Source organism: Melanotaenia boesemani, chromosome 7 (assembly GCF_017639745.1).
Source record: "Melanotaenia boesemani isolate fMelBoe1 chromosome 7, fMelBoe1.pri, whole genome shotgun sequence".
Taxonomy (NCBI): Eukaryota; Metazoa; Chordata; class Actinopteri; order Atheriniformes; family Melanotaeniidae; genus Melanotaenia; species Melanotaenia boesemani.
In genome coordinates this window covers 6400073-6471647 of record NC_055688.1, presented here as the reverse complement: position 1 = coordinate 6471647, position 71575 = coordinate 6400073, and the positions used below count along the sequence as shown (strand labels likewise).

Sequence of the window (71575 nt, the reverse complement as noted above, 5' to 3'; positions counted from 1 at the left end):
AACAATGGCCGACTCCGCTGCTTTTTGGGAGAACTTAGCACAAAAAAATGGCAAACTTGAATAAAAAAGTAAATACATAATAAAAAAATTTAGGAATATTCCCTACGCAGGGTACGGAGGCGTATTGCATTCACTTGTGGAAACACTTTTATTTTCTGAATTAACTATATGCTTCCAGGTTCCTCCGTCATGTTTTCCGTGCAGGAAGTAGAGACGGATTAAAAATCTGAAGTAATGTCATTCAGCATCTTCCAGAATGATCCTTCAGCTTCATCAGATTCTTCATTTTTTTACTGTAGACTCACAACTCAAGTCTGCTGGAAGATATGGCCGCCGCCGCCTTGTTGAATGTAATAATCCTGGACTGATGTGTGGTCGTATCGCACATGCTCAGTGAAAGCCTCATCACTCTGAGACTCATTCACCATAACAGAGCCTCTTTGAAGCGAGCAGCCTTTAGAGCACCTTTTCATCTTATTGTCTTTGAGCGATGTCTGATCTGCACTCTCTTGTTTCCTTTATGAGGAAGAACATGAAAAGTTTGGCCTAATTAAAACTTTCTTTCTGCTGCTCTTCTTTACAGGTGCGTGGCTTCCTAAACGATGTGCGGTGAACTGATAAAGGCAGATCTATCTAGAAACCCAGCCCTGGATTAAAATCATCCCACCTGAGCACAGAGTCAGCATTAACTTGGTTTTAATGCGTTGGGTTTAATCTGGGTGGCAGCAGCCTCTCACCTTCATCCTTCATCTGCCGTCTGTTGAGTTTCGCCTTAAAATATTCAGAAAGTGAGCCGAAGCAGGCTCACGTCTGTGTTTAAACTTTAAAACCAGCGACTCTCAGAGAGATGTCAGCATGTGAGAGGAGCCGCCGCTTTGAGGCTCAGATTCATCCAGCCACATTTGAATTTTATGATTTAATGTTAAAAGAGGAGCTGTGTGATGGAAAATGTCACTTATCGACAGAAACTGGTGTGTGTGTGTGGGTTGGGGGGGGTTCTCTGGGAAACATTTGTTTCTGGAGAGACGCTGCTTGTCACTCGCAAACATTTCCAATGCAGATTACACATCGTCTCTTCCAGTAACTGCTAACTGGGATTAATCACACCACCATGGATCATTTTCCAAACCAGTTTTCAGGTAGATTTACACTGGTTCAGCGACAGTTCACTGGTGACGCTCTGTCACTTTTTGTTTCTCTCATGGTGCATTCAAGGACACATCAAGAACTCATACTAGGTGCTCTAATTTTTCTTTCTCTTTTTTTATCAATTAGGCTCTGACCACACACAATGGCAAAGTGTCCCTCAATGCAACAAACACTGAAATCTATCAAACATGTAATTTAAAAAAAAAGCATCTCTTTTCTATTTTTTAGACATCAAATTTATTTGAATTAAAAAGAGCTAAATATTTCATCCCTGAGCAGCTTGAAATGTTCTTTCCTCGTTACAAAAATTTACCTGCTGAGACATGAAATGTTTGAAAGCTTGACAATCCCCCACAGTGAGCTTTATCTCTCCTGACAAAGTTACTTTGGTGGTGTGTTCAAGGACACATCAAGTAAAGACAAGTACAGCATAACAGCCTTGTCAGAAAATCGAACCCAGAAACCAAATAAGTGAACAAAGTGTGAACAGCACGATGTTCGAAGGTTGGACTACAAATGTGAGGCGTTCACAGCAAACACACAAAAAAGTGAACTTCTACAAGCACAACTTTGGCTTTCCATAGTGGAAATTCTGAAGCATCATTGTGGTCCTGGGCAAATTGGTCTTTGGGGAGAGGGAAACTAAGAATAATTCATATCTTTGTTGGACTGAAACCAGATTTTATGGGATGGGAGGTCCTGTTCATTGAAACTTGGCTGCTGGGGTTTGATCGGTCTCAGACTAAAGAAACCATGGGATGGTGTGTTGATATGGAAGCAAACTGAAGACTCTGAACATGAAGACTCTGGGGTACACACAGAACACAATGTAGGAATTGTCCTCATCAAGCTGAAAATGCATGGAGGTCCCCTAGGAGAAGCTGGGGAGTATTGTTAGGGAGTCTTTGTTTCCCTCTTCAACCTGTTGCCTCTGTGACTAACTTTGCAAAGTCTAAGAAAATGAATAAACTGGATCCAAAGAGCTTTACAAGTCACAGAAAAACTGTCTTTTTACATCAGTGTTTTATTGTGTTTGGTGACAAAAATCTGATTATTTCTTTAATATGAGACATTATGATGGAAAATAGTTACTTTTTCCAAATAAGTCTGAACAAATCTGAAAAAAGGCAAAATTCTTCAGTGTATTTGAATCTCATCCTTTTGTCCATTTGTCAGCACTACAAACTGTAGTTTGTAATGGTACCTTTACAAATCTCGGACAGTAGCTGACTGCTGAACAGCAGGTAGTCAAACACTGAATGCTATGTATTAATGCTTGTTTGTATAAGTTATCTCAGCTGCCTCACCTGGTTGGCTAGCTGTTCGATGAGTCAGCAGATTTATTCTTAGAAAAAGACAACTGCTTTTATAAAGTCTTGATGGCCTCAATGTCTTTTGTCCCTTAATTGTCATTTACCGTGTTAAATTAAAAACAATTTCAATTCAATTTCAACAATTTCCTTCATTTTTTGTATAAACTTAGCAAACGTAACGTTAGCTTATTTTACTGGGAGGTTGGCAGGTGTCTGTACGATGAAGCAGGATAACTGGCTGAAGGTTGCTTAAGGTTTAGCTCTGAATTTTTATCATCACAAAGCTGATTCATTTCTTACCCAGTCAAATCACCATGGCAACTGATACTGAAAAATGAACTCTCCTCTGAAACGATCATCCCTGCTATCCTGAGACTGGACATCCAGTCAGAGCTGCGGTTTCAGTTCGTAATGTACTAAAAAATTCCTGGACTCATTGATCGAGTGTTCAGGAACTCTTTTTTTCCTCATTTTAACAAAGAGAAGGAAAAATTGGAAATGCAATAATTTTTCTTTAATTTTTCCACTTTAAACCAAAATTAAAAAAAAAAAAAATACTAAACAGACTTCTACAAATCACTTGTTCATTCCATTACTAAAATAAAATGTCAAAAACTAAAAAAACAAACAAAAAAAAAAACAAAGATCAAAATATGAAAAAAAACACTTTCCTATTTCAAAATCCTAAACTCAAGTATAAAATAGGATATCAAAGCATTCTGTTTTCTGATTTTCTGCTCAAACATGGCAATAACTGGTAACAAAAACTTAGGTTAAGTTCAGACTGCAGGCTGAAATGACACAAATCCGATTTTTTGCCTCATGCGACCTGTATCTGATCTTTTCATAACAGTCTGAACGACACAGATCCGATTTTTTCAAATGTGACTCAGGCCACTAAGATATGTGGTCCTAAATCCAATACGTATCTGATCTTTTGCCATGCGACTTCAGTCTGAATAGCAAGGTCACATTATTCCGACGTCATTGATACCCAACACAAATATTGATACACGTTGCTGCCACTGCTCCACAAAATGCCATGGCCAAAAATCTGGCTCTCCTCTTTTGTAATTTCTTCCTTAAAATGATGCCATTGAAAATTTGCTGGCTATTGGTGGACAATAACTTAAATATTAATAATCGCAACATACACTCCGCTGTTACCGCAAACACGAAGACGTCACACACACTTTTACGCATGCGGGATACTTTTGGTGCACATAAGATTCATACAGGAGATCACATACAAAGTCGCATTTAATTGGAAATGTAAATGGACTCTCAAAAAATCGGATTTCGAAGAAGAAAAAAAACATGAATTGAGCATTATGCCTGCAGTCTGAACGTAGACTTAGATTCTATTTTATTATCTCATTTTCAGTTCAGAGTGGGGATTTAGGCATCTTAAGTTAGAACTCAGTCTAGACTGCAGACTTTTTAGTCTTATCTTTACTGGAATTGCTGGTAAAATTTCTCAGCTTGTTGGTCTTGTCTTCTTGGGATCTGTTGGTCTTGAGTTGTGACTAAAATTGAATTCATTCAAATTAGGCTTTGTCTGTACACCACCATTTCACCACAAAGTCATCATAAGCCACTTTTATACACAGTGACCAATTCAATACAATTAATTCTAGTCCAATTATAAAGAAATCCATCAAATGATCCGCCTAAGTTCAATTTATAACTTATAAATCAGTCACTAAAAATAATGACCCTAGCTCTGAAAATCAACAGATTGCATCAAATCTCTTTGAATCAAACCTCCATCCTAAGTTGCACGAGCAGACAATGGAGAGGAAATCCTCTTAAACCCTTCAGAACCAGGAAGTCTGCACTAGTGCGAAGTGAAGAGGACAGGAAAGAGGGGTCAGCAAGCACCATAACTCCACGCCAGCGGTACCAGACAAGAAAGAAAAAGAGAAACAAAGACAACAACGTCTGATTTTTATATATGGGCTGTGTCCGAATGTCCACCCTACTCCCTAACCCCTCGTTCTCTTCATAGGGCTGCACTACATAGCACGCTACATAATGACTCATTCGCTTGGCGATTCGGAAATGAAGCTGCCTATTTTTTCTTCGCCGCAAACCACGTGACCACCACCATCACCACGGCAACCACAACCTACGTCAAGATGTCATTCCAAATCCAATCCAAAGTTGTGTGTAAATATTTTGATTTTTATTCCTTATGTTGTATTTTATTCTTTGTTTGTTTGCTTATAGGTAATTTCGCGCAGCTCAATTCTTTCGCCTCCCTGCGCCATGTTGAGCTTCTGCCCGCAATGCATTGTGGTATAATGATCCGTCTAGTGACCATCGATGCTCACTACTTTTTAAGATGCATTGTGGGTAATTTTGAGTGCCCTTCTTTTTCCTCTCTGGACATTCGGACATTCGACAAAATGGCGTGACCCCTATATAGGGCACTATGTAGGGAGTAGGGTGCACATTTGGACACAGCCATGGAGAGTAAAGAGAGGAGCCCAGTGCATCATGGGATGTCCCCCCAGCAGCCTCAGGTTATAGCAGCAGAACTAAAAGGATGAATCAGGGTCTCCAAGTCAGACCTATAGATGAATTAAAAAGAAAAATTTTAAGTCAGATGTTAATGATAGAGTGGATGTCTGCTTCCTGAAGCCAAACTGGGAGCTGGTTCCACAGAGATGGGTCTGATGGTTCTGCCTCCCGGTCTACTTTCTGAACTGCAAAGAACCACAAATAAACCATGACTAACATGTTGCCTTGGAGTTGTTGGGACTTGGAGGTCTTTTATCATGACTTGTTTTCTTGAGTTGGAATTTTCAAGTCTCAGGATTTTCAACCTGAGACTTTTAAATCCCACAAAGATATATTATAAAAAAATACCTCTTTATTTGTGTTAAATCATAACCAATCAAAAAAAAACAATAAATCTCACACTAAACATAAATTCTTTTTATCAAAAATATGTCAGATAATCTAATACGTCATACATAATACAAATTATACACACACACATATATATAAGTGACATTGAGCAGAAGCAAATAACACTACATGCACAAAAGTACTTTGAACTTTTAATTTGACTGCCTTGTGAATTAACTACAGACTCTGAGGTAAAAAGATAAATATTAAAGTACTGCCAGACTAATTAACAGAGCCCATGTTTTCAGCCCATTTTCTCTGATATAGACCTCCCTGTTGCAAAGGTCAAGCTCCCCACATACAGCAGTTAATATATTTCTGACACCGTCTCCTTTTCAAGCCGTTTGTCCTCCACCCTGTCCTGTCCAGTGGTGAGTTTTATTTTAATCCTCCTCTTTAAAAAGACCATTAGCAGCTGCTCTTTGTTGGAGCTGAAATGAAGCTGAATGCGTCAGACTGAGAGGAGCATGAATTAAACATCGGTGAGAGACAGAGAATTATGAACGGCGTCCGGTCTAATAAGGCTGAGCATTAAGAGCACAGTATCTCCACGCTAACAGATGCACGGTTATCCGTCTCATTTTCTGAGGCTAGTTTGAATTTTATAACAGGGAAAAAGGAAATGACTCAATATGAGTCCAAATGCTGTTATTAGTGGAGTTTGTCTTAATTTTTAGTGGAAAAGAAGGTATCAAACGTTGCTACTGCAACATGAAGGGCGTTTTATCTGCACTGCCTTAGGTGAAACAAATAGGAAACAGCAGTAGTGCCGTTTTTCAAGCTCTCATCGCTTCTTGTCTGGCTGATGGCATCCCTGTATCTTTTAGTTATTTTATTGTCTGAAATTTAAAGTGTCCTGATGTATTACATGAATTGTTTTTGAATTTCATCTAATAGATGGAGACAAAATGTTCTGGATTAATGAAGAAAAATGGAAAGAAAGAAAATCTAATAAATAATAAATCATTAAAAACTGTACATCCGTGTGTATTCACCTCCTTTCTTAGAGTCCTAAATGATTGCTGCTGATAGTCAGTTCATCCGAGTCCACCTGAGTGTAAAATGTCACATGAGCCAAGGACATGAAGACAGAAATCAGAGTCTACAACAGAATAACTGTAAGACAGTCCACCAAACTCAGACAGGAACAGTGTTAATCAGAAGAAGAAAAGAGGCTGCCACACCTCTTTAAGCTCTACCTTCCACAAAGATGCTCTTTGTAGATGAAAAAAAAAAAAATCACTTTCTTCAAAGAAAAAAAATCACATCTCGTTTCCACCTTAACTCACTGAGCCAATATTATGTTCTTTGTTAATTAGTCATACAGACAGAGCCTAATGTTCTTCTTCTGCGTCCTTTACGTGTGAATTTCTGCTCTTGGAAAAATTGTGGATCTGTACTGATATAGCAAACGGAGCAGTACCACTGGAAACCACGGTGGCAGTGTTGAACAGTATAGCTCAAGCCGGACTAGTGAAAGAACAAAGAAGAAGAAGAGGCTCACTGGTATTTAAAGGGTTAGTGCACCCAAAAATGTGTTTTTTTAAACTGTAAACAGTTTTTTTTGTTTGTTTGTTTGTTTGTTTGTTTGTTTGTTTTTATTTTTAAAAACAGGATTTTGTGGGTAAAAATGGCTCATAACGCCCTCTACAGAATAAAACCAGTTTTTGAATGTTTTTCGTGACATAGTGTAGCAGCAGCACTTCCTGCAGCTGCCACAACCTGCCACGAGTCTCCACAGCTTTCCAGAGCTGCTGGAGCTGCTAACAGGCCAGCATAAAGGCTAACGGTTCAGACTAATACGCTTTAGAACCACCTTGTTCTTGTGTAGCTGAGGAGATTCAGGAGGGAAAACGTCTTCCACCTCAAAGACCGACCGCTCCGTGGCGGAGCTGCTTTGTGATTCTTGCTTTGCATCTTGCTAGTAAGCTGAGCTGCTGTCTGTCAATCATTTCTTCTTGTGTATCCCGACCCACTTTTCACTCCCTGATCACCCCACACCCTTGCAGTTTCAGGCATTTTTCAAGTTCGGCAGTGGGTGGCGTTACACAAAAAGTAGAGGGTGTAGTTACACTTCAATGGCCACACAGACCACCAGCGTCTACTGCCTCTTTTTAGATCTTTCTGACCTAATGTACATTATCATGATCTCCTCCACCGTCACCAGGTTTACAATGAAACTGACTTCAGAACTACGATGATAACTCTGAACTCTCCATCATTCTCTAGTGGATGTATTACCAACAACCATGCCAACCATGACTGACTCCATGATTAAACCCTGCCAACGTAAAAGACACATGGGAGTATGTGGGCGTGACGCTTGACGACATTTGACATACGTACATAAATGGAGTAGAAATGTGGCTTTAGAGACTTTTTCTTAGCAAATAAAAAAGCCCAAAGTCATTAAGTATGAACAAAGTATTTAAGTTTTCTATCATGAAAAATTGGGGCTGCACGGCGGTGTGGTGGTTAGCACCGCAGCCTCAAAGCAAGAAGGTCGCCGGTTCGAATCTCAGCTGGGGGGAGGTTCAAACCTTGAGGGTGGTGGCCTTTCTGTGTGGAGTTTGCATGTTCTCCCCGTGTATGCGTGGGTTCTCTCCGGGTTCTCCGGCTTCCTCCCACTGTCCAAAGACATGCATGTTAGGTTAATTGGACACTCTAAAATTCTCCCTAGGAGTGAGTGTGCGTGTGAATGGTTGTTTGTCTCTATCTGTTTTGGCCCTGCGACAGACTGGTGACCTGTCCAGGGTGTACCCTGCCTCTCACCTGTTAAAATGCTGGGATAGGCTCCAGTTCACCCGCGACCCGAAATGGAATAAGCGGTCAAGATAATGGATGGATGGATGGATCATGAAAAATTGAGAGGACTTAAAACTCATAATTCATCTGGCTCAATTTTTGTTAAATTATGGATTTAAAAGGACTTTTTGTCCTTTAAAGGTTTTTAATCCAAGATAAAGAATGTGTACTTGTGTATTTGTGTACCTGTTTCCGTGGAAACATCAGCATCCTTCTCCCATTTCCTCTGGCTGATAAACCTGAAGTGGAAAACAGAACTGAGAGATTCATTTGAGATAATTAAAGAAAAAATACTTATTACAGAAAACTCTTCGAATGGAACGTTTCATCCCCTCTGACACTGCCCAAACATTTTAATGTGGCGGCATTTTAAATAAGTAAAAAAAAAAAAAAAGGCAGATGTAAATTCCTCCACATCTCAGACACATCGCTTGTGATGCAGCGTTTCATGTCAGAAACATCTGAAGGTACTGGAGGTCAGAGGAGGATCCCCTCATAACGCTGCTTTTACTGAGTCCATATTTCTTTCATCACAGATCAAATGGAAGTTTGATGGTGTTGGGAATACATGCAGGTGGATATGGAGACAGGATGGCTTCTTCACACCGACATGGTGACATAGTTTTCCCAGCAGTAAAGAAATGCATCTTCTTATTTCCCATTTCCTATGAGTGTGTAAAGTAGTAATACAGATGAAATTCAGGCCACAGCTGGAAACAGGCAGGGCTCACCTGGGTGTGTTTAAATTGAGCTCATCACAAAAGGACCAAAGCACAAGCCAGTAGCTGATGTTTTTTTATTTATTATTTTAAGGAATGTACTCCCCTATAAACAATAATGTTTTCAATTTGTATCCTCTTCCTCCAATCTTAGTTTCCAGTTAGCAACCACCTCGATGTCTCTATACCTGAAGAACCAAAACTGCTTTCATCCTCGGGTTGCATCCTAGATTAGAACAGAGTATAAATTAGAGTAAAAAGATTTAGTGATACAACCGCTCCTAACAGGCTGATTTCTGATATTAAATTTAATATAATAGTTTTATTTAAATTAGTGAAAATAAATCAGATTACAGCTATGTCCATCCATCCATCATCCATCCATCCATCCTTCCACAATCCATCCATCCATCCATCCATCCACCATTCATCCATCCATCCCTCCATATCATGATCTTGTTCTTGTGGTCACTACCCACAGCTCGTGAACATAGGTGAGGGTAGGAACATAGATCCTAGCGAGTCAGATATGTTGTTTGTCAATGTGCATGAATAAAAGACAATAAAACAGAGAAGGAATGGGAAATTTCTCTCCTCCCTATCTGACAGAGGATAACAGCATGCTAACAATGACTCTATGAGCACAGATGCTATTGATCACTTTCAGCAACTAAATCATATCTAAACATTAATTTTTGCACTAAAATACACTTTTAGGGTCTAAACTTTGAGCAACGGTTGAAACCCGATTATCATTTTTTATATCTTTTATTACACCTGGCAGTTTTTCAGGAGGATTGAAACAACTTTAAGGGCTGTGTTGACGAGACAGTTGTCACACGTCCATGTTATCTGAGATTTTAAAACTAGATAAATCAACAAAACTGACCCTCACCTTTGGTGCAGCTGTGGCTGATTCCTCCTTACCTGCTTTAAGTTAGGCAGATTTTAGGACCAGACTGCTTCGAACAGACATTTTCCAGCAGAACGAGGTTTTCTCTGAGTGACGGACAGGAAACTCTCTCATTCAGGCTTCAGCATCTGTGCCATCATGAGTATCATAACCCCTGTAAATATGCATCTTCCTTCAGTGTTTCACTCTGACTGATGGCATACATTATGGATCCTCTCTCAGCCTCTTGTCCTCCTCTTCATCCTCCTCCACCTCTCTTTCACCACCATTTTTAACAGGAACTCATCTATCTTTTCCCCCACAGCTGAGGCACAGTGCTTTGCTGCCATCAAGTGGCTGCAGGCTCTCCATCTCTGCATTGAAAAAGCATTTTGGCCTTTAGGGCAGATTTGCCTCCACCTGTTCAGCTCTTCACTCTCCATGTGGCTCCCAAACATTACAGTCTTTTGATTGATTGGTTTGATCATTGTATCTCCTTCATCACCTGCACTGCTGTGTTTCATCTTCACTTTTCACACAACAAATCCAGTTCTTCATGTTATTCTTAAGTCCCAAGTTTAGCTAAATCTGGCATCGGGGTGAAGAAGGCAGAACAGTTAGCTAGTTGTCAGACTGGTTCATCTGAATTTAATAATTGTTATTGTTTACAGAATCACAGTTTAGCAGCAAGACTAGTTAGAAATAGTCTGAGAGTATTTCTAACCAGTCCAATCAGGTTAAAGAGAATAGTCTAAAGAAAGAGAAAATGTCCAGTGAACAGGAATGAGCAGACTGGTTGGAGATGATAGAAAGGCAACAGGAAGTCAGATAAGAACTGGATCCAACCAAGGTCTGCAGAACAGCATCTCTGAACACACAACACGTCCAACCTTGAAGCAGATGGGCTACAGCAGCAGAAGACACACCGGGTGCCTCCTGTCAGCCAAGAACAGGAAACTGAGGCTACAATTCACACACACTCACCAACACTGGACAATAGAAGATGGAGAAACGTTGCTGGTCTGATGAGTCTCCATTTCAGCTCCACATTCAGATGGTAGGCTCAGAATTTGGTGGAAACATCATGAAAGCATGAATCCATTCTGACTTCGAACAATATTCGAAATCGAACTTCAGTTTAATTCAGCCTTATTTGTATAGAGCCAGTTCACAACAATGTCATCTCAGAGCTCTTTACAGACTCTCAGTTCAAGCCAATTCTTTGTCATCCAATCTGTATTCAAACAAACCCGTTCAGGATAAATAATAGTCTAGTTAAGGAAAACCAAAAGATTGCATCAAATCAACAGTTTAGGCTGCTGGTGGTGTAATGATGTGGGGGTATTTTTTTGTCACACTTTGGTCCCTTAGTACCAGCGTGGCCTGGTTTAACCACCACAGCCTACCTGAGTATTGTTGCTGACCATGTCCATCCCTTTATGACCACAGTGGAGCATCTTCTGATGCTACTTCCAGCAGGATAAAGCACCATGTCACAAAGTTCAGATCATCTCCACCTGCTTTCTAGAACATGACAATGAGTTCACTGGACTCCAACAGTCTCCAGAGTCACCAGATCTTAGTCTACAGAGCAGCTTTGGGATGTGGTGGAACAGGAGATTCTCATCATGGATGCAGCCGACAAACCTGCAGCAACTGTGTGATGCTGTCATGTCGATATGGAGCAAAACCTCTGAGGAAGGTTTCCACCACCTTGTTGAATCAATGACACCACAAATTAAAGCAGTTCTGGAGGTAAATGGAGTCCAACACGGTACTGGCAAGGTAAACCTGATAAAGTGGACAGTAAATTTGTACATCTCAGACTTCTCTTTTGGTTAATGAACATGTTGTTTCACAGCAGTGGGTGCTGCAGAGAGCTCAGCTTCCTGTGATCCGTCTGTAGACCTCACAGAGCTTTCACACCTAACTAACTGAATGTTTTCCAGGTATTTTGCTGAATTTCATAATTTAGATTTGAAGTATTCCCCCCACCTTTCATCTTCCTCTCCATCATCTCTCTCTGCATCGCTGCTGCAGTTGACAGAGCATTAGAAAATGATTTCAGGCTACTTCATTTGTTTTTATATTTATTTTTTTCCCTCCTGCGCTGCTGTAAACATAAATCACAGCAAGCCAAGCCCAGAGCTCATATAAATGTCAGGATAGACAGCGAAGCTCATAAACCTCTAATTTGATCTTTATTCATCTGGGACAAGGCATGAATAAAAGCTCACCTAGTAAATCATCATTTTCTGCTTTCTGTCAACACTGCAGCTCGTTAGGCAGTCTCACTTCTGATTGGCCGCTTCAACTCCCAACCTCGTTAAGTATAAAAGCTCAAATATTACACAGTTTTGCTGCATAAATATAACTGATGACTCTCTCGGTGCATTTAAAAAGTCATTTAAAAATCTATCAATCAATTTCTACCTTCAGATAGTTATAAAAGTTACTAAATTATCACTGCTCTACACGTTTCCTCATGCACAGTTCACAGGCAAATACAGTGTATCCGCATTCAGTTACATTACAGTGTCTGCTAAATACCAAACAGATTCACAATGAATTTAGAGTATAATGGAAAATATATCTGAAAAAAATGGGGCTGCATTGATCCCCGGCAGGAAACTCAAAATCACTCCGGAGAGTTAAAAGTAAAAAGAATTACCTGCATGTTTAGCAGCTGCAGTAATGAAAACATTAAATATCAATCTGGCAATCAACCCTTCAGTTGTTCCACAGAGGTTTTCGGCTCAGTGTAGGTATTTACTCTTTGTTTTTATTCCTGCGGTGACAAATCTGTCAACACCTCCTCATACAAAATGTCTGTTTATGGAAAGGCAGCAGCAGCATTATTAAACTCTGTTTTCACAGGATTTACATTAAAATGCTGTCATTCTGTAGATAATGCCACCTCCCGCAGCAACACGTCACCTAACCAATAAGTTTAAAGTTTCTTTCAGTCACTGAGGAGCAGAGTTTAATAAATTTACCTAATTTCTTTAAACAACATTAAATCATTCAAGTTCAAAGTCTTTGGTTCAGAGCAAAGTTAAAGTAGTTTATCTTGTGATCCAGCAGCCTGCCCTAATCCATACCCTGGACTTACCTGCTAGCTTACCTTTTAAATGAAACTGCAGACACAACGTAAACACATGTAAACGTCAGTTGTTTGTCGTCATCTGACTGCCTGCTTTCAGTTTTCAGCACAATCAGCTACAACAGGCCTGTAATCAGTAATATAATCAGAGGCTTGTAAACATGCCATCAATTACAAGTAAAATTTATATTCAAGGATCTGCAGCTCATTAAAATGTCTCCAGTGCAGAAAGTTCAGGAAGTTATTTGGAAACTGGAGCCGAGGTATAAAGTTTCAGATTAGACAAGATGACTGAATAGTGGAAGAATTGGTTTAGTCAAATTTGTTGAACTTGATTTTTGAGAGGAAAAAAAAACAGACATGAAAAAGCAGAAGGCCTTCATGTGTCCTCACATGGCACATGGCAAAAATGGCATTTGAACACACCACATGATTGTTCTAGCTAGCAGCTAGGACACACATTTTATACACAGCTCTGCAGCGCAGGGCAACAGTACAAATGTTCAGTCAGAGGAACAGGAAGAACTTTTGATTTTTGTTTTTTATGAAAATGTTCCTTCCAGTTCATTGTCTGGTGTTGAAGGACCCTTGGTGGACATCTGGTTTGTCTTTATGAAGTGAAGGCTACTGAAAGAATCTTTGTAAAATTACTGTTATCATCCAGGTTACAGAAACCATTTTCTAACATCTTGATAAAACCACATCCACACTGCTGGGAACAGAGGATCATACTCTATGGAAATTTAAATAAATTACATTATTTGGGTAAAACAAATAAAAAATAAAAATCTCAAGCGAGATTAACGTCTGTGTTCAGTTTATTGTGCTTATTATAAATCATATTCTAATTTATGGCAACAGAAAATGATTAAATATTAAAATTATATTCTTTTGGCTGAGTACGCTTAATGATGAACTCATTACTGTTCATGCTTTGGTCTTTCATTTCCCATAATCTCTCTGGTGATTATGTTTGTTACATTATGAGCTTTATCCATTTAAAAAAGTGCCTTTTTAATCACATGATTTGTTTACAACATCTGATTCCACTGATATGAAAGAATAATATGTTAAATCTAAAACGGATCCACAAAATTTTGGTAATTTTTCTCTTCCCTCTGCTCCTGTAGCGATAAGCTCGCCCTCCTCTCCTCCTCTTCCTCTCCATCGGCTTAAAGCAGTGATTGGTGGAGCTTTACTGACACCTGCTGGTTGACTGTTGAAACTACAGATGGTTAAACTAAGATGGAGCTAAAAATCCCCATTAACATGAAATATCTTTATCTTTCCACTCTGAATCATCTATATATTTGTTTATTTGTTCATTTATTTATTTACTGTGAATTATAGAGAAAGATCCTCACAGTTTGGTTATATTATAAGTAAAATGGGGAAAATATTGAATGCTGCTGAAATCAAGAACCAACTTCTTCAATAAAATGAAAAATTTGTATACTTGACAGGCAAACACAGATGTATTTTTTCTGGATTCCTTAACTTTTTAACTCTTAAAGAAACAAACATATTTACAGTAAAAAAAAAAAAAAACACACAAACAAAAGAACTCATAAATAATTTATAATCGAACAAATAAATCTTAAATTTTGTTTAAGGCAAGTTTATTCATGGAGAGTTTTTCATACATAAACTCAATTCAGTGTGGTTCACATAATAAAACGAAGATATAAAGAGAAATAGAAACAAAACAGAAACAAATAAAATAATGTTAAGACCTAATTAAAAGGGGTGCATAAACTCATGTAAAATAACGACATTAAATCTAAACAGTTAAAAGGAAGACGGCATGAAGATTTGATGCATAGAGACATGAGAAAATGTTTTAACCTGGATGTAAAAGTCTCTACATTTGTTGAAATTTGTTCCTGTTGTTTGCAGCATAACGGCTAAACGTTGCTACTCCGTGTTTAGTCTGGACTCTGGTCTGGACTAGCTGACCTGAGTCCTTGGATCTAAGAGCTCTGCCAGGTTTGTGTTCTCGAAACACATCACAGATGGATTCTGGGCCTAAGACGTTCTGGGATTTGTAGACCATCAGTAGGGTTTTAAAATCTGTTCTGCGTGAAGATGTTAAAACTGTTGTGATGTGTTCAGATGTCCTGGTTAAAACTCGAGCAGCAGAGTTCTGGATGAGCCGCAGCTGTTTAATGATCGAATTTGTCGTGTTGCTCTCATCAGATTGTTTCAGTCTGAACTTCCATCAAACAAATCTAAAAGAATCATTTAAAAAAATGTTTTGTCATGATCTGTATTTTAAATATTTACACACACACACACACACATATGAATGTATATTTTTTTTCATGGAAATATTTATATTTGATGAAATTATATGTTTGATAATTTTAAGAGTAATTTGCCTTCAAATACTTCATATTTGTGTAGATTTAAATAAAGTGATAAAATCTTATTTCTTGCATTTACAAAAAATCTGAACTTTTTTTCATGTACTTATTTACAGATTGTGTGTGTGTGTGTGTGTGTGTGTGTGTGTGTGTGTGTGTGTGTGTGTGTGTGTGTAAGGGGGGGAGTTATTATTTAATTTATTGTAGTTCTCTTATTATTGAAGATGAAAAACCACTTTGTCCTGTAAGGACTGAAACACGTGGAGCTGCGTGAAGACGTCATCATGAAGTTCGTCTCGTTTGACGTCTTATAAAAATATCTCACAGTAATCAGGAGGAAATTTTCACTTCCAGCCATTTTTAATGAAGGAAATCCCAGAATCCTGCCTGCTGCTGTCTCTTTTTGTTTCAATGTCGGGTTTTTTATTCTCATTTGGTTCTTTTTTTAAAATGTTTCACCACTTTGCTGCTTGTGTTCTGAACTAATCACTGAAATATCTTTTAAATTTGTTTACAGAAAAACAGAATTTTTCTACCCATTTTGATATTTAAGATACTAAGAGAATGAAATATTGATATTTTGATGTGAATACAGTAATGATATTATGAATTGAAACATAACAAGCATCACGTTTGCTTTTTGTACATTTTTTTTTACATTATTTTTCTAAAAAAAAAAAGGCTTAGTTAATATCAGAATATATTGAGTTTCCCTCCCAGCTTTTCTTTTGATAGCAACATGTTTTCTTTATTGTGGTAGAGATTTCAGTTGCATTAATCATAAAGTTAAAAACTGATAGGATCTGAATTACATCCGCCACATTAAGGCAGTTTTAGTCCACCATAATCATCATCGTCATCAGTGGAACATTTCAACAATAAAAAGACACGCTGGAGGGATTTAGAAAAACTGGTTCATCATTCATTTTCTGCAGGTTGGATTACTGCAACAGACCTGCTGCAGCTCAATAAATCAGCTAACTGGGAGCGCTGCTGTTTGATCTTCATGAAGACCAAGACAGCAGGTCATCAGTCTGGGTTTGAGACCTTTACACTGACTCCATGCCCAGCAAAGTTAAACAGCAGGTAAAGCCTTCTTCTAATCCCCAGAGTTCTGTTTTTAGCTTTCATGCACCTTTTAAAGAGGCTCTAACACAGCTGCAGATCTACTAAAATGACATCTTAACACTTTAAAATCTTCTTACCGTTGCATTTAGTTCGTCTGGCATTGCTTATTTTATTTTCATTTATTTCAGTGTTTTAATGTCTGTCTTTTACCCTGCCACTGTGTTTTTATTTCTTGCCTCGCCTGCAGTATATTCTGATACCTCTTATTAAAATCTGGTGACTATTTTGAAAAAATGTACAGAAATTGTTTTATAAATAAAGTTTTAATTTGAGTGGATTTGATTGAAATGGTAACAACCATGTAATGTCAGAAAGTAGAAGAAAATATGTAGAAAAAAATTTAATTGTTTCTGAGCTTGGACAGAAAAACAGGAAACAGGAAGTCTATCCAAACTGTCCACCAGGTCAGTTGTTAAATTTTCACCTTCAGGTGACGTTTGGAGCATGAAAGCCTCCAGACAAATAAACCAACGCAGCAGGGGACATCATTTTATTCAAATGTATGACACCATTTCAGTTTCTTTTTTTAAATGTAAACTGTAATTTGACTAATGTACTTTTCAGCATTGATGGAGCTTCACAGATGTGGGGACCATGGGCTCTAATGCAGCCCATCCCATCAGAGATGCAGGCTGCTCACCTGTCCACTGATAACACGCTGGAAGCTCCCTCTCCTCTTTAGTCTGCAGGACACGTCGTCCATTGTTGTCAGACAAGAGCGTATGTTGACATTGGTAGGGACATAAAATTGGTCCCCTGGAAGACAAGTGTTTAATACAATTATGGTAGATGTTTATTTGCTGAATTATATAATTGAGTGGATAGGACGTCTAAACAATCAGAAATTTATTATGCACAATTGTCACAATTCTGCTGCCTGTGTGTGTGTTTTTTTTTTGTTTGTTTGTTTTGTTTTTGTTTTGTTTTTTAAATGAGCCATTTCTTCTCCACTCTAATGTCATCTTGCCACTCCAGGATTCCGCTGACAACATCTCAGATTCCGGACTTTCTCCACCTGCCATTCCTCTCTGCAAACCTCATCTACCTGCCTGCTCAGGAACAACGGCAGCTACCTCCCTCTACGTTCAGGATTCCCACCAGGATACAGTCAGCCACCCACTGGAGACTGGATTGTTAAATATATCTGCTTCACCGGAACTATTCCCCTCTCCTTCTAGAGACCCAAATACCTGAGAACTTTTCAGTTCTCATGTCTGCTGTTGGATCCTTACTTCCATTATTCTGATGGCTAGATCTTAACAGCGACAAAATAATCTATCAAGGTGACTGAAAGTAAGATTTAGATTTTTTGTTTTTCTAAACTGAATCCAGGATTTTACGTAATGTTTTCCATAAAAAAACTGTTTGTGCTGTGGTGAAACTGGTTTAATCAACAGAAATGTTACACTGTACAAGAAATCCATGATTTAAATTCATCAATTTAATAAATCATTGAAGGAAATATGAAAATATGACCATTAACAGACAAAGTTTAATGTAAAGATGAAAAAAAAGAAAGTAAATTTATAAGTGATCACTTAAACTCGCCGCAACTGTATAGAAGAGTCAAGAGTCAAAGAGGTTTATTTGTCACATGCACAGTTATACATAGTACAATTGTACAGTGAAATGTGTATTCTGTACCTGCATCCTTTAAGAATAGAAAGAATAAGCTAAATATTTATAAAATAGAATAAAAATAGAATAGAATAAAAAAGATAAATCTTTTTTCTTTTAAATAAGGTAAAAGAATAGCAGCATACTTATGTATATTTACATACATATTTACATGTGCAAATAGGAGTGAGAAGTGGCTTTTGTTCTGTTCAGTGCTCAGAGTTGAGCAAGCGGACAGCCAGGGGGAAGAAACTCTTCTTCAGCCTCTCAGTCTTAGTCCTCAGGCAGCGGAAGCGCCGGCCTGATGGCAGTGGAGAGAAGAGAGAGTGTGCGGGTGGCTGGGCTGACTGAGGATCCTCTTAGACCTTGACCTGCAACATTCCACATAAATGTCCTGCAGGTTGGGGAGAGTTGTTCTGGTGGTCCGCTCAGCTGCTCGGACCACCCTTTTTAGGGCCAAGAGGTCCTGCTTTGTGCAGTTCCCCATCCACATGGTGATGCTCCCACACAGGATGCTCTCAATGGTGCAGGTGTAAAAGTTCTTGAGCACCCTGAGAGGGAGCTTAAAGTCTCTCAGTCGTCTGAGGAGGAACAGACGCTGTCTGGCCTTCTTCACAGTTGTTGTGATGTGCTGAGTCCAGGTCAGGTCTTGTGATATGGTCACTCCCAGGTACCTGAAAGTGTCCACACGTTCCACCTCAGAGCCACTGATGAGGAGTGGATGGAGGCTCCTCTGCTGTTTCCTGAAGTCCACTATCAGCTCTTTTGTTTTGCTGACATTTAACAGGAGATGGTTCTCCTGGCACCAGACCTCCAGGTGGGAGACCTCCCTCCTGTAGGCAGTCTCGTCGTTGTGGGAGATCAGTCCTACAATGGCTGTGTTGTCAGCAAACTTTATGATGACATCTGAGTCTGAAGTGGCCTCACAGTCATGAGTGTATAGTGAGTACAGCAGGGGGCTGAGCACACAGCCCTGGGGGGATCCTGTGTTGAGGGTGAGGGGAGATGAGGAGTGGTGTCCCAGCCTAACCACCTGTGGTCATCCGGTCAGGAAGCTGTGGACCCAACTGCATAGTGAAGGATTCACTCTTAGGTCATACAGCTTTGACACTAGTCTGGAGGGGACTATGGTATTAAATGCTGAGCTGTAATCAACAAACAGCACTCTCACATAGTTCCCCTTACCAGTGTCCACATGGGAGAGGGTCTTGTGGAGGAGGAGGGCTATGGCGTCGTCCGTGGATCTGTTTGGCCTGTAAGCAAACTGTAGTGGGTCCAGGGTGGAGGGCAGTGTGGAGGTGATGAAAGTCTTTATCAGTCTCTCAAAACATTTCATCACCACAGGTGTGAGGGCTATGGGCCTGTAGTCAGTGGGACTGCTGGGGTTTGGTTTCTTAGGGACCGGGACTATCACAGACTTTTTAAAGCAGGTGGGGATCACACACAGTTTCAGGGAGAGGTTGAATATCTGTGTAAACAGAGGCGCCAGCTGATCAGCACAGGCTTTGAGGACACGTCCGCTGATGCCGTCTGGTCCAGCCGCTTTCCTGGTGTTTATACTTTTAAACACCTTCCTCACGTCACGTTCCGTCACGGTGAATGTCTCCTCCTCTCCAGCTGGGAGCGCAACTGGTGGTCGGTCTCCCGACTCGAAGCGTGCGAAGAAGATATTCAGTTTGTTAGCCAGAGAAGCGTCGGCACTCACCGGATGTGTGTGTGTTGCTTTATAGTCTGTGATGGCACGAAGTCCCTGCCAGAGTCCCCTGGAGTCAGACTGTTCCATCTGATGCTCCAGTCTACGTCCGTAGCGTTGTTTGGCCTCCTTCACCGCCCTCCAGACGTTGTATGGAGCAGCCTTGTATTCCTCCATGTTCCCAGTGGCGAGGCCGGAGTTATAGGCAGCTGTGCGGGAGCGCAGAACGTCGTGGATAGATTTGTCCACCCACGGCTTCTGGTTTGGAAAGGCTCGGATGATCCTCTTAGGCGTTGTATCTTCCACGAGCTTTCCAATAAATCCCATAACAGCTTCCGTAAACTCCTCGATGTCTCCGCCCGCGCTGCTGCGGAATATGTCCCAGTCGGCTGATTCCAACGCACCCTGTAGAGCGGCCTCTGATTGGTCAGTCCACCGCGTTACTTTTCTCACCACAGGTAGCTCCTGCTTGAGCTTCTGTTTATATTTTGGCATGAGAAGAACAGCGGTGTGGTCTGACTTCCCAAAGGGGGGAAGGGGCTTGGCTTTGTAGCCCTCCTTGAAGGGAGAGTAGCAGTGGTCTAAAGTCCTCTCTCCTCTGGTGGGGCAGTTGATGTGTTGGGTAAACTCCGGCATCACCTTTGTCATGTTGGCACTATTAAAGTCTCCGGCTACAATGAGAGCCGCTTCACGCTGACTAGCCTGAAGGGTGGAGATAGCCTCATGTAGCTCAGATAGTGCAGCATTCGTGTCCACCTGGGGTGGAATATAGACGGCGCTGATGTTAACCGAAGTAAACTCACGGGGCAGGTAATGGGGACGACGCTTAAGCGTCAGGAGCTCCAGGTTAGGCGAACAGGACTGCTTCAGTGTGACGATGTTCTTACTATCACACCATTTATTATTGATCATCAAGCACACCCCTCCGCCTCTCTTTTTCCCCGACTCACTCGTTCTGTCCATGCGATGAACGGACAGGAACTCCGCTGGTTGTACGGCGTGATCAGGTATGAGAGGAGACAGCCATGTCTCGGTGAGACAAATAATGTTGCAGTCCCATATGTCCCTCTGGTACTTTAGCCGGGCTCTGAGCTCGTCCAGCTTGTTCTCCAGTGACTGGACATTTGCCAGTAAGATGCTAGGCAGTGGCGTGCGGTGTGCTCTACGCCTCAACCTCTCTCTTACGCCGACTCTTTTCCCCCAAGGCCTACTCCGTGACCTGGGCCCCCCACGTCCTCCTTTGTTTGTGTCGGCCCTCTGGCGCAAGATGTCTTGAGGCCAAGCCGGGTCAACATAAAAGGGTCTTAGAATACAGTTTGAGTACTGTAATCCAAGGTTAAGCAGTGTCTGCCTGTCATAAGTGGTATGACAGAGTGCAGGAGAGCTTAGAAAGTTAAAAATAAGGGAAAAGAGTACTATGTACAAAAAAAGTGTAGGAGCAGGTACGACAGCTGCTGACAATAGCGCCGCCATCTTGAAAAAAATAAATAAATAAAATTTGTGAATTTGTGATAATAGAGGAAATGTTCATTTTTTTAAGGAATTATTTTAATTTGTATTAGAAAAACATCTTAGAAGTAATATGGTTCGTTTTCCACAGCAAACAAAAGTCTTTATTAGTCCTACATTATTATACGAGGTCAGATAACACTTCAGTATGTCGTATTATGACTTAGATTCATTTTAATTATATAGCCTAAAGCTCACCTTCCTCAGCATCTCCTCCTCCTCCTCCTCTCTCCGAACTACCGGAAGCTTTGATTCTGTCACCTGATAACATAGCACACTAATTCACGCTCAGGAAAAATGGTCTTGGCTTGGCTACTGTTATTATTACCATTATTAACGACACAGTGGAACTTGGAAAATGATTTCTTAGTGACTTAAATATTTATGTTGACTCACTCCTCATGTCCTCCTTTCTTTTCTTTGCTCCTGAAGCTCTGACAGCAGCAAACTAGCCTCAGCACTAGCTAGCGTTAGCACTTTGAACAGAGTTGGTGACAGCACAGACAGCCAATCACATTAGCAAGAAACAAAAGAGCAGAGCCAATCAGAAGTTGTTTATAAGGCGGGACCCACAGCAGCCACCTCAGACAGAAAACAGGATCTTTAAGCTGTTCTGTGCAACACAAAATGGTACTTACAACCAAAAAGTGGTTGGATATTGGTAGGGACACATCCCTACTATCCCTACCTAACTCATGGTCCTTGCAAAAAGAATTTCACGTTTTCACCCATCTGACCACAGAACAGTTTTCAACTTTGCCTCAGATTATTTTAAAGGAGAATCGAGAGAATAAGACAGCGTTTCTGGATCCTGTTCACATATGGGTTCTTTGCATAATAGAGCTTTAACCTGTATCCAGTTATGACCTTCGGCCTTGTCCCCTGCACACAGAGATTCCTCCTAAAAGCAAGTGTACATGTGATGACATAAAGAAAGGACTTAACATGACTGTAGATAAAGGTCTAATAAATTAAATTTAGAGCTAAAACATCTACAGTCTATAGCAATTGACATTTGCACCAGATAATCAGTACAAACTAAAAAAGATAAAGAATATTTTCTGTAGCTTTGAAGATTTTACCAGAGCTTTTACTCATGTGGTTTTCTTGTCCCTGTTGTTTCTTTTTTGTTATCTCGTTTGCTTCTTGTCTTTTGAAAAATTTTAGGTATTTTCTTTTCTTTCTGCCAGAATTTGATCTGAAACCTTAAACTGAGCTGAAAGCTGATCTGTGAAATCTATTGAGTTTTAAGAAAACATGTAAAAATGTGACTTTCATGGTTCTGCTTGAAAGTTTCCTGACGACTGCGGAGATGAAGCTGCAGTTATGAACAGAGGTCGGTGTTCAACAAAGCGGCACGATTTAATTTGTGTGGCAGAACTGACTCGGTAATGAAACCTCTCAGCTTTAAGTTCTGTCTACTTTATATTCACAAAGAGAAACGAGCGAGGCAGCCATCGTGGAGACATGCAAATACACTGATCTCTTTAATGCGAGCTTCACCCAATTGGACGGCAACTTTGACAAGCAGAACAAATGCCCTGCGAGCACAAACATGTGCAGGTCAGGAAGAGCGGCGCTGATGGCCAAGGAAGAATTCAACTTTCCTGATCCTCTTTGCAACGCAGACAGTCACATTCTGCTTGTTCGCTTACTGTTAAATTAGTCATCTAAGATTAGAGGCGGCTTAAGGAAAAAAGTTTCCTTTCAAAAGTTGATAAAGCTCTGCAATGCCATGTATACTGAACATTTGCAAAAAACAATGTGTGGAAGTTTGTCTGTGTTTAACATCTCAGAAGTTCCCTGGAAGTTTTAACAAGAAGGCAGTTTTTTCCCTCTATTTTAAGGATAAATGTCATAATTTAATGATAGAGGAGAAAAAAAGCAGCAATATAAAGCAAGTAAAATCTGTTGAAGAAAAGAAGAAACTTGGAGCAGAATACAATGAAGAAAGAGAAAATTTAAATCAACTATTGTTGGAATAATTAAGGTGGAGCATAAAAAAAATCTTACATGAAAACAGGCGGAGGTGACCGCGGTGATCAGGGATGGCTGTGGCTTTATGGGGTACACCCTGGATAGACCAGCACTCCATCACAGCATCACATTTACAACCCCAGTTCCAGAAACATTGTACAGGTGGTGCAAAATGCCAATAAAAACAGGAAGCAAAGATTTACAAAGATCATAAACTCAGATTTTGTTCACAACAAAAAACAGAAAACATTAAATGTTGTAAATGAGACATTTCACAGGACGCAGCATGTTTCAGAAAAGTTGGGATGAGGCAACAAAAGACTGACAAAGTTAGAAACTCTAAAATCAAAGAGTTGGAGGAAATGTTGCATCGAATCAGGCTCACTGTTGTTTTATTTTGGTCAAGTCAAGCTCAACAAGAACCTTCGTCCGAGCCAGGGCGGGGTTGTACACGCAGTGGTGTCCGTGTCTTTATATACCACATGCTCTGTATTCATTTTCATACTTTCCCACCACCTCGATCAGCTCTTTATTAAAGCTATCTTCAACAAGTGACAACTTTCCGCTTCACACTTTTCCATGTTAACCACACCCACCTAAAATGTCCAACCAATCACACAATACCTCTCGGAGCCCCACAAGAAGAACAAGTGAAACCACCCCTGTGAAACAAGGTGCAAATTTAGAGCCTGATGAACCTCGGTTGTCCAAAACATCATGGTCTAGTGTCGCCACCTTGTGGTCGAATATGGAACATAAATTCACACAAAGGGATCACCAGTGTCCTGCAGGTTCTAGATGTTATTCTGCTGCAACGCATGCTTCAAACAATATGGTTCTGCAACAGCTTGTTGCCTTGTACTTTGCTTGGTGGACACTCACTGGATTCTTCTGGGATTAACAGACACTGATCCACTGCAGCCACTGCTGGACTGAGCTTCTTACTGCCCAACATGCTGCAGCTGTGTACGTCTGCTGAATGCTGAGCAGCCAGGATCGACCTGCAAAGACAAAAAAAAGGGTGTTACGCAACTTAACGTGACAACTTAGTCCACACCAGGAAAGCACCTGAATAAAATATATCTATAAAGTCTATTTTTGATTCCACATCTAAGCAGTTTGCTTTAGTCAAGATGTACCGTTTGCTCTTTAAACAAGTTCTTTTCAGCTGAGCATCCCATTTTCACACCTCATTTTCATGTTTGTCTGGGTTTTTAATAAGCCAACTTTTCTGTGGTGTGACAAAGTGAAAATGTAGATCTGTTTCAGCTTCACTGGGCTTTAACTCCACAGACCCGTCTGAAAGTTTCCCTACTAGACTCTTTTTTATGAAAAGAAATGTTCCACAAGTAGCCCCTGTTCCTGAGAAAGCTGCTAGAGATGATGAAAGTGTGGATGAGCAACTCTGATGATGTCTTTTGGAGTGGTTTTGTAGCTTTTAAAGTTATTTAAAACAATCTGCCCTCCAGAATCAGTTATGTAGATGAATGTGTTACGTATGTATAAATAAATTAAAAGGTCACTTGTGAATAAGTGAATATATGCCAAGATCTCACCGAGCAAGTCAAGCAAGCACAGGGTCGCTGTTGTGACCGGTGGTGTCTGCTTGGTTCGCTTATGCCTTGGTTCGGCTCTGACGGTGCTGGAGGCAGGATTGCTGCTTTCACCTCCCTTATTCTATCTGGCCTTTGGAGTCTTTCTGACAAAGAACTGTGCTCAAATAATCACAAACGTGACCTGCTGGATGTTTTTGCACTTTTTCTTTACTCCACCTTGAGATCAGGATTATGATGAGAGTCTTAAGCTGTAACATGAGTCTCATCTAGTAAAACTAGTTTCTGAAAACATTTTTCAAGAAAAAAGAAATGGTTGGAACTTGGAACATATTACCTTAACTGGAATTTTCTTCTTTCCTTTTCTAAAATTTGCTCCACTGTTTCTTTGTGCCCTCTTCTTCTTTCTCAGCAGGTATTAGTATTGCTGCTTCTTGACCCCGCTTTCCTGTCCTCTTCACCCCAACCAGTAGAGGCAGACCATCCTTCCTGGTTGTGGTTCTGATGGAGTTTTTCCTCACCACTGTCTCCTCATGCAGCTCAGGATGGAGGATTGAATCAAAGAGATTTGATGCAATCTGTTTGCTTCCTTAGCTAGATCATTATGTTTATGAACTGCTTCGTATAAACACAAAGTTTTGTGGCTCAAACAATAGATTTGTTTTAATTGGATCATAATGACTATAATGAAGTGAATTGAATTGGACTGTGTCTGTAAAAGTGCACTGAGGTTACTTTAATCGAAGCAGAATTAAATTGAACTGAACTAAAATGTCTGTTATGACGGTGCATCCACCTAGTTATAGAGCAGAGTGTGTTTGCAGTACCAGAGGCTGCAGTTCCATGATTCGTTTTCAACAACAGCTACTTCGTAGGAGTAAGAGCAATAATAAGCTAACACTATGAGCTATCACAGAACCTTGCCCTGAACTCTGACCCTACAAACCACTTTGACTTGTTAACGATGGGAAATCAAGCAGCAAAAGGTTTAAAGTATGTGATGCACAAAAAGTGCTGAAAGTGACATTGAAAATGAGTCTTTATGCTCCTTTTACGTACATAAACAGGTACGTCCATTTCAAGCATTATTAAACATCACTGCCCACGTATTTCCCATGCGTCCTCCACATTAGAATGGTTGTTAGGCAAAACATCCACTAGATGGCAGTACAGAGTTCAGAGTTCACTTCCGAGTTCGGACGACAGTTTCAGGCAATACGAAACATGGCAATAATGGAGGAGACAATGACCATGTACATTCTCAGAAAGAGACATAAAAAGAGGCAGCATAGGAGACAGCGGTGGTCTGTGGCCATCAAATACATCACAGCTTCTTTCCTGGTCAGACATGAGCTATACTGCACAACGCTGCCCAACACAGGTATTTCTCCAAATTAGAGATTAAATCTTTCTCTGATAATGTAGAAGAATCAATGACATTGCACAGCGCAACTTTTCAAAGGTGTCTAGAGTTGAACTCACATCTAAACTGAGAAAATACTCAGATGAAAAAGCAAAAACTGAAGCTTCTTCTCTTTGCACTTTGCTAGAAGCTTGTGAAGTATGATCCTTCTGGAGTCCCATAGCTGCTTTCCAAAAAATAAAAGCGCTATATAAGTACAGACCATTTACCAAAGATAAAGATAGCTCCCTGGATCATATTTACAAAGTTTAGAATTTATTTACAAAAACATAAACAACCTCAATGCATCTTTGGTTTAGAAAAAAAAGTATAAAAGTAAAATGTTTATAAAAGTATTAAAAAAAATAAATATACATCAAATTTCCACCTTTATGAAAATAAAAGGATTTCTGTCTACAGACTGGGTAAGCCTCCACAGATTGTTCCTCAGTACACTTTGGACCTGCAGAAGAAAGACAACAAAGCACAAAGTGAAAACAAATGAATGAAAACTCTGAGGACACCCAGGACCAGAGCTGCAGGGTGCAGTTACCTGGAGAAGGCTGAAATGGAAAGAAGCCCGAGCAGGAACTCGAGGCTGTAGAAGCAGAGCAGGATGGCGCTGAGGAGGAACTCCAGCCGCAGGACGAAGGTCTGCAGCAGCATGTAGTAAACAGCCAACGCCGCGCAGGGAAACAGGATGAAGATGGACACAAAGGAGGACAGAGAGCGCTCACACAGGTTCCCCTTCCAGCCTGGACAAAGACACGACGTCCAGTCAACAAGCAGACTGGCTCTGTTCACATCATCAGTAAGCACGCTTCCTGGACCGACTGAAACCGGTTCAGCGGTTCTGTTCTAGACAACCTGCGGGATTAACTCAGACCTGTTTCTGTTTTACCCTGAAGGTCAGTCACCACCCAAACAAGCAACATGAACACAGGACAGATAAAAGTGTCGTCATTTGACTTTTAGTGATGAGACTTCCCTGCTCCTCATCTAAATATCTGTCTGGATTTCTCACCATAAAAGATGCGCAGGGCCTCCAGAGCGAGGAAGAGCAGCAGCAGCACCACATCCAGGACCAGATTATCTGACGGGTACGGGAGTAAAATCCCTGCAGAGAGACCACCCACAGACTCACTGAACAGCACATTCAGTTCAAACTTCAGGCTTGTCTGCTCATCTCCATCTGTCCTGCTCCTTGTTTAGACTTCCACCTTCCTCTGTCGTTGGACTCCAGAAATGAAATGTTAAATTATTTGGACGATGAGCTGCCGATCATCAACATCTGAGGGTTGTTTTGTATTTCTGACTTTCTGCTCTTTTAGTTTCCTCTAAGCGAAATGGGTTAGGGACTCTCAATCACTCCAGCTGGTTGTTTTCACTCAGGCACAGTGGACTCATGCAAATCATTAGTAACCATAGCAACTGCAGAAGTAGAACTAATTAATTGGTTTTTATTAGCTTTTTTTTTTATTTGTATTTGGACCATTCAAATGACATAATGTGAAAGAAACTAAAATAAAAACACACAATCCACTCTTTTGAGGTGAACTTTGTCTTTTTTACAGAAAACCTGACAGACTTGATGTATAAAGCTTGAGTTAAGAAAGCTGACGGTGGATCAAGAACAACTGCAGTAACTTCTGAAAACTGATGTTTTATTTTAGATAGTCGCTTTTTTCTTGGATTTTTTACTGACAGTCGTGTCTCAGTTTGCTCTGATCAAACCTTCACGTCTTCCTGCTGCAGAAATTCAAAGAAGCAAAGTCCAAACTGAATCCACCACTGTTGTAAAATCTGATAAACATTTCAGATTCTGCTCTTTAATAAGAGATTTTAAGCCCAAAAACAAAATTTTGCGTCGGCTGTTTACTGAGCCGACTCCAGCATTTCCCTGTTTGTGTTTGAAGGTTATTTAAAATGCAAAGTTTACTGGTCTCCTTTGGGTGAAAGCAGTCATGTACAGAGGAATCCGCTGCACAGACAACACATACACACCCATACCAATAAAACACCAACAATAAAAACTAAATGAATAAACAATAAAACTCAGCAGAAGCAGCAGTACTGAGGACCACTGCAGGACCAGATGTGAGAAGTTAGAGAAGGTTTCTTGGAGAATGGTAACACTCAGGTCATTTTAACTACTGCACTTTATAGAACTGTTGTTTTTATTTATTTATTTATTTTTTATTAATCTTTATGGGTTTTCATGTTTATTCTGTCTTGAGCCACATGCATCATCATTTTGTTCTGTGTACACTGGTGCATTCAGAATGACAATAAGATTGTTCAGCTGCGTCTCCGTGATGGACATGAAGTTCTCAGCATAACACGAGTATTTACATCTTCACCTCCTTGGGAGAGTTTTTTAAAAAACACTAATTTGACTGATTTTTAGGTTTGCAGAAGCCACATTTTATCCGACGGACGTTCTCTGTCTGCACTCACGTGTCGAAGTGTGTGCAGACAGGGTGAAACTGTAGTGTATGCGAGTAGAGAGAAATGCCATGCTGTGGTGTAAATCAAGTGAATAACATGAGACTGTTCAGTTTTTACAATGAGGACAAAGTATAAACCTGTTCCAGAGGAAATGTAACCTTCAGGATTCAGGTTGCATCTTGCAGATGGTAAATGAAGCCGTTTGTGTGTGTGTGTTAGAATACAGAGCAGTTCATATTTTGATGTTATCTCATGTGGTAATCCTTCATCTCATGTTATAAACATATTTCTGCGTAAACACTGAACAGAAGCTGGAATTGAAGATTAAATCATAAATGTTTGTCAGTAAAATCACAATTAGATTTTTTTTTTCAAAATCCTTCAGTCCTTGTTGGAATTGGATCCATTTCCTCTAAAACCTTAGGTGCTTTGCGGCGAGTAAACAAGTTCTATTCTGTTTATACATTTGTTGTCATGTCCGCTCCACAGTACAGCAATCTCACTTACTGCAATAGTTTGTTTATAGTGGAAAAATCTAAACAATGCCAATGAGTGAAAATTTGTTCCAAGATCACGGAACAAGCATTACACGTAGATTCGAAGATTGTGTTTAGTACGTGTTGCTGACATTATGGAAAACAAATTTCAGACATGTTTCTGACAATAAAGACGTATCTTATTATATCGTAATTAGTTTTTAGCAGGCTAAGAATTATGACTGAATCATTAGTGTACAATATAAATAAAAACAGTGAGCTGACAGCCTTGAGGGTGTCCAGGGCCGCTGAATTTTACCTGCAATGGCCTGTTTGACAGGACAGAGAGGTACCACTCGATTAAAAATGGACTGACATCCGGCTCAGACCATTTTTAAGGGTGTGTGACTGAATGCAGGTAAAAGTCCAGCTCTAGAATATGCAGAAGGATTCTCTGGGTGCTTTAAAACTAGTTGTATAATAGATAAGTTGGCATCACTTTCATTCGTATGCAAACAGATTCTGATCAAAGTGTGACGTCACCTCCACAGTGAAGCTGAATTAAAAGTTTCTTCAGTGCTTTTGTAATGTTGGACATGAACCACTGGTGTAAAATCCTTGTTCACCTGGGCAGAGGTAGGCAACCCGAGTCCTCAAGAGAAGCAAGTTTTAGATGTTTCCCTATTTCAACACACCTGATTCAAATTGATGATTTACGGAGCAAAACTCGAGAAGCTGTTGGATCCTTTTCATTAGAATTAGGTGTGTTAGAGCAGGAAACATGCAGGACTGCAGCTCCGAGGACCAAAGCTCTCTAGAACTAAAGCTGCCTATCCCTGACTTGGGAAAATGCTTTCTTAGGGACTGGGATGATAACTAAACCAGAACTCTGGTATTGAATGAGTGTCGATAGAGAGCTGGAGGAGTTGATGCCAAACTGGAGAAAGTCCCTCTGCAAATGTTTTAAAAAAGCAAAGTATACATGTTGTCTAGTCCTCGCATTGATTTAACCCTTAACTGCCCGCTCTACGTTTGGTCGAGCAAATCTTTCAGTGACTAACGAACCTTATTAAACATTGTGGAAATACACCTGCCTGAGCCATCTAGCCCACTTGATTTTGGTATGTAAAGTCAAAAGAAAGTATTTTTTCCCCACTACTGTTTCAAGTTTGACCATTTCACTATTGTTGCTATATTATTAACTGTTATCTCAACCATTTGTTAAAAAGCATTCTTTTTTATTATTATTATCCAAAGGAAATGAACAAAAGCAAACAAAACATTTTTGTCCTTCTTTTTTCTTTGTATGAACTTATAAAGGGTTATTGGTCAATTAAACATTTTCTCCAGAATTATATTTAAACCCCACTAAAGTTTTCCTGCATTCCTCTTGTTTTCAAAACACAGATAAAAATGACTTAATTGGCTTTTGTGACTTCATCATTAATAAAACATTTTTTCTTTTTGTGTCTAGTCCCACAGTCTCTTGGTGTTGTCCTGGAAAGATCTCATCCTGTCTGTCCCCTGCATCATCTCATCCTCATGCTGAGGTGCTTTTGTGCAGCCCTGATCCCTGATGTGTCCCCTGATTTGAAGCCACTTTTCATTCTGTTGATACATTTGCTTTTCATACATTTGCAAGCAGCCTTAAAGTGATTCTGTTGTAATGATGTTGTTAAAAACCCTACAGGCTTCGTAAAATCATTCAGGTAAAACACTTAGCAAACATTATGCAACGAGTCCCACTGCTGCCAGAAACTAAAACTAATTCTACTGCATGAAAAAGAGGATTGGGTGTCAGGTGAAACAGCGGTAAAGAGTGTACACGAATCTTTGACAGTTCAAACTTAGTACAGAAGGAAAACCCATCTGAAATATACAGCAGCTTCCAGACCTTTATAGATGAACATGAGGATCTCTGCCAGGTAGAAAGCAGCAAAGTACCAACTGTTGAGGTAGAGGAGCACCTGCAGAGGAGTTGACGAGAGCTGAGGAATAGACAGTCAAGGACAACATCGACAGACAGAGCGAGCTGCAGCTCTGCACCACTTTCATGAGAAGGATACGATTGGCTGGCTCCCTGCAGACAAACAAGAAACACAGCTGTGAGACACACACTCCTACTTCACACTCCTAAAGTCATCACCAATCAATACCAACAGAACTATGGTGCATTTAACATTTTCTTTGAGTTTTGAATAACCTGCTGAAACTGGAAGCTTCCAGATTTTCAAGGGGACATGAAACATTGGAAAACATTTAATCAAGATACTGTCTAAATGTTAAAAAAAAAGAAAAGAAAAAACAGGATTAAAAATTAACAGCCATTATTACAGTCCATAAATTTCCTAAGTTATTCATATTAATTATTTATTACAAATTGCAGCTCTACTCATATGCACTGGGAGTCATGCATGTTCTTTTCGTTATTTTGACTACTTATATAATTTGTTAAATACTGAAAAAGGGTCAATTTTTTTTTTTTTTTTTTCATTTAAGGTGGTATTTATCTTATTTTAAGATCGGGTGTATCTTGAGCACTTGCGTTTTATAAACTTTGTACTTAAATACACAGTGAGGAATTATTAGTATGAGTAGTTGGTCCATTACGTAGAGCGATATCTGTATGTAAAACATGTATTAACAGATGCAGTAGTTGTAGTACTACAACAGTAACATCAACTAAACATAGGATTACTGTACTGCAGTGAATGGATATTTATACAAGCGGTTTAATCCTCGTCTGGTCTGCAACACTAAGATGCGTTCTGCTCTCTTTTATCTTAACTGCTATTTTGATTGTTAGCTTGGAGCTAATAAACAGATCATACTTCCTGTTTTCTTCTCAGCTCCTGTTATTTTATTGTATTATTTTCCATGTTGTTACTATGACTAACAAGCACTTGGTTCTACAGCTTTGAATTCACCGGTTTATCTTTAGAAAAGAAGGGAAACTCACCGGGCGCCATTGTCTGATTCCGTCGGGTTGCCGTGGAAACAGCTTCAGCGGAAGTTCGTTCTTCTTCGCTGCAAAAACCCGGAGTGATTTAAAATGAGCTCCCCTACAGGTGGGAAACTTTAATACTAATTCTGGCTCAAGTTTATTTATTATTAAGAGATTTACGTGAATAATTAAAAACTCAATCAGCCTTTAACATTTGGCAAAAAATATAATGATCATTATATACCGTGCAAATATGAAGGGTTGTGAAATAAATAATTATAATTATAGATAATTTCAAATAAATGTATTATTCAAGCTTAGATGTGAAATATGAGAAATATTAGGTTTTGATACGTGAAATTGTGGCTCAATTGAAGAGACTAAAAGAATAAATCTGTAAAAGATTGAGAAAAAGTTTAGCAAATATAAAGAGGAACACTTGTGAGAATAAAGAAGTTTTAAAATATTAAGATAAATAATTTAACAGAAACGAAGTGTTTTTAACATTTTTCTTTATTTTTAATCAGCTCTCAGCATACAGTGCACAAATGCAAAAACCTGTTAGTTTAACCAGTTTTAAAACTGGAGAAGTAAAGACAATGAATATGCACAGTAGGAAATATTATAAGCTACATACAAAAAAAAAATACATACATAATTCTGAAAAACAAATGTATTTTAATCACAATGTTACTGTTGTTTCAAAAACACATGCACGCACACACACAAAATTCAATATAATGAAAATTCTCTCATGTCAAAGACTGACAACTGGTCGATGTCATTGTTTGATACAGAAATTGATCATTTTCTTTGCTTAAGAACAAATATAATTATCAGTTTAAAATATGTCATTTGTAATCAGCTAGTATATTAAATTTCTGCTTATCCACATCTATATCTCAATAGTAAGTGTTGCCATTTTCAATTGGAATTATAAATAAACATTAGTTTAGAGCTGTACTGTTGCGAAATATGAATAGATTCATTTGACTTTTGTCTTTGCTGAAGTGTTTGCAAACTGTCAAAAACTACAACACCCAGCATGCTTCCGCAGCACGCTGATTGGTCACAGAGATTCTAGGGTTTACGTGGCACTGCGATGCCCGCGCAGGCTCAGTTCGAGCTCTCTCCCGGCAGGAAGATGGTGTCAGTCAGGATGCAGCCTTGCGTGTTCTCAGTTTTACTTCTAAACGTTTTCTACAGCTGCGTCTCCTCGTTGTATTTTCACATCGGTGAGACCGAGAAGAAATGCTTCATTGAGGAAATTCCGGACGAGACGATGATTATTGGTGAGTGATGGCAGCTAATGCTAACAGCCAGTTAGCCCCTCAACTTCAGCAAGTTAGCTAATCGGCTAGCTGAGCTAAACTTCTCTGTCGTGTCCTTATTGAGTAAGTTCACAACAACTAAATGAAGGCTTATTACATATTTGTGAAGTTTTATGAAATTTTAAATTTAGAGTTGTGAACTTGTGTAACACTTTGCTGTATTTACTATATCGGAAACTAAGTGTAATGGGAAAGGTGTAACAGCATTCTGATATTTAGATGGACTTGAGTACAAACTCAAGCTCTTCCGAAAACCCCAAATAAGCATAAAGCTCGAGTATAACCACAGTGATTAAGTTCCTAAGCTTACTGCAATAATAAAGCTAGTTACAGTGTCTTAACTAGTTTTTGTGCAGAAGTTAAATTACTTATTGGGTGGTGTCTTAGTGACACCAGCAGCCCTGTCAGGAAGTGGGCTGAATGTTGTCTTTGACACATCCTGTTGTAAATGTAGTTTAATTGAGCTGCTTCAAACATTCAAGACTAAAACAACATCATATTCACACCCTTTCTTAATCCAGCTCCACACGTTCTAAACCACTATCATTTTATTAGGAAAATTAAAATGTAAAATTTTAAATCGGGTAAGGTCTCTTTGGACATGTGTAAGAAATCATTAAGTTATTGTGCGTTGGATTCACAAAGCAAAAAGTGTATAAAGACCATACTCACAAAGTATTCTGTGAAGAATATAGGTGTTTTTTGCAGCCTGACTTCATATGGTAGATTTAATCTGGTGTGTTTGTGTCTGTGTTTCTGTGCAGGTAACTATCGCACTCAGCTGTATGATAAACAAAAAGAGGAGTATATGCCGGCCACTCAGGGTCTGGGTATGTTCGTTGAGGTCAAAGACCCTGATGACAAGGTAAACACAAAGAATAAACACCACAAACAGATTGTAAAGTCATGATGGAGCCTTCAAGAGTGAAGACCAGCTGAAGATTCAAAGCATTCAGCCATCTCTGGATTACTTTGACTTTTTAAAAATCAAACATCTTACTGTACATATTATGCATTTCTGTCAAAGTTGCATTCATCTTTGACCAAGATCTTTAGATGGCTACTCTGACTTTACACCACATTTCCTCCTTAAAAGTGATGATTCACCACCATCCTCCTGGGTTTTAATAGTGTGCTAAACTGTTCTTAACCAAATTTTAGTAGTTTAAGTATTCTTCTAGTATTTTTTTCACACAATTCAAAATGGCTTTTAATCAACCATTTTTACATTTTTTTTCTTTATTAAAATATGTCAAACTTATTAAAAACAACATTAAACTTAATATTTTTAATGTAAATGTGTCTCGTATTGAAAATGTTAGTAAATAAGGTAAATTAAATTAGACTTTTCCACCATATAAATAGGCAACATATCTTTAGTGATATGCGGTGCAACAGCATCTGTGATCCTTTTCCACCGAGCATCTTTCTCGTCATACTGGATATTGGACTGGTTAGCAGGAGTTTATGGGCTGCTGCTGTCTTCATCTGGTACAGAGCAGCAAATGTCACTGCGGTCAATGTGCAGCTAAATTCCAGCAGTGAGTTAACTGCATCTCTTAGTATCAGACAGACACCATTCTGGTTTTGCTTTGGACTCCGTTCTGGAGTCTCTGAACCTGCGAACCTGCCGACGTTCACACCAGTTTAACCAGAACCGAATTGGGAAGACTTTACTCTGGAAGTAAACATAAACATCTTGGAGATTTGGTCTTGAAAGTTGATGGTTAAGTGTTGAAGCTTCATTATAACTTAGGCTTCCCCAAAATAGACTATATGTGCAGAGGACTGATGGACTTTATGTCGGCCCAGTTGACAGAACTCATTTCTACCCATCAGCGTCGTCTGTTTGAGGTGCTGAAATAAATTTGTTGTGCCGCCACTTTCTTAGAAGCAGCCTCTAAAATACTTTTATCAGTGTGTTGTTACTTGTTCTGAGTCATAGATTAAAGAACTGAACCAGTTCCTACAAAGTGATGATGCAGTTATTATTATTTTTATTTAATTTTAAGTTTTGTTTTGCGTGTCTCTAGAATACGAGGGGAGGGCTGAGTCCACCCTTGACTGCAGAAGCCTAAGTAGAGAGTTGACAGCACAAATTAAGGGGGAAGAAATCCAGATTTTCATGAAAGTAAATTGTCATAAACGACTAATTCAAATGAGATAAAAAAATTAATTTATCACCTAGTCCTCCTTCTCAGGTGTTTTATTTGCTTGATTTAGACTAATAATTTGGCCTTTCTGAAACAGACCACCTTTCCAACGACCACAGGAGGTGTCTTTTGACATGGCTGTTGACGGTCTGAGAAGCTGCATCAGTTCAGGTTAAAAGGCGAAAATGTTGTAATGAATGCAGCACTTTTCCAGCGGGAAGCTCTGAGCCGTTGGTTAAGTTAAGTCCATGAGGTGGATAAGCTGCTGCCCACCAGATTTGAACATTTTCATTTAATATCTAAACGCGAGGTTAACTCAGCACAATTAACACTAGGGCAGCAGCGATTAGTCGACGTTGTCGACATGAGTTGACAATAAAAATAGTCGACAATGAATTTAGCCGTCGACTATTGTCGGCAAAAAAAAACAAAACAAAAAAAACTACAGAGTGAGACATCGTCTTCTTTTTTTTTTTTATCTCTACTGAGAGTTGCACGTGCGGCATAAAGTCCGCCAGGGGAAAAATATGGTGGCAGACTAGGGAGCAAAACGGCAGCAGAGAACGTTAAAAGTCTGGGATAACTTCACGTTAAACTTACAAAATAAATTAAATACATGTGAGATTTGTAAAGTGGACCTTGTGTACCACGGAAGTACGTCTGCAAGGCTCAAACATTTAAAGAGGTGGCACGTCGGACTTACATAAAAACCTCATGCAAGATTTCAAAGCTGAAAGTGAAATAAGATCCATTTATAATAATCATGAGATACATAATCCGATTGGTCGACTAGTCGTTTTAATAGTCGGTGACTAATCGACCATCAGAAAAGTCATTAGTTGCAGCCCTAATTAACACCAGAATCTAAACATCTAGGCTGCCTCACTTTTCTATTTGCATCCTGTACAGAAGCAGGTGATATTTTAAATAGGAACATTCCTCCATATGTTTTAAAGATAGTTTGTTCTGATTCTTCCTGTTCTCGGGTCTCTGCTGGAAAAAGACATCCTGATCCAGTGAGGCGGCCCGATTGATCCCATCTTAACCTCGCTGTCTGTTTCCTGCAGGTGATTCTGTCTCGGCAGTACGGCTCGGAGGGACGCTTCACCTTCACGTCGCACACACCTGGAGAGCACCAGATCTGCCTCCACTCCAACTCCTCCAAGTTCTCGCTGTTTGCTGGAGGCATGCTGGTGAGGAGATGTGCACACACACACAAACACACACACACAAATGCAGAAGACTCAGGACCTTCGACTTTCTCACACACTCGGCTCAGAGTGCGTCTGTTTTGTCGTTCCTCTCTGACTGGTGACCAGCTGCATGTTCAGCAGCTTATTTTTGTCTGCTCTGACCTGTAAACGCTGACATGTCGTCATGTTCAGATGGAGCTCAGTGCACCTGAACCTGAACTCTGAGTGGATCTGCAGGTCACTGACCACCACTTCTTTGTTGCAGAGGGTCCATCTGGACATCCAGGTGGGCGAGCATGCCAACAATTATGCCGAGATCGCCGCTAAGGACAAACTGACGGAGCTGCAGCTGCGAGTCCGACAGCTGGTGGAGCAGGTGGACCAGATCCAGAAGGAGCAGAACTATCAGAGGGTGAGTCAGAAACTTTGACCTTGCTGCTGCTGCTGTTTTAGGTCTGCTGAGACATCGAGATGATGCTGAACGAGTTTCAGAGGTGATTTCTTGGTTTAGAGATAAAGAACTTTTGACCCCTTCACCCAGCTGAGGCCTTAAATAAGAAGCAGAGTCTGATCTGATAATTTTACTCAGTATTCAACACAGCTGTGTTACAGACTAAAACATCTTCAGCCGTTTGTCTGCTGTGAGCAGCGTTGGACGTTGGCTTGAACGTCCTTATTGAGGCACGTTTGGCCCTTTACCACTAGTACCCACTTAGTCCAGCCTGACAGTACCTTTCCTGATTTGTTGGTGCTCCCACCTGGATTTTCCCGGGGCGAGTAGATAGGTTTTTAGCACCTACTCCATCTGGTTTCTGAAGGTGCGGAGCTGGGCTGAAAACGGTGATGTGTCAAGATAGCAGGCCCCTGTTAGCCAGAATCTGACATCGTGGGATGAGTCATGAGAGTGACTCCCGACCATCTTTAAAACCCTGAAGCCGCGACTGTGGATAACAACGTCCGACACAGAGGTGAAGACTTTTCTTTGCTTGATGGCCAATGAAAAAATCCAGGGTGAGCTGGTGACCTCAATTGCCCTCTCTTGTAATGGAAACAATGGAAGCCGAGGTGGTGCGGTATCTGCTGAGTTCAGGTGGAGCTAAAGCTGGATTTATACTCTGCGTCAGGTCGGGTCCGCGTAGCTGAGGCAGATGAAATGTGGATATACTCGAGCGTAGGGTAACAGCGTCGTGTTGCAGTTTCTTTTCTGGATCTGCAGGTGGACGGACTTTCTTCGATGGTTCGCTTCAGTTCTGGCAAGTATTTCCTGTTTGGTGGCCGACACAGTGCAATGTCTTCGAGAGATTGTGGAAGCAGACGAAGAAATGATCCATCTGATCATTTTACAGCGCAGACAAATTAGAAGAAAACGTTCTGCAGTCGTTCAGCAAGAAGATCCAAAAGTCTGTAAAAACGTGATCACAAACTGACCAGTCACAATGGATTGTGTTCGCGTAGCCGGACTGCACGTCTGGTTGGGAGAGAGACGCTTCGAGCCTCTACGGACCTACACAAAGCCTACGGCGGTGATGGCGTAACCAACCTGACGCTGACGCCGTGCATGTATTGCTGAGCCTTCAGTGGGTTCTAGTGGGAAAGGACCATTTGCTTCACACGTCTGTGTTGTTGCATTGTGTTGCCACTTGGGGGCAGTATCATGTGGATCGATCTGTTGGTTGTGTTGAGGACACAGGAATGAAGTCTTCATCTCCAAAAGTCAGAATTATCTAAAAAGTGGTCTAATCCAACCAGCAGGATCTAGTGTGACACCATCCCGCCATGTTGCCATAGTTACAAGCTCATCTCCTGGGAGGTGGTAGCAGTAGCTAGTTCGTTGTTGCATACCTCTGTTTTAATTTGCAAAAGTTGAAAAAAATACTAAGTTGGCGTCTTTAGAGACTCATTCATAGTCTCTTTTGTTTCTGACATGTTTTCATGAAGCTTAAACCTTGTTTCCAAAGATTTAAGAAATGATTTGAAGGGAAAAAAGTGAGGCTGCACGATATGTAAAAAATGTGCCTTCATCTCGATATCAGCCTGTGTGTTATACATGTCGCTATGACGGCCTAAACTGTGATAGTTGTCTCTGTTTTTACATTTATCGAGGAAGTGATGTGACGCTGCTGTGCATTCATGCTGTGTAGATGTATGTAGATGCTAATGGCTGCAGTACAGCACATGGAGGGTTGCGAGAGGAGACAAAATGTGGATGCAAAAGAACTGGTGGCTAAAAAGAACAGCACGCTGGCTATTTGGAAGTATTTGGTTACTACAGAGATGACGCACTGCTAACTCTGCAGGACATGCTGGAGACTTGTGGAAACCCCCTGGGGAAACACAGGGAATCCCCTTTGCTACTTTTGAAGCAGCATCAAATTTTATTTGATGCAGATCTCTTTGTCATGGCAAACTTCAACATTGTTATCAAAAATAACCAGATACAAAACCCGAAAGAGGAGACCTGAGCTGCTGAGACAAACAGGATGGGCGTCAACTGTTAATTCAGGTTCTGAACTCGTTGGTGAAGGACATGGGATGAATTTGTTGAGTGAATATTAATAAAAGTTTTTCTTTTTAAAATATCAGATGATATGCATCATTGTTTACACACAACATAATGATCCACCATCTGTCTGTCCACCTGTCCTCTCAGTACCGTGAGGAGCGTTTCCGTCAGACCAGCGAGAGCACCAACCAGCGCGTCCTCTGGTGGTCCATCGTCCAGACCCTGATCCTGGTGGCCATCGGCATCTGGCAGATGAGACACCTCAAGAGCTTCTTTGAGGCCAAGAAGCTGGTGTAACTCCATGGAAAAGCACGTGCGTGTTTGGTGTGTGAGTGTGTGTGTTTAGTCTCTACTTGTGAATGCAGTACTGAGCGGATGAGGTCGCTGCTGTCGGGCGAGAGGCTGCAGAAGAGATGGAAGCAGAGAAATCCAGCCAAAGCATCTTTGTTGTTTTCTCTGCAGCCTGGTTGGTGACAAACCCGTCACACCTGCAGAAGACTTCAAGGAACACTGTGTGTGTTTGTGTGTGTGTGTTTGTGTTTATTTGTCACCGACAGATGGGGAAAGCTTTCACGTCCACGTCCCCGTTTTGGTTCTTGAACTCACGGTGACGTTGTGTTACTTGCCACCAGAGATGTTCTCGACGAAGAAAAGTCAGGTGGTCACTTGTTCAGCAGAAATTAAGAATTGATTTGTAAAACAACTATTTCACATATTTTCTGCATCAGCTGATTTTTCTGCTGCACTGAAGCTCAAGTGTCTGAGATGTAATCAGATTACTGAGAAAACTGAGCGTATTTACTGAAACTGAGCTCGTAGCGCCGGCGCGTTCGCATCCAGATCGATCGTTAGAAATCAGACTGACAGGAAACATCTGCAGAAGTTGTTTAACGGGTCAGTTTGAGCAAAAGCTAAAATACTTTTACAGGTTTGAGTCAGAAAAAGATTTTTTTTCCTGCTTTTCTTTGTTCCATTGTTGGTTTATTTTGAGGTTCTCAAACTGTCCCCTTCAGCTCAGCCACAGATTTGGACTGTTGCTGGTTTCATTTAAAGTTTTTAGATCATGAATCACATTAATGACGGCTCCCTCACATAAAAATGGTTGTTTTTTGTTTGTTTTTTTTTAACCCCCCAGTTTGTTGCAAACATGAGTCGTCAAAAAGTTTTTTTTTTAACTTCTTGACTGACCTAAGACGTATCTCTTGTGAGACCCATTTGGGCCTGATCTGGGCTACTTTTGGCACTCATGGATGAGTTCTGGCACTGCCGAGCCTTCTTTGGCTTTTTTCCTGGACTCGCTGCTGCGACGTGGCTCAGAGGAAACTGAAGATTGGCCGATGTTGATGTCCTGAAACACTGACAGAAGTCTCAGATAAACAGAGCGATGTTTGACTCTTCTGAATCAAAATAAAAAAAGGAGAAAGAAATGATGCAGATTGTGAACCTTGTTCTTTATTTTGTTAATTTCTGTAGAAAACAAAACAACCATCACGACCCAAAAGAGCAGCAGAACTTTTCAGTTGCACAGGAAACATTTGGTGTCTGTCAGCATCTCTTCTGCTGTATAACCATAAAGTTTCTAATGAAGAATTGAGAGAACTTTTTTTTTTTTTTAATATAAATTCAGAATATTCATATGAAGCTGCAGATTGACTGCAGTCAAAAGAAACATTAGAAAAGCATCCAGATTAAACATTTCAGGAAGTCATTCTGTTGGCAGTTTAAGCCATAATTACCAACTGGGATCTTTTTAAATCTTAAAAGCTGGAAGTTGTCATCAGTCTTTTCGTGTCAAATTTAGTGAGTCAAGAAATATTCAACTTGTGCAGAGCTGCAGGTTTTTGTTATTACTCTACTCAGATATTCTCTGATTTTAAATCCTCCTGTTTGTTTTCTTTGTTCTTTTTTTCTCTCTTCTGTTCTTGAGATTTTTTTTAAGAATCTGCAGATTTTCATTTGTTAAAAGGTTTTTAGAAAATATTTTGTTGTAGAATTTAAATCAAATGGGGAGTTTTTTCTTCTTTTTTTTTGGTAGTTTTGCTTTTGGGGTTTGAAGTTTTTTGTGTAAAGTGCACGTGAGACGGCTCTGAAGTTGCACTCAGAATAAAGTTTTTGTTTTGAAGGATGCAACTGATCAGCAGTTTCTTCTCTCATAAAGTTCACAGCAAAACTCAACTCACAGTTGCTGTTAGAGGTTTTTATGCTGTCAAAATATTGTATTTTGAGGGGAATTATATTGGAACAGATTTAAATAAATGTGACTGCAAAATGTAATAAAATTAATACTAAACCGATTTCTGTTTTAGTGGTTTATTCGATTTAATTATTTTCTTTTGACGTTGAAGAAAGTAAAGGTTTTCTCATTGAAGCTGGAGGATTGACATATATAATTTTAAAATCTCGTCTAGTATGACAAGTACATGCAAAATATTTTAAAACCAATATTTATTTATTTTTTTTTTCCTGTTTATTTTTTTTCATAGTAAATATAAATTTTAAACGAAACCGTGATTTCTTGGAACACTTAAAAGAGAGTGCGAAACCCCGCTGTAGGAACCTTTAGTAAGCCCCTCTGTTCCTGTCGGATGCAAAGACTGGTTGGACCGAGCGTCAAAAGGCTTGTGTCAAATTTGCCAGCGTAAAATTAGCTTAAATTACCTCCTCAGCCACTTCTTGTTTTGGAAACCGCAACCATAAAACGGGCTGAAACATTAACGGGCCCTCGATCAGAAACGGTGTCACGGATTTCACCGAAACTAAAAACGAAAATCTGCGCGAGGAACCGGAACAGCCGTGTGTGTGAACCGCTGCGTGCTACGTGTACAGCAGCAGCAGCCCGTTAGCTTCACCCGGCTAACTGGTCCAGCACTGACCGGTTCGAGATATGGATTTTAACGGCTGACTGCACCGGATGAACGGTGGGCTGAGACCCAGCATGGAGGACAGTTTGGTCTCCGTCACCACCGACAAATGAGGAAGGATGGAGGGAAGGATTATCGCTCCTCTGAACCTCGACGCTGTTTTCTGTGGTTTTACTGTCTGGATGTAACTGCTCTGAAATCAGTTGTCAGTCTGTAAACATGATGTATTCATCGAGAAGAAAACCTGTGCTCTACTTCAAAGAGGAGAGGAGGTAAATGTGACGTTATTCTTTATTGTTAAACCAAAGAACATCAACTGCAGGTCCCGTTAATGTGGATAGTGTTTTTCTTTGATGGATAAACATGGTGATAGACACAACACACTTAAGCAAAATCAAATCTACGTCTAGTTTAACGGGGAACTGTATAGAACAGAAGCTAAAACAAAACCTCCTAAAATTAAAGACCACGGTTGTAAAATACTCGAGGATTATTCCATGTCACGTTTTCAGGACATCCAACACACTGTTTTAGACCCAAGTGTGTGGGCCATTTGTTGAAATGAATGAATGGCCCTAAAGGGAGACAGACTTGGTGAAATAGAGCAATTACAGTCTGATGTTTCTGCTTCTAGTAGATTTAAAAATTGAATAATGTCACGAGAGCAGTTAATGATAATTCAGCTGATTTTGCAGTTTATTCCAAGTAGTGGTGGCCAAGAAACTTACAACCTTTTCCTCCAAGTTCAGTACAAACATTGTGGATAGATAGATGATTGGAACAAAGAAAGTAAGTTCCACTGCTTTTTGCAGATATTTGTAGATAACTTTGGGAGCAGACCAAGAATAATTTTATAATAAAAATAATCCAGTGTTTGACTATGAGAGGACAAAGAAAACCATCCAAGCCGAGCAACCAGTATGCAGTGGTGTGTAAGGGGGGGTGAGAGAAAGGAAATAATTTGTCCTGACAGTTTTTTTGACCAGGTGCTGGGTGTGAGGTTTGAAGCTGGATTCCTGAGTATTTCTACTCATGTACAGACTCATCTGCAGCCATGATGTTTGCCGGTCTGTGTTTAGGTTTTAAACTCGGAAAAATAATCAAATATGGAAGAAAAGTTTAAAGTGCTGACATAAGTGTTTTTTTTTTATGTCAACATTTTTTTTTTTTTTTTAAACACATGGTTTATTTTTGGTTTCACATTTTTCTGATTTTCAACTACAAACCTCACATTGTGTCTAAACTTAAATGAAGAAATTTATGCACACACAACCACTGTTCATTCATTTTCTCTCTTGGCCTTTAAGAGGTGACGGCTCGAAAGTTTCCCATCAACAGAAGATGTAAGTAAACCTTAAACTTTGAGTTTTGACAAGTGGTTCCCAAACTGTGTTCCAGGGACTTCCAGGGGTCCTGATGAGTAGGAGTCCTACGATTCTACATGTGACGGAAGCATCAGCAGTATGATGTAGAAGTCACTGTTGATAATTAATAATTAAAAACAAAGTAGATTGACAGACAAGGCTCAAAATGAACTCGCACAAAAAACCTTTTTTCCTCTGGCAAAAAGAAAATATTCGGATCTACATAGTTTTAGTTTTGGTCTTAACTAGAAACTGAATATTCGCACTGGTTCGAGGTCATTATCTTTATTTTGCTCTTGAAACATCACTTCCTCCCTCACAATAGAAGTGCTGGGACTCTAGCCCAGGAAACACACCTGATGGCTGGAAATCAGATATTTGTCCCTCTGTGATTAAAGTGAAGGCAGCTTCACATCTTTCACATTCATTCTGCTGACTTGTTCCCTTTTAACTAATAAATCCTGAAGTTTTCATCTTTCTTTATATATTTGATTTTATCACATTTACAGAAAATATTTACCTGCTTCTGTGTAAAGAGAAACCTGCTGTTAAAAAGCAGCTTATTTTAAAATAAGTGTTTGTGAAACAAGTTGCTAAGTTAACACAATCGATCACAGAAAATCATGCGATTAATCACATAAATCAAGTCACAGTTTGGGAAACTCGGGATTGCTGTGTGATGCTTGATCGGCGCTAACGTCCTGCAGCACGTCTGGACTCGTTTCTGTGTTTGGCGGTCAAACGGACTCTGTCTAAATCTCACATTTAATGACGGAGATGTTGTAATGTGTGATTTTTAGAGGTTCGTGGTGGTCGGCAGATGAAACACACAAAGTCAGAGTGCTAGAATAAATGTGTCAGGTTTATTCCCCGCAGCTCATGACACTCATCATTACATCTCAATGGGTTCAGCCTTATAAGCATAGCATAGCATAGCATAGCTTGCCCTACCTTTGACACGGACTGGAGAGCCAACAGTCCCGGTAGAGTGGCTTAGAAAACCCCGGCTGGGCGTTCGTACGTAACCCGCAGCAGACTCTACCGAGATGTGGGATTTCCCCGTCTTTATACTTATTTAGAAAAAACACAACATCGCATGAGAGAGAGGATGGCCGGTCCTTCCCACAGGCGAGGATGAGTCCTGAGATCCTGTCTTGTAAACATATTTACAAGACACCCTTTTCTCACCCTTCCAAAGATAGGCAGTTACACAGTTCCCAAAACAAGCAGAATAATATAACATGCAGGTGGTCACTTGGGAACAAGCAGTTATATAACACCAATAGTATACAGATGGTCATTTTAGGACACAAATTAGATATTCCCATATCATTCCACCTCTGGCCTAAAATGGCCTTAATTCATAAAACCTTCACCTTCCCAGATAACATCATCATCTTCAGTATGGCCAGGAGCATGTTGATACTCCTGGCAGATAGTATTGACCCAATGACACACGAAATCTAACAACTCCATTCGCGTGGCATATACATCATTGTGCACCCATCGATCTTGATTACTCCAGTGCATATAAGTGAACTGATCTACATCAGTATCTGTATCCACAGTTACATGATAACACATCGTTCCATAAGGTCCATCTTCTGCTAAAATATGTATGTGCATCATATGGTCCTAGACAATCGTTGTTTAATCCGGCGTATATAAAGACATGTTAATACATTGCATAGCGTCAATACACATAAAATAGCCACAAGAATCAATAATGGTGGAGCTACATATGTTCTAGCGGTGACAGACATTCCTGAAAAAATGTCCCACCAGTGATGAGCACTGTCCATCTCCACCATCCTTGCTGCATGCAAAACCTGTTCCCGGTTAACTAGAGTTGTTACTAAGGCACGGGTAACATTCTGAGAATGGCTAGACATAATATCTTTAAGATCACGGGAGCGAGACAGTGCACTTTGGAAACGCTCCAGAGAAATTCGCCATGGTAGGTGTAACACTTTCCACTGGACAGCCGTCAGATGAGATTCTGTGGTAAAGTTAGTCAACCTGTAAGTTACATTGTGCCAATGCCATAGGTGTAAACCTTTTAAACAACCTGAGAACGGTACAGTAGGCAACTGAGTATGGTTGTGAGTAGTAGCTACGCAAAGGGTGTTGGGGCCCACTTGCCATAGCATGTCGCTAGCTGGTTCTATATACCATTCACACAGTGCCGTGTCTCCTGTAAAGCATGGATTTCTATACCCTTTAGATAAGAGGCAGGCTTGGCCTCGATCAGTAGTTTCACAGTCCTTCAGGTCATACGTGTGATTAGTTTGGGGACTAAACCATTCACCGTAAGTTCTCAAAAACATATACTTATTATGTACGACCAATGGTAATACCTGAAACTTACAGATGGTGATTACTTGAGTAACATTCCACTGTATCCAACTTACTGTACACATGGTCATATTACATCGAGTCTGTTCAGGTTTTATTTGTAACCATAAAGCATCAGATATATCAAACAATCGTCTCCATTCATTTGGGTTAGGTGTAGTTATTACCCGTACAAACCTCTCCTCCTGTAGTCGGGAATATATCACCTGTAAACCACACACAGTTGCATCAATAGCTTTGGTTACATTTATTAAAACATCGGCAGTGTCATTAAACAATCTAGTTTGCCATTTCAACTGTTGTTGTAAAATGATTGCAGTCTCTTTTTGGGGTCCTATAGGGACCGGCATCCAGTTCCCCAGGCGATGAACGGCCTGGCTAGCTTTATTTCCAGTGTTGGACAACATTGTCCAAGTGATTTCTCCTGTTCGAACCACAGCGTGTGCTCTTTCCTGGCAGGTCGTCACCAGTGGAGCTGTATGATTTTTAATTACTAGTTCCTTTGGCAATGCGTCCACTGGGTAAATAAAAGGGTTAGTCCGATTATCTATGGTTGTAGCATTTCTTAACTGATAAATTGGCAATGTAACAGGCCTCATTGTTGTTGCGTTCCTCCAGCCCATTCGAAACTGAACCACTTCCTCCATCGACTGGTGGGGGGTCATCGCAGTGACAGTGAGGGCAGCTAGCAGCATGCCCCAGCAGGCAGCACCACCAGGTCTCAGGCGGGCCCTAGCGAGGATCCTTCTGCGTCCCCTCCTTATTGGATCTTCCGATCAACCTCCTCCACTCCCACTCAGACATCCACCAGGCACACCAGGCTGAAAGAGACACATGACTTCAGAAGAATATAGCACACAGCATTAGTCTTTTAAATCCAAATCCCCCTTGACCTCTAGTAGTAAACACCTGTGGTGTTGTTATTTCTTGCACCATTGTCATATTACATGGTTTTATTACCAGCTGAGCTATTTTGTCACCTTTAGTGACCACAAACGGTTCAGCAGCTATATTTACTTGTCAGGTCCAAAACCTGCTGAGTCGTGGCTCGCAGTGGAATTTAGCATCATTTTGTTTTTTCCACATTTTAACACTTTCGCACCATGACCATTTGAGTGAGTGGTGTCACTCCTTCTGCAAGAGGTCTGTTATTAATTTGTTTAACCACCTCTGGTAAATTGCGCTTCCAATTATCTAAACTATTATCACCTGAGGCTTTCCTCAGTGAGGATTTTAATAATCCATTTAGTCTTTCAATTAACTCATAACTCATCTACCTCTGCCAGAGCCACGATCACACAACTGGACTAAGTCAACCACTTACTGCAACCTATAACTGTCGCTCTGATACTATATATCATATAATTATACAATATTTGTATCCTTTGCACATCATTCAACATTCTGTATCATCTTTGCACATCCTTTATTTACATAGTCATCATCTTGCCACTGCACTTTATCTGCCAATCCACTCTGGATTTCTATCTTTATTTTATTTCTATTTTTATTCCACTTTTACTTCTATTTTTTATTCTGTCTAACCCTGCTGCTTGTGGGTGATATGGAATGTGATAAATCCATTCTACATGGTTTTCCCATAACGTTGCCTTTTGATTACTAAATTTACAGGGGTGAACTATCAATACTCCAGAATAAGTATCTACAGCAGTACATGCATATTTACAGTTCTGTGAGACTGGCAATGGTCCAGTAAAATCCATCTGCCAGATTTTCTAATTCTCTTATCATCCCTTGTACAGCAGAAGCAGGTCTGTCTACAGCATTTAACATTAATGTCAACACCAGGGGTCTGTAATGTGGAGGACTGGTTTTTATCAGCTGATCCCGTACTGATTTGGGCACATTCATATCAGCCCATGCATCAGCCGTTCCCAGAAACACTCCTGCCCTCATCATTAACTGAGCCATATCCTCAGTCTGGCGACGACGGGTCACTGGTTTTGCCTGATACCAGTCTAACCCTTCAGCCTCGTCCCAGACATCCTCATCCCACTTCATGGGATCCCAACTAGCATCCTCCCGTACCCGTGCAGCCACGGTACGGACTTTGGCAGGGTCAGTACGGCGGGGCGGTCTCCTCCGCATTTGCCGCTGAGTCAGAGCCAATCCCACCAAAGCTTTGTTCAAACAGTGATTCAGTGCGTCTTTCTCTGCCTGCATTTTCATTACTTCTTGCCTGGCTAAAGACAGCTGTGTTTCCAACTGTTCTTTTTTCTCCTGCGATACACGCCATGCTGATGCACAAAACCACGCACGCCTCTGAATCCCCCCCAACGGGGATGTCGGAGGAACAACAATTTCTTTAAGCACAGGCAATGCAGCCGCTAGAGAGCCGTCCTTTACAGCATCTCCCCACGGCTCGGGACGACCACCGCCGTCCCGCAGACAGAGCGCAACTTCACTCCATTCGCCAGTCCAACCTGGCACATCAGATTGCTCCACGGCGGGAGGCTTCTTATTATGTTTCATAAACATTTCTGCAGCCACCAAATAACATCAATTACAATGTATTAATTGTTCGTGACGCCAATAATGTAATATGTGATTTTAGAGGTTCGTGGTGGTCGGCAGATGAAACACACAAAGTCAGAGTGCTAGAATAAATGTGTCAGGTTTATTCCCCGCAGCTCATGACACTCATCATTACATCTCAATGGGTTCAGCCTTATAAGCATAGCATAGCATAGCATAGCTTGCCCTACCTTTGACACGGACTGGAGAGCCAACAGTCCCGGTAGAGTGGCTTAGAAAACCCCGGCTGGGCGTTCGTACGTAACCCGCAGCAGACTCTACCGAGATGTGGGATTTCCCCGTCTTTATACTTATTTAGAAAAAACACAACATCGCATGAGAGAGAGGATGGCCGGTCCTTCCCACAGGCGAGGATGAGTCCTGAGATCCTGTCTTGTAAACATATTTACAAGACACCCTTTTCTCACCCTTCCAAAGATAGGCAGTTACACAGTTCCCAAAACAAGCAGAATAATATAACATGCAGGTGGTCACTTGGGAACAAGCAGTTATATAACACCAATAGTATACAGATGGTCATTTTAGGACACAAATTAGATATTCCCATATCAGATGTTGATAAATGATTCTTTGATGAAACAGGAGTTTCTCACCTCAGACCAAGTCCCAGACAGGAATCACTGGCAGGTTTTTTAGAGTCCAGATTCTGCTGAGTGGAAAAGGTCGGCGGTCTTTGTGTCGTCTGCTCAGCATCAGGAATTCTCCAGACTCTCCGTCAGCTGTGTCGAACCAAAGCAGATTCCTGCATGGATCCAGATGTGCTGTGGGAGATTATAATGGCAAGATTGTTTCCTCTTTGGGATTTTCAGAAATGTTTGACTCCTTTGTGTTGTTGGATGAAACCGAGTGACTGACTGGAGTTTGTTTGTTAAATTCAAATTTTCAGACATCTTCCCTGGAAGTTTGACAACTGAGGTCAGAGTCAGCAGTTCTCACTCTGCAGACTTTGGTAGGACCTGCTGGTCCAAGGAGACAAAAACAGAAACAGTTTGAGAATAAAGACCATCAGTGGTCCCTCCCTTCCTGATTTATCTGTAAACTGTAAAGGTGGGACTGACTCCTCCTGATCTGCTCGGTTTGACCACAGAGGTGTCGCTGAGCGCGCCAGACTGGGTTGTTCCTGCAGATGAGTTTGGTTTGGACTTGGTGCTTGTCGTGTTTGACCTGGAACCTGCTGGTCAGTCAGTATGTGATGATGCGTTCAGTAGATGCTGAAAGTAGGAATTTCCTAACTGAATATGAAAATCACACTGAATAATTGGTAGGAAGTTTGTTAACTCACCTTCCATCCTTTAGAAAGAACTGACCCTGAACACAGCAGCTTTATGTTTGTCTTCATCCTGGAAAACATGAATTTAGTGAATGTTTAGCTTTCATTTGTGACTCGGAGAAAAGCATCAGACCCGACCTGGAAGCAGCTGCTGCTGCTTTCTGTGGCTCAGTGAACGCAGTTTTGGTTCTGACCTCCAGGTCCATGGTTCTGTTTTTGTTGCACATGGTTAAAGTGGAACCAGAACCCAGACCCCCTTTAACAGCCTCCTGTTGTTTCCAGGCTCCTGACGGGGAAGTGTACGGTCTACAAGCTGTTCGGACTCTGCATGGTTCTGGTGCTCGTCTCTCTGCTCTGGCTGCAGCTCAGCTGTTCAGGGGACATGTCCTCCACCTTCCATGAAGCCAAGCACGCCCCCCAGCTGCCGCCCTGCCCGGCTGGAAACCAGGCATCTGCAGCGGACGACCCCTCCTGGGGTCCTCACAAACTGGCCCTGGTGGTCCCGTTCAGAGAACGCTTCGAGGAGCTGCTGGTGTTTGTTCCTTTCATGCACACTTTTCTCAACAAGAAGAAGATTCGCCACAAGATCCTCATCATCAACCAGGTGGATCACTACAGGTGAGGGAGTGGCTTCCAGCACAACACTGGGGGTCCACCCGGGGTTGACCGGGGGGTTCATCAGGGTCCACCAGGCTAGAACAGAAGGTGAAGGGTTCCACAACAACCTGCGGAGTCTGACGAGTGTTTTCCTTCTCTTTTCAGATTCAATCGAGCGTCTTTGATCAACGTGGGATACCTGGAGAGCGGGAACGACACCGACTACCTGGCCATGCACGACGTGGACCTGCTGCCCCTGAACGAGGCTCTGGACTACGGTTTTCCTGAGGATGGGCCGTTCCACGTGGCCTCGCCGGAGCTGCATCCACTGTACCACTACAAGACCTACGTGGGAGGAATCCTGCTGCTCACCAAGAAGCATTACCACATGGTACCGACCTCGTCCAGAACCCTGTTCACGGCCTTAAAGGCACTCTGTTCATTTAGAGATTCTAAAATTAGAAAAAGTGTTTCCAGAAAGATGTTTGACAAAACAAAACGAACAAACAGGAAGTTATTCTATCTTTAAAAAGGTCCAAGCTGAGACATCATGCAGTGGTCCCAGCTGTCCACCAGGTGGTGCTGTTCCTCCTGCTGAGCGCTGAAGCTGAGGGAGCGTGCAGAACTTGTTCCGTGCAGATATTTGGACCTGAGATATTTCACCTGTTCGGGTGTATCATTGAGGCCTCTATTCCATTTAGAAGTTTTTGGTGAATGTTCTGCAACATGCAAGCTGCAGACTTGGGCCGTGGCCCTCATTAAACCAGCTGAGTTTGTTCTTTCAGGTGGAAATGTGTGCAGGGAAGCAGGCCACAAACATCAGAGCATTGACTCTGCTGCAGCAGCCCAGATATCTGCTGGTCATCTCTCCCTCACCTCTCACACCGTCTGTTACTGGTTTTTTTTTTTCTTTTTTTTTCTTATTGTACTGAAATGCATCATATTTTCTCCTTTCTGTGTGTGTGCAGTGTAACGGGATGTCGAACCGGTTCTGGGGTTGGGGCAGAGAGGATGATGAGTTCTATAGAAGGCTGAGAAAAGCAGAGTTACAGGTAAAAGTCTTCTCACCTCCAGACAGATCAAACTGGATCAAGTCTGGACTCTGTTCATTGAAGGAAATTAAAAGCTAAAATATGAGGATGTCTGTTCCTCGTCTGCAGCTCTTCCGACCGAACGGCATCACGACAGGATATAAAACCTTCCTCCACATCCACGACCCGGCCTGGAGGAAGAGAGACCAGAAGAGGGTCGCCGCTCAGAAGCAGGTGCGACACTTTGAGCCACGCAAACTGATTGAGGAAAGAAGTGTTGAGATTTTGGATGCGGTCATGGTTTATATTGTAATCTTTACTGCAGTTCAACATGTGACCCATCAGCTGTTAGATCAGACATCCCCGACCCGTCTGAAGTTGTAGTGTTTGAGGTGAAACAGAACATCAGGCAGCATTGATTCTGTCCTGAATCATCTTCTTCTTCTGTGGTTTTACCATCTGACAGAACAAACAGCTTCTTAGTGTGACAAGCCGTTTCTCAGAGTCCAGTGAGAGATAATGAAAATAATGGCGAAGCCGAACTGAGTCTAAACGTTTTAATCTTGTAAGAGCGATCACACACATCTGGATGGAGGAGCTCTCTGTCTGTGCAGAGTGAGCTCAGTATCTTTAACCTTGATCTTACACTCCTTTGCTGAGAAAAAAACAGCAGGAAACAGAAAAATGGCAGCTTCTTCTCTACATGCAGGTGTTGAGTTTTTCTCACCAGTCTGGTTTTGGGAGTCGGGCTTAACTTCCATTCTGCTAATGAACTTGTTAATCTGACTGCTTACACTTACCAGACTCTTTCATGAGCACACATTATGTAAACACAAGACTAAATGAGATGTCCTTGAAAAATGTAAAATACTTCTATAAGAATTAAAATGGTAAAATCATTAGCATTTTATCTTTAGCTAAATAATTTGACTTATTTAAATTTGTCGTCACACGGCTCCTAAACATTTCATTTCCATTCGGAGCAGTGGATCTCAAACGTTTTACATCGCGTATCACTTCAGAAGATATCCGACTCTCCAAGCACCACCTTTAAGACTGACATTAAAGTGTAGTAGAAAAGATCTGCCCTTTTCTATCAGACACACTCAGACAGAGGCAGGTTGGTTCCAGAGGAAAATCTTATTTATTGTAGAGTGGTGGCAGCTGTCATCAGAAGGAGTTTTATAACCAGATCTGACATAAACTGTGTCACAAAACGTCAGCGAAGTCCTGATAATCCTGAGGCTGTTTACCATAAAAGTTCACCGTACCTGTATTTGGCTTCCTGGTAATAATCTGGTAATAATTAGCTTCACGGTAACCTATTTTATTAACACACTGGGTCCAAAGCTACACAAAAATCCCCAAAATCCAAATCTAAGAATTATTTTAATAAAACTCACAAGCTATTTTCTGTTTAGTAAAATGACAGAAATGCGGAAAGGCCTCATTCAGTCATCACATCTGTGCTTTTCCTGGAAACTGGGAGCGTTTCAGATCGGAACTTTCCAGTGAAGCAGCTCACATGACCTTGTTTTGTTTTGTTTGTTTATTTTTTTACATTGCTGTGAAAATATCACATGACCCGGTCACGCCGGCTGGATCAGACTCCTGAAGGACGATGTCTCTGCCCTCTCACACACGAACCGTATAACAGTTGACCGGCTAGTTTGTGAGCACAGAAACTGTCACCAATGACCCTGATGAGAAGGCACTTCAGTCCTGATACCGGGATCAATAGATGTTGGAGTCAGTCTCGCTCTGTTTTGTTTTTATGAGTGAAGAGAAGCCTTCATCTCAGAGTCAAGCGGTTTACAGACATTATACCTGCATCTGTAGTCCTGCTGGCAGGATCAGATCACATGACAGCGACGCAACTAAACGTCTGCAGCGTCGCTGTCAGCTTCACCCAAAAGTTCAGGTCTGAACATCTCTACATGTTTTTGCATGGACCAAAGAAAACCAGAAATATGACCGTTTCATTTGATAATACTAAAATATTTATCTGTAGTTTACACATTACAAGCTGCAGAAGCTCTGAATTTGTTTAGACGAGTGCGAGCACCACCAGTTGTTAGTGTGGCTATTTTCTTCTTTTTTTTCTTCTTTTTTTTATTGCTAAATTTGAAGCAGAATCAAAAACACGGTTATTTTTCTTCCTCGCTGGTTCTGACTGTAGCCGGCCTAATGTTCACCTCTCAGAAGTGGTAAACTCCTCCTCCTCCTCCCTCCTGCAGGAACAGTTTAAAGTGGACCCTGAGGGGGGGCTGACGAACCTTCAGTACCAGGTGGAGTCCCGACAGGACCTGACCATCAATGGTGCTCCGTGCACCATCATCAACACCAAACTGCTGTGTGACCAGAGCCAGACGCCCTGGTGTCTCCTGGCTTAGAGGGTGAGGGAGGTTAGTTGTCATGGCAACGGCAACTTTTGGTTGAAGGATGGATGGCTGCGCTGGAATCAGCTGAACCAGTACAGAGTGAGCAGCTGAAGTGAGGATCTATAAACCCACATTTCAGGTAGAATAAAACTGCTGAATGATCGGTCAGTGAACTCACCGCGCTGCCTTCATGACGGCTTGCCTCCATCAGACTGAGCGGGGCAGAGAAGACGCTTCAGCTCCGTCTGTGGCTCCAGACTGTTGTTTTAAAGCTGTGATTTATCTGAGATGAAGATCAAATGTAAGACTCATCAGGCAGAACATTTTCAGAACAAATCGGTCGCTTGGATTCACCCGCTGTTTGGGAATTTGGACCTAAACTCGTCGCTGAAGGAGAAGGAGCCAAATGTTCCTTATTTTTTATTCCCATAGAGGAAACGTATTAATCAGAGTTTAAAAATGACTTATGACTCTGCTGTGTCTCATTATGGATTTAGTTTCTGATAATTTAAAGAAAATACTTAATAAAGATCAGTAATGAGTTACTGACTCAGAGCTTCACAGCTGGCTTGTTTTCTGTGGTGAGTAAACCTGAGCAGCACTGACCTGCTGGTCATGTGACCAGCTGCTTCGTTCCTGTTAAAACATCAGAGAATCAGTCGTTTCTGCTTGAAGCTGAGGAACATCAACACATCTGACCGTGATTGACTGAACCACACCTTCAGTCATGATCTGCTCGGCTTATAAAAGGTGGTGGGATGTTTTTTAATGAAAAAAGCCTAAAAACCAAAAGACTGACAAACCGATTGCAGTAAAACTAAAACATTCAGTATGAAAATGTTCCGTTTCCAGTTTGATCAGGATGCTCATAGAAGAAAAATGTTTGTGTAAAACTACGACGAAGGATGAGCTCTGACTGATTCCAGCTCAGCTTTTTATTAATGGCTGTGGTGTGAAGCTTCATCACAGGAAATGTTGTACAGATTTAATCTGCTGCATCCAAACATCGTTTCACTGTGTGGAGTCCGGACATGCGATGTGGCAGCAGTCGCCTTCAGCTGGTGGGTGGCGGAGAGGGTGGAGAGGCTTTACCAGGTGTAGCGGAAGGTGTTAACAGCTGGTTAACCTGGATCTGCTAATTAAATCCTTCATCTCCATCATCACCGAATAAAAACCTGATGAGATGGATACTGAGTGGAAGAAAACCTCCACAGCAGCTTTTACTTCAGAGAAGAAGGTCTGATTAGGATGTTTTCACATGTTCAATAAAAACTGTAGAAACGATTTTACTGGTTCAGTTAAAAACGTTTAAATTCACCCACAGAGTCGAAAGTTTAGCTTCCTGTGTTTAGAATTATAATTTGTTCTTAAGATCATAATCTTTGATAAAACACACTTTTACCTGCTCCTTCAGTTTCTTACACATATGAACCTGAGAGGATTAAAAGATAACCTCACTCACCGAAACTCATAACGGAAAGTCTTTAAACAAAATCCATTCACCTTCCACTTCATCCACTTCATCAGGAGCAGCAGGGGCCTGTTCCAGACAGGAAACACTGCTGCTGCCATGGAGAGATGCATCATGGGAGAAAACTGCTGATTGGGTCAGTGTGGAAGTTGGAGTCCACTCGTCCACTAACTTCATATTTAACTTTATTAAAACTGTAGCATGTGGGCAGGGTGATTAGGATAAAATGTACCATGATTATACATCATGTTTCACGCTGGCATCTAGTCGCTGACATTCCCAACAAATGGATCTGGTGTCTACTCACCATCCTCCTCCTCCTGAGATGAAGGAGCTCAGCCTGCTTCAGTACATTACATCATCATACTTCATTTTCTAATGTGTGTTTTCCCCGGTGGGATTGACCATAAATAATACTCCGAGTTTATTCAGTCTAATAATAATTTACCCAAATGCTACAGTTTTGATTATTCAGTCAGTTGCCAGTTTTCTCCCATGATGCATCTCTCTCCTTACAGCAGTCTTCCCTTTGTTACAGAACACCTCTTTGTATTCGCTGTACTCTTGTATAAGAACTGCAGTCCCGAAGCCACCAGTGGGGTGCAATATCTGGTAGCTTTTTGTCAGCAGTTGCCATGGTGACTCCAGGTATCGGCTTTTTGTTGTGGTTCCCAACTCTGGGTAACGATACTCAGAGCTGATTGAACTACCTCAAACAGCTGATCTGGAACCAGAAAGCCAGAGTAGCTCAGCTCAGAGTGAGTTAACCCAGTTGAACCTGCTTCCAGGAACAGGCTCCGGGTCTTTCTGTGTGGAGTTTGCATGTTCTCCGTCATGTATGCCTGTTCTCTCCGTGTACTCCAGGGTGCAGACATGCATGTTATGTTAGTTTGTTCCTTAGATATTTAACTAAGTTTGATCACAAAAAAGATTATTTCCATTTCTTGGTTTTATTTATTTACTTTTAAATTAAATATCATATACACTTGTTTAATAATTCTGGTAACAGTTTCTAAAAGGAGCATGTTAAACTAGAAGTTAGACTGACTGAAGAGAGTTCCTCTGGTCCACGTTCATGTTTCTGAGTCCAACGAATGCTGGGATGTGTGTGTGTTTCAACTCGTCCTGCTCGCGTGTAGATGTTATGTACTGGATATCAGCAGCTCAAGGCTCCCTGAAGGCCCCTGGGGGCCCTGCAGCCGGCCCCCAGAAACCAGCTCAGAAGGACAGCCGTGGAGTTTGGCGAACAAGCCAAAGCCAGAGACAGAAACAAAGAGAGGAAGGCTGGGTGAATCGACACCCTCCCCCCCAGCAAAGCGTTTCCCCTCAGGGTGCAATTTTCACCTTTTGTTGGAGGCGATGGAGGAGAAACACCTCCACGCTCCCACAAATAGACCTCAGCATCACTCGTGCTGCAGCTTCCTGCTACTTTTCTAATTCCCCACCCAGTGATTACAGAGCTTAATCTCAGCACTCGTACCAAATCATGAGAATAGTAAAGCAATGAACCGAGCGCGACGCCGTTCACACGTGTGGATGCTGAGGATTCAGGAGCAGATGTGATATCAACACTTAATTTTCAGCCTGTGTTAATGAACGTGTGGGATTATGCTTCTGTTATGGTGCAATTAGCAAAAAATCAAAGATAAACTTGAGGGCTGAGTGCTGGTAATCATATTCACTACGTGACTAATAAAACACAGAGGGACCAGGCCGAGTCAAAACACCATCTAACGGATCAGCTGCTGGGTTTTACACCTTCACAGCTTTCCACGCTTTTGTTATTTTTACTCTTTAATTTTTCTGAGTTTAAACTCTGATTATTAGCATGTCTGTTCCCTTCAGTCTAATTTAGAATTTAAAGAGTAGACATAAATGTGCTGGAACAGATCATTTTCCTTGGTATCAAGTGTTTCTGGATTTTCTTTTGCTTCATCAGGAATGCAAATCAAATCCTGTGTACCAACTTCATCCCTGTCTGGATGTGATCTTCGCTGCACAGGAGGCTGCAGACGCTAACATACCGTCACATCATTTGCACCTGCACAACACTTGTTAGCAGGCGGCAGAAACAGGCGAGGTATGGCAGCCTGCATGTGCCAGAGAGGAAGAGCGTGTTCGTCTGTACATGCTGATGCTGGGAGGTGCAGAATGTTCTGCAGCATCCGGACGACACGATGTGGAGCTTATATAAGCTGCTTTTCCAGCAGTAAAAATTCCTCCAGGATGAAGGACGTTGTCGGTCAATTACAGCCTGAGAAATATCCAGAAATGAGAAGGCATAATTATAATTCTGATCTTCATTTATTCATATATTTGCAGGAAAATGTGTTTAACATAAATCTAAATCCAGTATCTGAGTCAGAACCAGAGTCTGTCCAGCTCTAAGGATCTGAAAGTGAATATTTGGTCTGAGCAGTTTTATCCTTCATCAGCTGAACCCTCTTAGAGAAGTATTAATTTACTAAGACTCATTTGGTCTGCTCCCTCCCTTCCTGTGTGTGCATATCTCCAGCAGTAGGCTGGTGATTTCTACACACTGTTCATATAGAGCAGAAAAACAGCATTTCAGTACTGTGCTCCTTCAGACTGCAACAGTCTACAAAACATTTTACAGCTTCAAGAACTTGTCACTTTTTATCATTTTAAATCCATATTGTAAGATGTGGAGAAGCAATCATTGACCCGTCACTGCTTTTAGTGCCTTTTTATACTGAGTGATTTTTTTTCAACGGCGATTGTCTCTTGTGTGTTTGTGCTGCAGCTTTTATTGACCAGGATTTCCTTGAAAAGGAGGTCTGTGATCTCATTTGGACTTTTCCTGCTTAAAGATTTGCCAAATAAAATGGAAAAAGTGAAAACATTTAAAGTAATTGTCCAGACTTCTTGAAGGACTTTCCAAAGCTCTTCTTTGGATGTTTCTGCCTGTTCTGTTCTCCAGATGATCCCACATTACTTTAGTAATGTAGAGATTCAGGTTCTGAGGAGGATCCATCCTCCATCAGACCTGCTGCCTCTGATCTTCAGTCCCGTTCTGGTGTCATACCTCACCCATTTCTCCCCGTTTCCCCTCCTTAAGAATGACTTCTTGAGAGCAATCGCTCATGGAGACCATTTCTTATGAGGCCTCAGCCAACAGTTGATCAACTGATGGTCCAGGTGCATCTCCCGGGTCCTGATTAAGGTCTGGGTCAGGTCTTTGCTGGATTTGTTCCTATCTCTACACACCATGCTAAGATTCCAAGTTTTCAGCTAACAGCTGTTTAGGAATCACCTTGTTGCTGCAAAAATCCTGTTTTCCGTCTCACTGTGTTATCTTTGCTGTTTGTCAGAGATAAAACTAAAAAAATGGGAACAGCTGATGTGATTTGTGACAGGCTGCTGGTTAAAAAAGAGCCTACAGATCCAGTTTAAAACAGGTTCTTTGCTAAGTGGTCTGTTATGTGTCGTGGTTATGTGGTTGTCTCTGAGTTAAGCTGCATAACAAAGAAAAAAAGCATTCCTTTAAAAATCATCAGTACAAGAACTGGACCAAAAATGAAGGAAAAAAAACTGAAAATGTAAAATAAATAAATAATTAAAATAAAAGCCCTCCAGAAAGATGGAGAGCTATTAATAGACCAATTTAAAAGATTGCAATAAAGTCAGAGATGAGGATTTAATCCAGACTCTGGATCAGGAGTTTTGCACTGTACTGTGTTGTGGATGAGTAATGACTTTTTAATAGTTAAATAATTTATTGTAAAAAATAGTTCATCAACTTCTAGTAATAACGTGTTTCTTACTAGCACCACAAGATGGCAGTAATGTACCAAACTATATCACCAAAACCAGACAAGAAGATAGAAAAAAGCTGCAGGAAAAGAGAGATCAGCAAGCACCATTACTCTAAGCCAGGGATACCTGCTGAGAAAAGGCCTCAGCAGCCTAAAGGGGTGGATCAGAGTCACCAAGCCAGACCTGCTATAAGATTTAACAGGAAGGAAAGTTTGAAGTCTGATCTGAACGGTAGAGGAGGTGTCTGCTTCCTGAAGACTGGGAGCTGGTTCCACAGAAAGTGTGTTTAACCTCTGACAGGTAACATGCATGTTCTAAAGCCTAGTACACACATAACGATTTTTTTAATCTGAATTTGTTTTTTTAACTGGTCGAGACCTCACATGTAAAGATAAAAAAATCAGGCATTAACCAGCTTCGATCATAATGTGTGTAGTGGCTCCGATATTCTAATCACAGAACAACACACACATAGCGATGATGTCCTGCAACTCATCTACAATCTAGTCCTCCGAGCCAGAAATCTCACGTGACCAAACATGATCTAATAAAAACGTAGGAGAAGAACCATAGCAACAACCGGCAAAAAAACGAAGAAGAAGAAACATAATAATAATAATAATAACCGGAAAACACACATCCACCATTAAAGGGATATATAGGACAAGGGAATGATGATGGTTTTGGGACTATTGTTAACAGCCAGAACTGAAAAAAATAACAGACTGGAGAAGGCGTGAACACAGACCCCAGTCAGCTCGCTCTCTGATTGGCTACATTCCTTACACGTCACCATCCATGCAGTCACAATGCACGAGTGGTCGGCGTTCCTCAGACATCGGCTCTGAAATATCGAACATGTTGAGTATTTCCGATTGTCTGCTACGACCCGTTTTGAAGCGGATTATCGAGACAAATCTGCTCGTAACACACCACAGACCAAATGATTGGACAAAAAAACCTTAGTCAGGATCACCGGGTGTTTTGCTGTCCGTGGTCGGGAAGAGGCAAACACGAGACAAAAACAGCCAAAAAGTCTTTGTGTGTACCGGGATTAAGTCTGCTAATGCATCTGACTAAAGCTCCATCTACAAATCGGCTTTCTAACCAAAGAAATGTGAAGTTGCATAAATTAAGAACATTAAAAATCATGGAGTGAAACTATAAATCTTCCCACTCCGTCAGTGTGCCGTGCAGATGAAGCTCAACAGCATTGTTGGATAATTCCTGTGATTATCTAATGGTATTCTTTGTTACCCTAATAGGGTCATTTTTTCAGAACGTGATTATTTAATAAGTTAAACTTTGAATGTTTGTCAAACCTTTTTTTTTTATAACTATTGAAGATTGATTCAAACTGAAGCGTCTCCAGAAAACTGCCCTGAGGAACCCCACAGCGTTTCAGTGGACTCCGAATGAGTTCAGACTGATAACAGACCACACATCGTTCCAACCAGCTTTACCCTGCTAACATTCCAGAAGATTTTATAAATTCTTCAGGAAAAAGTCTTTATGCTGCAGGAAAAGAGTGTGTGTGTGTGTGTGTGTGTGTGTGTGTGTGTGTGTGTGTGTGTGTGTGTGTGTGTGTACCTGTGCACCTATCTAAGAGTGGACTAATCCGTCATTACACACTCACTAACAGGGGACCATGAAGCTAACAGGGGACATTTTTTAGGTCCCCTCTTGGACATGCTTTAAATCATGTTAAAAACATGTAAAAAACCATCTGGAGAATTTTTACAACTTTAGCCAAGACGGGACCTGGATGTGTGTGTGTGTTAAAGTTAATATTCAGCAGTCCCCCTGCTGGCTGAGGGGTAATTTTAACGACCCATTCACACGTCGCTTTTCACACTCCCCACTTAGCATATGACAGGAGGCCTTTCAGACTACAGAGTGACTGATGAACAGGCAATTTAGGTAGCAAACCTCCTGACACTAAGCAGGCTAAGTTTAAGGAAGTTTGAATTCAATTTTTCATACACATATGTATATATATATATATATATATATATATATGTAATGACAAATACTTTATTAATCCCACAGGGAAATTCAACAATGTAGTAAAGTTTGCTCTCTCGCTCCTTAACAATAAAACTATAATGATAATAATTATGAGGAGGTCAATTTCTGTAGGCTGATGGCTGCTGTTGCTGATGGCAGGGATGATTTTCAGTACCTTTCATTCTTACAGTGGACTTGAAGAAACTTCTCACTGAACAGACTCTGTTGTTTGATCAATGTGCCAGGAGAGGGTGTAAATAATCCTCAGAAATCTTCTCTAAATGTGTAATATATGTTTTTTGGCTCATCGGGCCATGTCAGAAGGTCCCCACTTGGTTGATATGGAATGACAGGGGTCCACTGTTGGATGGTACAGAATGACACAAGTCCCCACTAAGATGGCATAGAGTGACATACACACTCCAGATTGAGTGAATGAAGAAGAAACTGACTTACAGTTAAAATTTATTAATTGGATCTAATTTAAAAAATATGTGTAGAGAGTATTTATTTATTAAATTAAACAAAGTGAAAAATACTTTATTGATCCACAGGAAGATAAAAAAATGTTTTTTTTTTCCTCTCTCACCCCTTTTTTGAAACAACAATAAAAAAATAATAATAATAATAATAATAATGACTAGGAGGTCTTGTTCTGGAGGCCGATGGGTGCTGGCAGGAATGATCTTCTGTACCTTTCAGTCTTACAGCAGACCTGAACAAGCCTCTCACTGAACACACTCTGTTGTTTGATTACCGTGTTGTGTAGAGGGTGTAAATAATCCTACATAAGCTTCTATATATGTTCTGTGCCTCATCGGGCCATGTCAGAAGGTGTCACCACAATGTCCGGCTAGTTTGCCATTACCATTTTGTCGGTCTGGATCTGGAAGTCCCACAGGATCTTAGCTCGGTTATTCTTAACCACCTTCGGAGGTGTTTCCCACCTTGACCTCGGGGCCTCCAGTCTGTACTCCACACAGATGTTCCTGTACACTATACCAGCCACTTGGTTATGACGCTCCTTGTAGGCTTTTCCTGCCAGCATCTTACACCCTGCAGTTATGTGCTGGATTGTCTCAGGAGCCTCTTTGCACAGTTCACACCTGGGGTCTTGTCTTGTATGGTAGATCTGGGCCTCTACTGCTCTGGTTGTCAAGGCCTGCTCCTGTGCAGCGATGGTCAGTGCCTCTGTGCTGTCTTTCAGTCCAGCCCTTTCTAGCCATTGGTAGGATTTCTCCATATCAGCCACTTCAGTTATCTGTCGGTGGTACATCCCATGGAGGGGCTTTTCCTCCCATGATGGTTCCTCCATCACTACATTATCTGTTTTCCACTGCCTGAGACCGAGCACTTTGTCCGCCGTGGCCATCTTCCTGATGTATTCCAGGATGTTGGATGTTTCATCCTGGATAGTGGTTCAGACACTCACTAGTCCTCTGCCTCCTTCCTTGCTCTTAGTGTACAGTCCCAGGGTGCTGGATTTGGGGTGGAACCCTCCATGCATGGTTAGGAGCTTTCGTGTTTTCACATCTGTGATCTGAATCTCTTCCTTTGGCCAGCTTATTATTCGTATTATTCGTGATGATGGGCAGGGCATAGCTGTTGATTGCCTGGACCTTGTTTTTGCCATTGAGCTGACTCCTTAGGACTTGCCTTACTCGTTGGAGGCATTTGGCTGTGGCTGCTTTTCTTGTGTGGTACTTGTAGCTGTCCTCAATGTCTGCTATTCTACCGTCTGGGAGTGAGACCCCTTCTGTATGGACTACCTTCCCTCTCTTTGTCACCATTCGCCCACACTTCTCAAGTCCGAATGACATTCCGATGTCATCCTGGTAGATCCTGGTTGTGTGGATAAATGAGTCAATGTCTCGCTCGCTCTTGACGTACAGCTTGATGTCATTCATGTAGAGGAGGTGACTTATGGTGGAAGCATTCTTGAGTCGGTATCCATAGCCAGTCTTGGGGATTATTTGGCTAAGGGGGTTCAGACATATATATATTTATATATATGTATATATGTGTGTGTGTGTGTGTGTGTATGTATATACAGTGGTCCCTTGCTATAATGCGGTTCACTTTTCGTGGCCTTGCAGTTTCGCAGATATTTTTTGTGCAATTTTGCATACTTTTTAAAATTTTTTTTATATAATGCATTGTGTTCTGTGTCTATAATACTAGACTTATTTTTCTATGAAGGTTTGAACTTTGAGGGGGCTTAAACAAGAGAGAAAAGTGTGAAAATGTTAATGCCTGTCTGTGTTTCTTAGTGATCAATTTTGTCCTGTTGCTTTGGTTGGCTACTGTGCTGCTATGTCTATTAATACATTCATTTTACATGATTTTACCCTCATAATTTGACAACTAAGGCTGTCCTTTAAAAATAATGTCTGGATGATGACTGGGATTAAAAAGGTTAAATTTCTTAATGCAAATTTACAAAAAAAAAAAAACAAGGTCCACAACTAGATTAAGGAACCTGTGTTAGTCTGGTTTTCATCTAAACCAACAACTGTTTGTCTGATCTTCTTCAGGCCTGGTGTTTGAGTTGGTAAAGTTTGAATTTTATGGAAAATGGAAATTTTCTGATGTGCTCCTATGATAAAAATCCTCAGCAGAACTTTGGCTACATACAGGCAGAGACTGAATTGCAGCCGTTGCCAGGCAACAGCTAACAGGTCTTCGAATATCTAATGGAATGGTCTGAGGGGTGGAGACCAGTTTGGTGTTGTCTAGCAACAGTTATAGAATGTAGTTAGCTGAAGGGCGGAGCCTAAGTTTGCTTTGATGATTGTGACATCACTGTGCCTATAAAACCAACTGCTTTCGTCATCAAGTCAGTACACTTTGAGAACGCATCTCAGTACACATCTCGTTACGCACCCCGATTCCAGTTTTTGGAGAAAGGAAATACAAATCAATTGTTTTGAAAATGGCAGTAGATGGAATAGATCAAGTCCACAGTGGACAACCCGAGACGGTCATGAGACCTACATCTCTGAAGTCGAACTGTGATGTTCACAACACTCAGGCTAAAACGGGCAACGTTTCAAAGAAACGTAAGGACGTCAAGAAAGTTACATCTGGACTGATTGTGGGAAACAGTTCTATGGGGCCTGTCCGCAATCTACAATCGCAACCCATGGAGAAAAAACATCAGCATAATCCTAAGGAAGTCCCTCAGCCACCAAAGTTGGTTAAAAAGCCATCAAATGTCCAGGACAAAGGTAAGGTGAGTTACTCTGGTGCATTGCTGAAAAATCTGCAGACAAAAACGTCTGAAGATCACAAAAACAGATCTGAGACAGTTTCACCTGCAGAGCCTCCCGTCAGAGAAGCTGAACAACATTTAGCTGCGACGGTAACTGAAAGTGTTGTTACAACACCTGTTGCAGACCAGGTTCCACAAGATGGAGAAACTTCTTCTGAGCAAGAAGCTGGATCTAAAATATTCTTTGCAGTCCCTGCAGAACTGTATTATGAGAGACCAGTTGCAACAGGAGATCAACAAAAAAAGAAACGCCGCAAGAAGAAGAAGTATTCCTCTACGGAGGTTAACTGGACAGCGATGTATGAAACGATACATGAAACCTATGAAGACTACATCGAGGGATTTCCTCTCCATGCAAAGTTGCCTAAAGGCCCATCAACCTTGCAGGAGAAAGCTGATGTTGGCAAGGAATCTGAGAACCCGGAGAATCTCCAGAAAACATTCAGAGGCCCAGGATGTGAAATCCCAGCTGAACGTCTTGCAAACATAAACCAGCCCCGTCTTCAGGCTGAGAAACAAACAACTGAAGATAACAAAGAAGAGATTCAGAGAGATGGCACAGATGTTTGCAAGAAATCTGAAAACACTGAGAATCTCCAGAAAATAACATTTGGAGGCCCAGGATCAGAAATCCCCACTGAACTCCTTACAAGCACAGATCAGCCCAGCAACTGTGAGAAACATCTTAAAATCAAAGGAGAACTCCAAGAAGATCAAAGGAAAAATAAAAAAGGTAAAGTCAGGAGATGTAAACCTTTGGAACCAATCTTTGAGGTGCCCTCTCCTCAGGCACCAAAATTTGCTGAAACTTCAGTGAAATCTGGAAGCCAGAACTCCCCAATAACATTTGGAGGCCCAGGATGTGAAATCCCAGCTGAACTCACTGCAGAACCTTTGGTTCTAATAAAACCAACACAAGTTCGGCTTGAGGAAATCTCCAGTCATCCACCATCAGAGACTAAAATTGCTGATGCTCTCCCTGAAAACCTAAATCAGGGTAATCCTAAGGAAGTCCCTCAGCCACCAGAGTTAGTTAAAAAGCCATCAAATGTCCAGGACAAAGGTAAGGTGAGTTACTCTGGTGCATTGCTGAAGAATCTGCAGACAAAAACGTCTGAAGATCACAAAAACAGATCTGAGACAGTTTCACCTGCAGAGCCTCCCGTCAGAGAAGCTGAACAACATTTAGCTGCGGCGGTAACTGAAAGTGATGTTACAACACCTGTTGCAGAGCAAGTTCCACAAGATGGAGAAACTTCTTCTGAGCAAGAAGCTGGATCTAAAATATTCTTTGCAGTCCCTGCAGAACTGTATTATGAGAGACCAGTTGCAACAGGAGATCAACAAAAAAAGAAACGCCGCAAGAAGAAGAAGTATTCCTCTACGGAGGTTAACTGGACAGCGATGTATGAAACGATACATGAAACCTATGAAGACTACATCGAGGGATTTCCTCTCCATGCAAAGTTGCCTAAAGGCCCATCAACCTTACAGGAGAAAGCTGATGTTGGCAAGGAATCTGAGAACCCGCAGAATCTCCAGAAAAAAACATTTGGAGGCCCGGGATCAGAAATAACTACTAAACTCACTGCAGAACCTTTGGTTCTAGGCAAAGTTACACAATCCAGTCATCCAACCTCAGAGACTAAAGTTGCTGATGCTCTCCCTGAAAACCTAAATCAGGGTAATCCTAAGGAAGTCCCTCAGCCACCAGAGTTGGTTAAAAAGCCATCAAATGTCCAGGACAAAGGTAAGGTGAGTTACTCTGGTGCATTGCTGAAGAATCTGCAGACAAAAACGTCTGAAGATCACAAAAACAGATCTGAGACAGTCTCACCTGCAGAGCCTCCCGTCAGAGAAGCTGAACAACATTTAGCTGCCGCGGTAACTGAAAGTGTTGTTACAACACCTGTTGCAGACCAGGTTCCACAAGATGGAGAAACTTCTTCTGAGCAAGAAGCTGGATCTAAAATATTCTTTGCAGTCCCTGCAGAACTGTATTATGAGAGACCAGTTGCAACAGGAGATCAACAAAAAAAGAAACGCCGCAAGAAGAAGAAGTATTCCTCTACGGAGGTTAACTGGACAGCGATGTATGAAACGATACATGAAACCTATGAAGACTACATCGAGGGATTTCCTCTCCATGCAAAGTTGCCTAAAGGCCCATCAACCTTACAGGAGAAAGCTGATGTTGGCAAGGAATCTGAGAACCCGCAGAATCTCCAGAAAAAAACATTTGGAGGCCAGGGATCAGAAATAACTACTGAACTCGCTGCAGAACCTTTGGTTCTAGGCAAAGTTACAGAATCCAGTCATCCACCATCAGAGACTAAAGTTGCTGATGCTCTCCCTGAAAACCTAAATCAGGGTAATCCTAAGGAAGTCCCTCAGCCACCAGAGTTGGTTAAAAAGCCATCAAATGTCCAGGACAAAGGTAAGGTGAGTTACTCTGGTGCATTGCTGAAGAATCTGCAGACAAAAACGTCTGAAGATCACAAAAACAGATCTGAGACAGTTTCACGTGCAGAGCCTCCCGTCAGAGAAGCTGAACAACATTTAGCTGCGACGGGAAATGAAAGTGTTGTTACAACACCTGTTGCAGACCAGGTTCCACAAGATGGAGAAACTTCTTCTGAGCAAGAAGCTGGATCTAAAATATTCTTTGCAGTCCCTGCAGAACTGTATTATGAGAGACCAGTTGCAACAGGAGATCAACAAAAAAAGAAACGCCGCAAGAAGAAGAAGTATTCCTCTACGGAGGTTAACTGGACAGCGATGTATGAAACGATACATGAAACCTATGAAGACTATATCGAGGGATTTCCGCTCCATGCAAAGTTGCCTAAAGGCCCATCAACCTTACAGGAGAAAGGTGAGTCTAACTCTGGTGTTTTGTTGAACAGTGAGGAATTCCCTGCACTGCAGACAAATACATCTGAAAATCACGAGAGTAAGAGAGACGACACCACAGCTGATGTTGGCAAGGAATCTGAGAACCTGGAAAATCCCCAGAAAAAAACATTTGAAGCCCCTGGATCAGAAATTCCAACAGTGGTCATTGCAAACACAGACAAGTCCTGTAAACAGGCCGAGGAACATCATGAAATCAAAGATGCAGAATCCAGTCATCCACCATCAGAGACTAAAGTTGATGATGTTCTGCCTGAAAAACTAAATCAGGCCTGTCATCAGGCAGAGAGTCAAACATCTGAACATCCAACAGACAGGTCAGAGAATGAAACATCCGTTCCACAAGAAATAAAGTCTGTCATTGAGGAGCCAAGGGCAGCAGAACAACAAAGTCAAAGAAACCGACGTAAAAAAAGCAAGAAAAGTAGACCTGAGATAGTCTGGGATCTACCATCAGAATCCATGGACAAAAGCCATGAGGAAAATCTTGAGGAAGTCCCTCAGCTACCACAGCTGGTTAAAGATCCATCAAATGTCCAGGACAAAGATGAGTCTTACTCTGGTGCTCTGATGAACACTGAGGCAGAGAGTCAAACATCTCACATAGACAAGACTCAGAAAGAACTCAAGATTCCTGAAAACCTGGAGAATCCCCCAACAACATCTGGAGGCCCAGGATCCGAAATCTCAGCTGAACTTATTGCAGAACCTTTGGTTCTAATACAACCAACAACAGTTCAGCTTGAGGAAATCTCCAGTCATCCACCATCAGAGACTGAAGTTGCTGATGCTCTGCCTGAAAATCTAAATCAGTCCTGTCATCAGGCAGAGAGTCAAACACCTGAACATCCAACAGACAGGAGACAGGACGACAACACAAAGGCTGAGCTGGAAAGTCTTAACACTGTTTCAGCTGCACAGCCTCCAGTCAGAGAACCTGAAAAAGATTCATCTGTAATGGAAACCAACAGTGTTGTCAGTAAGTCTGTTGCAGACCAGGTTCCCCAACCTGGAGCAAGTCTTTCTGAGCAAGCACCTGTATCCAACACGCTTGCTCCGATCCCTGCAGAACAGTCTGTACAGACTACCACCAAACCAGCGTCGGAGAATCAAACACCTGTTCCACAAGAAATAAAGTCTGTCATCGAAGAGCCAAAGGCAGCTGAACAACAAAGTAAAAGAAGACGACGCAAGAGGGGTAAGAAGAATATCATTTTGGCACCTGTCTGGAATCAACCGTTAGAACCCCTGGACAAAAACCATCAGGATAATCTTGAGGAAGTCCCTCAGCTACAGGCAGAGAGTCAAACATGTGAACATCACATAGACAAGAACCAGGAAGACCTCAAGATTCCTGAAAACCTGGAGAATCCCCAAATAATATCTGGAAACCCAGGATCAGAAATCCCTGTTGGGGTCCCTTCAGAATCTGTGGTTCTTTTACCACCAACAGAACCAGAGCCTGAGCCAATCCCTTCATTGCCAGCACCTCCAACCGCAGATCCACATCCAATCCTCAAACTTCTGCTGGTCAACAAACCAACAAACAGCCAGTCTGTCAACACGAACCTTGTTGATGAACAGAATATCCCTCACAGCTCCAGTCTGCTGATGATCCCAGAGCTCCAGTTCCATCAGACCTTGGCTGTAAAGGATGAAAAGATCGCAGAGCTACAGAAACAACATGAGGAGATGCGGAATCAGCTAACAGAACTGCAAAATCAGGTCAACAACAGTAACACCATGCAGTCATTAGCGTCTAAGCAGGTGCAGAAACTGGAGGCAGAACTCCAGGAGGAGAAAAAGAAAAGAGAATTGGCTGAGACTTCGGTATCCGAGCTGCAACGTGAAACGGACAAAGCCAAAACCGAACTGAGCCAGATTCACATTCAGCTCCAGGATCAACAACGGGAGACCAGTGATGAGAAAACAGCTCTCATGACTGAGCTGAAGAGGCTGAAACAACAAGTGGAATCTCAGAAATCCGTGTCTGAGAAGGAGAAAGCCATCCTGTATGCTGAACTGAAGAAAGAACATCAGCAGCATGCAGACGTCTCCAGCAGAGTGGTCCAGCTGGAAGCAGCTCTCACTGCTGAGAAGACCAAGGCATCAAGAGCTGAGACCTGCTTGGCCCAGGAGGTGGAGGAGAATGCTAGAATAAAGTCTGCTCTGGTGAAAACCCAGCAGGAACTGGATGAGCAGAAACACCAATGGGAGCAGCGCAAGAACCTCCTCCTGGTTGAGCAGGAAGAAATTAAAACCTCCACAGAAAGATCCGCGATGGAGTCGGAGAGAGAACTGGAAGACCAGGGGCAGCAGCAAGGTCAGAAGTCAGAGCTTCTAGAAGAATTATCCTCTCTTATGAAGTATCAAGACAAGAATGCACGAGAGGAAAAATGCTTCAGAGAGAGCTTACTGAAAAGAGTTGAGAACTTAGAAGCTCTGATGTTAATCAAAGAACAGGCCTAAAAGACGTCTGTGAGCCAGAAAAAAAACCTCTGCGCTGGACGCTAAAGAATTTCTGGCATGAAGACCTACCCCTATTTTTTTATTTTTATTTATTTATATATTTATTTTTTATATTTATTTATTTATTTTTATATGCTTACTTTCTCCATCTATCCCTGTCCTTTCACCCCCACTGAACACGATTTGACTGAAAAGAAGTCACAAAGACATCTAAATTGATTTTCAGATTTCTGTTATTGTTTATACTTTCAGAAAATAAATACTTTGTTGTACCTTCAGGGGTTAAATGGATTGTCACTGGGGCGGTACCCTCAAAGGTGCTGCTGTTCCCTTAACAGTGCAGTTTTTACCTTAAGACCAGACGGCCCCCAGAGGGACAGTATTGGTCTTTATGAAGTATAAACTGTGCTGTAGAGGGTTCAGCTTTACCTTTAAGGGTTCTACCCCAGTGATATTCCTTTGTACTCTTAATGGTATAATTAGGTATTCATTCCCTGAAAGTGTAGCTGTATAGTTCAACAGAAATTTTACAGCCACACAACGACAGAGGTGATTGTAGCTGAGAAACAGCCACAGTCATCAAAAAAGAAAACAATTTCCAACCAAACTTCTGTCTCGTGCTCAGTGGGTCTTTCTCTATTCCCTTTACTCTTAACCCTTTAACCACACCTCTTTTTTCACTTTCCTCCTTTCCTATCCCCTCACAAAAAAAAAAAAAAAAACAAAAACAAAAAAAAAAAAAAAAATTTAAATAAAACAAACAACCCAAAACAAAACTATGGTTTATGGTCAGTCCATTTTTTTTTACTTCTGTGAATCTAAAAATGTAAAACATGATATAAAATGTTGTGAAAAATGTTGTGAAAAATGAAGGTTAGATATTTAAGTTCATTCGTATTTTTACTATTAAAATGATTATTATAAGATTATTATAAAACTGCTTAAACAATAAAACAAAAACAAAACAAATAAACAAAAGACAAATAAAACAAACAAAACACCAAACAAAAACATCATCTGAGGGCAGGTTCAACAAAACCTAATCAATCTTTAAGTCAGATCAGCTGATTTTAGCTACTTCAGTAGGATCTTTACCCAGAATCTGACATGTTTATGGATCACAATAAGAAATCGCCATCAGTCGGGCTCCGATCCCTGGGGTCTGTTCCAGAAAGCAGCTTATGTAAAAAACTCTGAGTGTTTCAACCTCAAATTTAAGGAAACTGGGTTTTATCCCTGAGTTTGTTACCATGGTAACTGACTCTATGAAGTAAACCTGCTCAAAATTCTTTGGTCATGCATATCCAACGTCACACACACTGAACGTTCAGTGACATCACAGCAGGTTTGCACTGCAGTACTATTTTTATTTATTTAGTTTTTATGTAAATGGGACCTTTCTTTATAACGCTGGCAACATAGAACAATCTGGAAACACAAAGATGTGTGAAGTCATGAGACCCATGTCTCAAATCCCAATTTCATAAAATGATCTAGTGTAGAGGATTACTATTAGTTCCTCTGTCGGCCACTTTGGATCCCAGCAGTACTGGTCAGGTAATGGTAACGTTACTGGTGGGTAACAAAAAGAGACCATAAGTCTCAGAATTATTAGCTTCTGACATTTTGAAGCCTCTTGGGGTTTCATCCTGAACACAAAGGTGAGCCCACTGAGCACCCATGAAATAAATTACTTAACTGTCATAAATAAGAGATTTCTTTTTTTTTTTTTTTACTTTTTTTTACCTCACCCCATATGAAGTGGTAAGCAGAGTGTTCTGGTTTAAAAAGTCTCAAACTATCGTTAAGATAATTGATAAAACAAATAGGTATTAGAAACTATATGAATTTAATATGATACATTAGGTGTTAAAGGGTTAAATCCTGCTTTCTGGTGTTGGTACACACCTGTACGTATGTGAGACCCAGTTCATCGGCAGGAGGCAGTTTATGGACATGCTGATAGGTCTCAGTATTAGTATGTTATTTATCTAAAATGATACATTAGGTGTTAAAGGGTTAAATCCTGCTTTCTGGTGCTGCCAGTTTTGATTTGCAACATGGTGAA

The 71575-nt window shown here is 41.1% G+C and overlaps 3 protein-coding genes and 1 long non-coding RNA gene across 5 annotated transcripts; 2 read left to right on the top strand and 2 right to left on the bottom strand.

Annotated features, from left to right (window-relative positions):
• Positions 1-6370: 6370 nt before the first annotated feature.
• Positions 6371-10023, bottom strand: LOC121642668. Its single transcript, XR_006010941.1, has 3 exons — positions 9827-10023; positions 8367-8419; positions 6371-6426 (listed from the first exon to the last, which is right to left on the bottom strand). It is a non-coding gene; the product is annotated as an uncharacterized LOC121642668 (long non-coding RNA).
• A 16341-nt stretch (positions 10024-26364) lies between these two features.
• Positions 26365-32092, bottom strand: tmem216 (transmembrane protein 216). The gene is made up of 6 exons (XM_041991037.1): positions 32020-32092; positions 31127-31140; positions 30955-31048; positions 27161-27253; positions 26690-26891; positions 26365-26599 (listed from the first exon to the last, which is right to left on the bottom strand). Exons 1-6 carry the CDS (start codon positions 32027-32029, stop codon positions 26584-26586), a joined length of 429 nt encoding a protein of 142 aa, XP_041846971.1. The 5' UTR covers positions 32030-32092; the 3' UTR covers positions 26365-26583.
• Positions 32093-33130: 1038 nt separating this feature from the next.
• On the top strand, positions 33131-41478 carry tmed9 (transmembrane p24 trafficking protein 9). The gene is made up of 5 exons (XM_041990365.1): positions 33131-33296; positions 34100-34200; positions 36556-36681; positions 36947-37093; positions 39332-41478. Exons 1-5 carry the CDS (start codon positions 33149-33151, stop codon positions 39479-39481), a joined length of 672 nt encoding a protein of 223 aa, XP_041846299.1. The 5' UTR covers positions 33131-33148; the 3' UTR covers positions 39482-41478.
• A 275-nt stretch (positions 41479-41753) lies between these two features.
• Positions 41754-54160, top strand: b4galt7 (xylosylprotein beta 1,4-galactosyltransferase, polypeptide 7 (galactosyltransferase I)). Of its 2 annotated transcripts, XM_041990698.1 has the most exons (7): positions 41754-42317; positions 43353-43388; positions 49873-50208; positions 50353-50578; positions 51156-51239; positions 51348-51452; positions 53456-54160. In XM_041990698.1, exons 1-7 carry the CDS (start codon positions 42265-42267, stop codon positions 53609-53611), a joined length of 996 nt encoding a protein of 331 aa, XP_041846632.1. In that variant the 5' UTR covers positions 41754-42264; the 3' UTR covers positions 53612-54160. The 2 variants fall into 2 exon arrangements, with proteins under 2 accessions (XP_041846632.1, XP_041846633.1); XM_041990699.1 differs by lacking the exon at positions 43353-43388 and having other exon boundaries at positions 41758-42317.
• The last annotated feature ends 17415 nt before the right edge of the window (positions 54161-71575 follow it).

Excerpts from the sequence above, each read along its gene's own strand:
- tmem216 (XM_041991037.1), bottom strand. Across the intron at positions 27,254-30,954 it reads CCTCATGTTCATCTATAAAG|GGATTTTACTCCCGTACCCG; the intron begins GTCTGGAAGCTG and ends GTCTCTCTGCAG. Across the intron at positions 26,892-27,160 it reads GGCCCTGCGCATCTTTTATG|GCTGGAAGGGGAACCTGTGT; the intron begins GTGAGAAATCCA and ends GTCTTTGTCCAG.
- tmed9 (XM_041990365.1), top strand. The coding sequence starts at position 33,149 with ATGGTGTCAGTCAGGATGCAGCCTTGCGTGTTCTCAGTTTTACTTCTA. Across the intron at positions 34,201-36,555 it reads TCAAAGACCCTGATGACAAG|GTGATTCTGTCTCGGCAGTA; the intron begins GTAAACACAAAG and ends TGTTTCCTGCAG. Across the intron at positions 37,094-39,331 it reads AGGAGCAGAACTATCAGAGG|TACCGTGAGGAGCGTTTCCG; the intron begins GTGAGTCAGAAA and ends CTGTCCTCTCAG.
- b4galt7 (XM_041990698.1), top strand. The coding sequence starts at position 42,265 with ATGATGTATTCATCGAGAAGAAAACCTGTGCTCTACTTCAAAGAGGAG. Across the intron at positions 42,318-43,352 it reads TACTTCAAAGAGGAGAGGAG|AGGTGACGGCTCGAAAGTTT; the intron begins GTAAATGTGACG and ends TTGGCCTTTAAG. Across the intron at positions 50,209-50,352 it reads AACCAGGTGGATCACTACAG|ATTCAATCGAGCGTCTTTGA; the intron begins GTGAGGGAGTGG and ends TTCTCTTTTCAG.